This window comes from Miniopterus natalensis, chromosome 11 (genome assembly GCF_054644295.1).
Source record: "Miniopterus natalensis isolate mMinNat1 chromosome 11, mMinNat1.hap1, whole genome shotgun sequence".
Lineage (NCBI taxonomy): Eukaryota > Metazoa > Chordata > Mammalia > Chiroptera > Miniopteridae > Miniopterus > Miniopterus natalensis.
This window is the reverse complement of record NC_142091.1, coordinates 28,942,077-29,014,165: the sequence shown is the minus strand read 5'-3', so window position 1 is coordinate 29,014,165 and position 72,089 is coordinate 28,942,077. Positions and strand designations below refer to the sequence as shown.

Below are 72,089 nucleotides of genomic sequence, written 5' to 3'. Positions count from 1 at the left end.
TCAACAAAGTGCTAAATATTATTGTTAATATAGATAAAAACAAAATATTGATTTATGGAAAAAATGGGAAGTCACTAGATTCAAGTCCTAAATCTCAGGCTCCATTTTCTCCAAATTTATTAATTATAGACATTTTTCTTGTTGAACTTTTTACTTTATTGGATTAGACCTACATTTCAGAGTGCAATGGATAGCTAATGGTGGGGCAATGCTCCTAACAAGAGAAAAAAGGGGGGAAAAGCAATAATATAAAATATGTTAGAAATTAGCAGAAAGTTTCTGATACAACTAGAAGGGACTGAAATTCTGGAAAGAAAGACCCTCAATCTTATGGACTGACCCTCTGTTACATCCTTGACCCTGGGGGATATTTGTTGATTCTGGGCATGGACAGGAGGCTGACAATTCAGGCTTTGAATCTGTGGGGAGAAGGGGCTAGAAAAATTGGCAGAGTATTTGGAGGGGACTTGAGGGGCTTCAAGCAAACTGCCAGCTTTCTCCTCAGGACCTGTGCTGAATACTGGGCTACATGGCGCAGGAGGCTACAAGGCAAGTGAAAAGTCTCTAAAGAGCTGAGCAGGGTATTTTGGTAGTCTCAGAAACAAAGATGAGATTTCTGCACTCATGAGGAGAAGTAGGACAATATTAGACTCCCAGCTGAACACCCTAGGAGGATAGGGAGAACCAGGGATAAATGAGAGCTTATAGGACTTCAATTCAGCCTTTACTCAGCACTGCCTGTGATTGGATTAAGGCCTAGAAAGAGTAAAAATAACATCATGTGGAGTCTATATATTTTTAAAAGACAATCAGAACATTTAAAACATTAGTTAGACCACCAATAACACACAGACCACCTGGCAAAAAAAAAAACACAAAAAACAAACAATAGGAAATTAAAACAGACAGCAGAAACAGATCCACAAGTCATCCACCTGCTGGAGTCAGGTAATGGGGGCTTTAACTATAATTAACATGACTCAGGTGAGGAACAGAGATAAATGACAAAAAAGATTAAAAATTTAGCTAAAATTGAGTTTATAAAAGATAATTAAATGAAAACTCTAGAATTGAAATATATATCTGAAATTAAATTAGTTGAATTGAGGTTTTAAAAATAGAACTGATAAGACTCCTTCTTTTTCATTTATATGCAGTGAAATTGTGGTAGTAGGGTACTACATGCATAATGAATGATCATTCACTGTTCTTTTCCCCTTTTAGTGTCCTTTCTCCCAGCTCTGTCTCTCAGGCTCCAGTATTAATTCAACCATATATACAGCATTGAGTGCCATACACAAAAGGCCCAAGATGAGTGACTGCAGGTGGAAAGAGGAGCTGAGAGTTCAAGAGAAAAGACTGATAAGGTAGGGTCAGTCCCCTCAGAACAATGAAGCTCAGAATACACATTAGAAATGCAGGGAGTAGCTTCTAGTCCAAGCCACTTCTTAACTAGCTGTGAGACCTTGGGAAAGACTTTTTTCTCTAAACCTCAATTGCATCCTGTGTAAAACAAGAGGGTGATCCAGACATCTATGCCTACGATTCCTCCCAATTCTGAGGTTTAAACTGAGCTTTAATGAGACATAGTTCGGCCCGGCCAGTGTGGCTCAGCGGTTGAGCATAGACCTAGGATCTAGGAGATCAAGGTTCAATTCCCAGTCAGGGCACATGCCCGGGTTTCAGCTCAATTCCCGGTAGGGGGCCTACAGGAGGCGGCCGATCTATGACTCTCTCATTATTGATGTTTCTCTCTCTCCCTCTCCCTTCCTCTCTCTGAAATCAATGAAGATATATTTAAAAAATAAAATAAGACATAGTTCAGAAACCCCCTATATAATTGTAAAAGAACCTACTCATGGTTCTCTTAAAGATGTTTTAAACTTAGCTTTGTTGAAGTATAATTTACATAAAATCCATTTCACCCATTTTAAGTGTACAGTTCAATACTCTTTAACATATATACATATAGTTATGTAGCCACTACCACAATCGAGATATAGAACACCTCCAACAGCCCCCAAAGTCCCTGTGTCTCTCTGCAGTCAATCCGAGCCTCTGGTAATCACTGATCTGATTCATGTCAATATAGTTTTGTGTTTTCTAAAATGTCATATAAATAGAATCATTACAGCATGTAGTCTTCTGTCTGGCTCTTTTCATTTAACATAATGGTTTTCAAATTTATTATGTTAATGCATTTATCAATAGTTCATTCATTTTGTATGTTGCTGAGTTGTATTCCATCCTGTAAATAAAACATGATGTGTTTATCAATTCATCAGTAGATGTGTAATTGGGTTGTTTCCCATTTGGGGCTATTATGCATACAGTGGCTATGAACATTCTTGTAAAATTTGTTGTCGAGATATGTTTTCATTCATTTGGAGGAAATACCTACAGGTAAGATATCTGGTTCATATGACAGCTGTACGTTTAACTTTATTTAAAAATCTACCAAACGGTTTTCCAGAGTAGCTGTACTGTTTTGCATTTCAACCAGCAATGTATGAGAGTTCTGTTGCTCCATATCCTATCCAACACCTTCATGTGGTTTCAAGTAGCATTCTTCTAATAACTAATGATGTTAGTTCTCTTTTCATGTACTTACATATCATATGTCTATCTTTCATGAAATAAATGTCTATTAAAATCATTGGCTCAATTTTCTCATTTTTAATTGAAATTTTTACTGAAATAATTATAGATTCACATACATGTTTAAGAAATAACTTATAATGATCCCTTGTAAAATTTTCTTAGTTTCTACAATGGCAACAGCTTGCAAAACTGTAGTATAGTATCACAACCAGAATATTGATATTGATAAAGTCCACCAATCTTATTCAGATTTCCTGTTATTTGTGTGTGTTAAATTTTCTACAACTTTATCACCTGTGCAGGTTTGTGCTTTCATCCTCTCCCAGTTAAGATAATGAACAATTCCAGTACCACAAGGGTCCTCCTGTTACCTTTTTTTTAAAAAAATATATATATCTTTATTGATTTCAGAGAGAGGAAGGGAGAGGGAGAGAGAGAAACATCAATGACAAGAGAGTCATTGATCGGCTGCCTCCTGCATGCCCCCGACTGGGGATCAAGCCCGCAACCCGGGCATGTGCCCTGACCGGGAATCGAACCTCAATCTCCTGGATCCTAGGTCAGCACTCAACCACTGAACCACGTCCAGCCGGGCGTGCTACTCTTTTATAACCACTCCTATCTCCCCAATTTTCACCTCTCTCGTGTCCATCCCTAACCCCTGGCAACCACTAATCTGTCCTCCATTTCTAAAATTTGGTCATTTCAAAAAATTATATAATTGAAATCATACAGTATGTAACCTTTTATGGTTGGATTTTTCACTCAGGATATTTCTTGAAGATTCATCCAAGTTCTGTGTTTCAACAGTATGTTCCCGTTTGTTGCTGAATAGTATTCCATGGTATGGCAATAGCACAGTGGTTAAACATTTGCCTAAAGGACATTTAGGCTGATTCCTGTTTTTGGCAACTACAAATAAGGCTGCTATGAAAATCTGTGTATGTAGGGACATTGGTAGAGGGATTCCACCGCACTCCTTTCCCACCAAGACATATCGGGTGGCCTAGTCTGGTGAAAGGTCTTCCACTCCCTAAGGCAGTATCAGCAGGGTTTCTATTATCTATGTACAGCACTACATGTCACAGACTGTTTTATTTTAATTGTCTATTGTAGCAAAGATTTTTTTGCCACATATCTGCTTTGCTTCTTCTACACATTTGCCTTATACCCTTTGCAGAAATTATTATTATTATTCCTCACCTGATGATATTTTTTCCATTGATTTTTTTAGAGAGTTGAGGGGAGGGGAGAGGGGGGAGGAGAAAGAGAGAGAGAAAAATCGACGTGACATAGACACATCAACTGGTTGCCTCCCACATGTGGCATGACCAGGGCCGGGGACCCGAGGTATGTGCTCTTGAGCCCTTAACAGAGTATTGAACCTGGGACCCTTCAGTCCATGGGCTGACAGTCTAATCACTGAGCCAAACTGGCCAGGGCAGAAATTATTTTGAATTAGATCATAGGTCTAAAACTAAAAGCTAAAACTCTAAGGAAACATAGAGGAAAATCTTTATAAACTTGAATTATACAAACAGTTCTTAGGACACAAAACACATGAAACATAAAAGAAAAAACAATTATTTGTTCTTCAGCTAAATTTAAACCTTTTGGTCTTTCAAAAACACTAAAAGTAATGTGAAAATGCAAGCCACATATTAGGAGAACATATCTGCAATTCATAGAAGTGATAAAGGTTTTGGTGTTCAGAATATTTAAAGCATTTTACAACTTTGAAGTCAGAATACAAACAATACAATTAAAAACTGGGCCAAATCAGGACAGTCAAGTGGAACAGTAAAAAAGGACTCAGGTAAATAAGGACCTAATCCAGGAAATGTCTTTTACCCCGTGGGCCCAAAACTATCCTCTCCCATTTAGAGAAATCTGCATCTTGGAAAGGATGAGTGATCACTGCGGCTTGGGTTTTGGTTCATTAGCTCCACTGATGTGTCCAAATTGTATATGGTCACCTTGCTGTCCGTTTTCTCCCATATCCATCTATCCCCTGGGCCAGCATCTTCTGCACCACCTCCAACCCAGAGGCAGGTAGAAAGCATGGGGAGTGTTACTCCTGAACACGCTCCCTTTTCTATGCCACAAACCTCCATTTTCTGTTCTTCCAACATTTCCCTGCAGCCTAGCAACATCCCCCTGGGTCATAAGAGGGAAGTTACCTCTCAGGGCAATGAGACTGGCTATACAATGGGTCCCAGTTCTAGGGGTCAGGCATCAATGAGGGCTTGGTCTGTCAGTCAAAATCAGGAGCTAGAATAGGACTTTCAAGAATTGCTGTTTGAGCAACTGGATATCCACATGCAAAAGAATGAAGTTGGACCCCTTTCTCACATCAGAGTAAAAAATTAACTCCAAAGGGATCATAAGCATAAAAGCTGAAAGTTTTAAAACTCTTCGAGGGAAAAAAATACATCTTCAGAACCTTGGACTAGACAATGCTTTCTTAGATATAACACTAAGCACATAAGACACAACAGAAACAATAGATAAATCAGATGTCATCAAAACAAAAGTTTTTATGCTTCAAAAAATGCCATAAAGAAAGGGAACAAACATATAATGGGAGAAAAGATTTACAAAACATATACCTGACAAGTGATCTCTATACAGAATTATATAAAGAAATCTTTTACAACTCAATAATACAAAGACAAGGGACAAAATTTACAATGAGCAAATGATCTGAATAGATATGTTTTCAAGGAAGATGTACAAATGGCCAATAAACACATCAAAAGATACTCAACACCCTTAGAAATCAGTTACATGTAAATCAAAACCACAATGAGTTAACACTTTACATCCACTAGGATAGCTATTGTCAAAAAGAGAGACAATAACAAGTCTTGGTGAGCATGTGGAGAAATTGGAAGCCTCATACATTGCTGGTGGGATGCAGTCATGCTGAAAAAGTACTCGGCAGATCTCTTATAGTAACTGCATAGAGTTACCGTAAGAGCCAGAAATTCCACTCCTAGCTATATATCTAACAGAACTGAAAACATATGTCCACAAAGACATGTACATGAATGCTAAGTGAAAGAAGCCAGTCACAAAAGACTGCATATTGTATGATTCAATTTATATATAATGTCCAGAATAGACAAATCCACAGAAGAAAGTATAGATTATTGATTGCCAGGGGTTGGGGGTAGGTGGCAATCGAGAGTGACTGCTAATGGTTACCGGGTTTCTTTCAGGGGTCATGACAACGCTCTAACACTGATTGTAGTCATTCATCAGGCAAGTCTGTAAGTATAGTGAAAAACATTTATTTATGCTTCTTAAAAATATCTGTGGCAACTTTAACTCTCGCGGCTATTCCTGTTGTTGATTATGGCGCTTCCCAACTCTTGCTTGGATTATGGCAACAGCGTCCAAACTTGTTCCACCTTCATTGCAGCTTTCAGCCCACCTTTCCCACTACAGCCAGAAGCAGCTGTCTAAAGTCTACAGCTGACGGTCCCGTTTAAAATCAATGGCGACTCCAGCTGCTTACAACACACGACGTCCTCACCATGGTCTTAACCTGCGGTTCAGCCCCAGCCTGGCAGCTCCTACACTCCAGCAGTCTCCCCGCCATCCACAGGGGATGCATTCCAAGACCCCCACGGGAAGCCTAGAAGTGCAGATACTACCAAACCGTATACTTACTGTGATTTTCCCCACACATACACAACTATGATAAAATTCAATTTATAAATCAGGCGCAGTAAGAGATTAACAGCAATACCTCATAATAATAAGAGAACAATTATAACAATATGCTGTAATAAAAGTTATGTGAATGTGGTCTGTCTCTCTCTCTCTCAAAATATCCTGCTGTACTGCACTCGGCCTTCTTGGGACCGTGCCGGCTGATGCAATGTCTCCCTGAAGGATGGGCCAGGGGACGGCTGCAGGCCCGGCGGCCTTCTGACAGTCTGGGCCATGGCGCTGTCATATCTCTTACCCACAAAGCCAACGCCTTTTCCATCTCAATTCAGCTTTCTCACGCACTGTGCCCCTAACTTGTGCAGCTGGAGGTGCGACAGTAAAGCCAGCGCGGATCTCTTTTTCCGTCTTCACAACTTCGCAGGTAGATTTGTCCTTACCGTAGGTTTTAGCAGCCTCAGCATTGCCCCCCACCCCCACCCCCGCCCCCGCCTTTTCCCTTCCTGAAAGCGCCTTACCGCTGCTCCTTGGCACATCCGAATTGCCCGCCTCCCTGGTCGCGCGCACCGGGGCCGTTACGAAGAAAATAAACGTCACTTAAACACCGGCAGCTGTCCCTCGGACAACCGGAGAATCATGAAGGCCTCGGAGCGACCCAGAGGTGGGGAGCGTCCGACGTGCACACAGCGTGTGCGGAGCGTGCGCGGAGCGTGCGGACGCTGGGCCGCAGGAGGAGTCACGTGGGGAGGGCGCGGAGCAGGTGTCGCGAGATTTCGCCACCCTCCGTGGAGCGGACAGAAACCGAAACCACGGGGGATTCGCTTCCCGAGATTTCTGTTTAATATTTTCTGCCCGCAGTTGACAGAAGGGGCGGCCGCGAGGAGCGGGGACTGCTGTCCTCACCCAGGGAGCCCGCCGCCTCACGTCACTTCATCTTCCCACCTTCTCTGTCTCTGCCACATGCGCCTCCCTCTCCGTCCATCTTGAAGGATACGCTTGGCCTTCCCAGGCCGCCTGCTGCCGGACCTGGGAGGCTCCCCCAGCTGCGGAATAAACGGGCCACTCGTGTGTTCTGCGCCCGTGGCTCGCCGGTCACGTAAGACAGGGCTCTCGGGATCTGTTTTCTGTCTCGTCCGCTGGCCAGAAGCCCTGTGGAAGTCGAGAGCCTGCTGTTTTCTGCACGTTGGCATCTCCGCGGCCGACACCCTGGAAGACTAAAGACTGAGTGACCGAGGGAATAAATGAAGCCAGCTTTAGGGCTTTTTGCAATATACCAACATTCTCTCCCTTCCCAGGATAGACAGAGCTGGAATATTACCCAGCCATGAAAACGAGAAAATCCGACCACTTGCGACACCACGGATAGACCTGGGAGGTATTATGCTAAGTTAGAGAAAGACAAATACTGTATGACTTCACTTATATATGGAAGCTAAAAAAAAAAAAAAAAAAGCAAAAACAAACAACCCCCACCAAACTCAGATAAAAGGAGATCTGATTTGTGGTTGCCAGAATTATAGGGGGCAGAGGGCTGTGGATTAAAGAAACGTGGTCAAAAGGCACAAACTTCCAGCTATAAGATAAATCTCCTGTTATTAGAATTCTAGTTTATACAAAGTTAAGGTGTAAACAACTTCAATATACATCTTATTGCCATAAATTTAAAACTACTAAGGTAATTCCATTGGTAGTCAAATAGTAATGAGCCTTTTGGTGGAACAGATGCACTATCACACTAACCATAAAACACAAAGGCTTAACTTACTCATTTTAGGAATATTATGCGCAATCAGGTTTTGCAAGAGCCTGCAGGTGTCATCTTTCAAGTAGACAAAATAATTCTTAGGAAACCCCGTTTTCCCTTAAACTTATTCCGCATTTACTGCTATAGCACACCTTCCCAACACAGAAAGCAAATGGATCTTTCCCAAGGGTACTGCAGAGGAGGGAGAGAGAAGAGACTGAAGTCTGAATTGAACCTGCTCTCCAGTTGAAAGGGACACTGCTGTAATCTAGCGTCTTGTTTTTGGTGTCTGCAAAGCTTTCTTGTCTCATATGTTTACTTCTGATTTACCTCCACACTCTCACACATTGGAAGACCTCTGCAGGAGATCTGCAATTTTTATGAGTATATGTAGAAGAGATGATCATAAATTTCTGTGCTCTTTGGATATTACCAGACATCCCTGATGAGAGTATAAATTGGTACAAACTTTCTGAGAGTAGTTTTCAGATTGCTTTAAAAATTTTGCATAATGTTTGATTCAATAACTTCACTACTGGGAATTTATTCTAAAGAATTAATCATGGATGTGCATAAAAATTTATCTCTGTAGCACTAGTGAAAGGCAAACTATTAGCAGTAACACAAATGTCTAGCATTAATAACTCAGTTATAAAAAACACATGGTATATAGCAATACAACAAAATTTCTGTTCACCCTTCAATTTATGCTATATAAAAAGATTTAATGAATTAGAAAGGTATTCATTATTAATTATTAAGAGAAAAAATTAGGTTTCTGGATACCATGTTCAGAATAATTCCATTTAGAGAAAAAAGCTGGTTACTTTGTATAATGGAATCATGCATGAATTTTATATTAATTTTAATATTTTCTTATAAGAGGAAATAACTATAAAGACATTGCTGCTCTTTCATAACACAAAAAATACTGTTTTGACTCCCATTGACACCGGCTTGCTAATATTTTCAACAGCTGGTTATCAGCTGACCAGCAAAGAAATTTAATAACATACATAATTATTTAAATTATATGGTTTACATTCATGTTTATAATTATATTATGGTATTCATATACTATTTATATAGTCATTTGCTCATATACAAATAATTGGACACTCTGCATTATAGTTCCCATGACTTCAGGCATAGAAGATAAAATGAACCTGGGGATCATGGATAGCCAACATCTGTTCCTACTATGTGGCAGGCATGTTTTTCTACAAGTAGAGCACTCAGAACTGTGCCTGGCAAAGAGTAAATGCTTGATAAACACCTGATATTGCTACTCCTATTTATTTTTGGGATATTGACTGTTTAGTTATTAGTATAAAGCACCTGTTCTTCCATCAGCCATATCTTCACATATTTCCCTACTAGTAGGATATTTGAAGTAAAGCCTCCAGTACCAATGAAAATCTCCCACTGAGGTGGGAGCTTTTATTGTAAATAAACATCATGGTCAAGAACCTAGACCTTGAGGACCATGTACATAGATATACTGGGTGAGAGTCTAACTGCACTGTTAATGACTGTGTGGACATACTTGTCAGGAGAGTTTGCGTTACAAGTGGCAGAAAATCAACTCAATAGACCCTGAACAGCTGAACAAAGAGCCCAAAGAGGAAATTATTGCTTGATGCAATTGGGAAGTTAAAGGTCAAGTCAGAACTCACACACAGCCACACTAAGGGACTCAGATGGGGCTTTTATTTCTCCTTACCCTCCTTCCTCTCACTGTTTGACTTGTCATCTCTGAGTATTGGTATACTCTCACATGTCACATGGGGTGAGAAAATGATGGCCATTTCCTATGACCCCCTTTCCTAAAGCATTGGTCGGGCAGGGAAAGGCAAAGGAGAACACTTTGAATGGTCCAGTTGGCTCACAAGCACAACCCTATATGTGTCACTTGAGGAGGAGGAGGAGCGGGGTCCTTTGATGAGCCCACTGTGGCCAGACGGGCAGGTACACTGTTCAGAGGCCCAGAGAGTCACGTGATACATTTGGACATGTTTTCTATCATCCTGCTTGCTTCTCCACAAATGTGAAATCACCCTCTCAACAGGGTGGTAGCGATGATGAAAGGACATTATGTTTGGAAAAGACGTGATAGAGGACCTACGCAAAAAAATATCTATTAACATTAATTTCAATAAAATAGAAATGAATGTTATGTAGCAGAAACAGAAACAACCTTCTTTTCTTGATCCATAATGGTATGTTTTGCCTGTCTTGTTAACCCACTCTGTTTCCCCAAGAGGATAGCAAACTTAAAGAGCAGGGACCCATGACTTTTATGCTTTGTGTTTCCATGACAACAGCTATCACAGAGAAAGGAAAGTAACATATATTAAGCGCTATGCATTTTAGTAGAAACCTTGACATGTGATCTATTTCATGCACCAAACACAGCAACTCGCTCAGAGCAGTCACTTGATAACTGTTTGATTGAGAAGTTCAATGAATACAAACTGATGTTACACATTTGGCATACGATAACTTCTTAAAAGTTCAAGACAAAACAGAAAACATTGATTTGTATTACAAGTAATAGCAACTCTTTGATATTTCACATTTGGAACAAAAACACATCCATAAGGTCTCCTTAAGCTCTTTTGAAAGAAAATTTTGTTCTAATAGAAAGTATAATCTGGGCCAGTTGGGAGTTTGAATTTTAGAGTCTGATGCTTACTATTAGAGTTTCAATGAGTACATTGCACTTAGGAATATACTAAGGCCTCTGCCTGGGTATTAATACAAATAATATTAATACTAATTCTGAAAATCAATCAAATTGAACAAAATAAGTTGGTTTGTTGAAATGGAAAATCCCATACTTATCACTGCAGTGAAACAATATGTACACAATTCCCAGAGGCACTTGCCCTCATCTTTGAGAGTTATAGGCTTAGTCCATCAGTGCTTCTTTTCTCTTCCAATATTACAGGGCTTTCTCAGGCTCTTTTTCTCTTCCAATATTGGGGAATTTTATGGTGCTTGGAGAACCCATAAATCCCAGGACATTTTCATACAGAAACAGCACAGATGGAGCCGAATTTAAGTACATGCATTATGCTAGTTCCAATATCTGAGAGCAAGTCATGAATTCAGAAGTGATGACTAACAAGGCAGATGACAGCAGTGGTAAAAAGTACCTCCTAAGACTCCTTCCTATGGAATAATACCAGCATGATACTCCACAGCGGGGCTAAAATAATGCTCTGGGGGAAACAAACTCATACTGATTTCTCCTGTGGCTCCACTATTTTCTTGTCACAGTTTTATTATTACTTATTTGCATACCACACATTTCACCCACTTAAAATACACCCTTCAATGGGTTTTAGTACATTCAGTGTCGTGCAAGCATCACTACAATCAATTTTAGAACATTCTCATCACCCCTCAAAAGAAACTCATACCCTTTAGCAGTCTCCCCCAATTCCCTCAACCCTAGGTAACCACTCATTTTTCTGTCTGTATAGATTTGTCCTTTGACACCTCCAAAAATATCTAGCATTTTAATCTGAGAGTGTTGTTTGCAATACTTCAATTTAATAAGTAAGCAGACTATTCTATCTGCTTAGTTAATAAAAACATTCCTTACTGACTTGCTATGTTTTAGGCACTATGCTGTGTTTTGTGGTATTCATGACACCACCACCTTTCTCAGTAGTTAAGAGAAATGCTTAGCAGTGTATGGCATATGGTAAATTCAACTATCATTTTCTGAGCATTGTGCTCTGCATTCAGAATATTGCCCCCTCCAGACATCTAAGAGGAGACAGTTTAGCACAATGGTTAGATGGTTAGGAGCACAGAGATGAGAATTAGGCTGCCTGGGTCTAAATCCTTTGCCCGTTGTATGTGTGAGCTTTGGTAAGTTGCTCAGTATCTTGCTTCAGTAAGTTGCTTCAATTTTTTCATATATAAAATGAGATAAGTACTTTCACGTAGGGCTCTGGGAATTAAATGACATAATAAAGGTAAAGTTACATATCAGTGACAATCACATAGTATGTGTTCTGTAAATTACAGTTGGTACATCACTAGACTGCAGAATGTGAGTGTTTGGTGATGGAGTCAATCAAAAGCTGTGCATATATCTTTGTGAATAAATATTCTCAAAATTTTTCCAATGCTCATTGAAGCATTATTCCCAGTGGCCAAGACATGGAAACAACCAAAATGTCCTTTGATAGATGACTGGATAAAGAAGATGTGGTACATGTATACAATGGCATACTACTCAGCCATAAGAAAATATGAAATACTGCCATTTGTGACAACATGGATGGACCTTGAGAATATCATACTAAGTAAAATAAATCAGGCAGAAAACACTAAGGACCATATGATCTCACTCACATGTGGGATATAAAACTGAAAGTAACAAACAAACAAGAAAAACAAATAAGCAAAAACACATAGATACTGACAAGAGTATGGTGATTATCAGGGGGAAGGGGCTGGGGGGTAGTAAAGGGTAAAGGGAGCCAAATATATGGTGATGGAAGATAATTTGACTTTGGGTGGTGGGCACACAATGCAATATACAGAGCACGTATCATAGAAATGTACACTTGAAACCTATATGATCTCATTGTCCCTCCAATAAATTTGTTTTAAATTTTAAATAATTTTTTTAAAAGAGCTGTGCAAGTATGGAAAGCAATTTGAATAACCTACAGAGATTGACAGACTACAAGGCTGTGCTGTTGTGCTGATCCTTGAAGATTAAATAGAATTCCCAAGCCAAAAAAAAAGAAATACTGCAAAGAGCAGCTGAACAAAACAGCAGCATAGTGTGGATAGATCAGTGTTGGGGTGATAGGAAAAGAACAGCAGGAACATACATTCTATTTCCTTAAACGACATTGGCACTGCAGTCCCTGCATTTAGAAACCAATCGTTTTCAGAAGAATGTCTTGGTTTGGACATTTGACTTCTCTTTTGATACTTGGTGAACTGTTCACGTTTGAGTTTCCTTCCTGATCGTCACACCTTAAGACCTGAGAAAACGACTTGGTCATTTGTATCCCTGCGAGAGTGCCTAGACCAGTGTAAGGAACACAGCAATTGTTCAACAGATATTTGGTGAGGGAGTAAAGGGATCAGTGAGTCAAGGAATATTCATTTTGAAGACTATAAATAACAATTTTCTGTAGTGGAAGAGGGTTAGAAGACACTTAGTTCTGATCTTACAATACATACCTCAGAGCCACATTTCAGTGGCTATTTCGAAAAAAATACATTAGAGATTCCATTGCAGTGCCAGTTTTGTTCAGATGCACTGATGTTTTAAGTACTACTTAGCAGCTGAAGCTTTCTCAAAAAGGAAGATCTCTTAATTGGGAGGTGATCCTTGGAAGCACTGGTGGAGTAGAGAAGTGAGACAGGGAAGAGACGGAAACCAAGAAGGCTGTGCTAATGAGCAGCCTACCGCCGTGGGAACCTTTGCCTGTCTCGCAGGGCCCTCTGACAGACTACAGAGCAAGCCTCAGGTTTATCCCGCCTGACGGGTGAGGGAGCTGGGCTGTTATTTACCAATTTATGTCAGTTTTAGATGAGACTGCTCTCGGAGGTGTTAATTTTATAGCACTCTGACCTGTTCAGCATGCAAGACAAATACACTTCATGCATCCAGAGAAAGCGTTTAGCCATATGCTGAGGATATAGAGACATTTCCTCTGCTATTGTCTAGTCCACACCTTGGCCTAGTTCATTCTGTGCTTTCACTGACATTTTATTAAGGAAGTCGGGGAGGGAGAGAGAGACAGCAAGAGAGAGTGAGACAGAAGGGGGTTTGGTGGGACAAGCTACAGTCTCCACTGTTGTACTTTATCTTGAGACCATAATTGACATTCATTATTTCCACCCTTTACCACTTCTATTCCCTTGACCAACCTGCTTCTAGTCTAGGTTCATCGCATGGTGCAATATTGCCAATATTGCGGTCTTTTATCCCTGAGAGTATGAGTCTCAGGTTACCTGTCCTTGTAACCCAGTTACTTATCCTCACGGACTTTGTTGCTGCGATTGCCCTTTTGGTTCTTACCAGGAATGGAGTATCAAGAGGCACCCCAGTGAGTCCCATGATTTCCAGACATACTCCTCCCGGCTCCATTATCTGCCAGTCACCCTGCGTCCTCTTGGTAATCAGGAAGAACTACCCTTGCCTGCAGAGTAACTGTCCTCTCTAACTGCTGGTCTGTGGACGTGAGGAGCCAAAAATAATTAGGCAGTAGCTGAAGCTGTAGATTTACTGGAATCCTTACTGTGTCCCTGGTAGAACTTTCTCAGCTTCTAACTCTGTAGATCCTGAAATTGTAAAAAGGAGAGGCTCACTTTCTTAAATGGATTATTAAAAGTGATAGTGGGGGCTTCACTCCTACTGCCACCTTTTGAAGCTACCTATCCAGGACACAAAATAAATACACTAAGAGCATTTAATAGTAATACTGCATCTTAAGCATTACCCATGTAGCATGTCATTCCAAGTGAAAAACAGCAACATATTTACAATGTCAAACCTGGTCTACAGAATACAGTCACCACTGAGCTTCTCATTGATGTTTGTGTTCCTCTTTCTTTTGGGGACGTTCCTGATTGCTTCAGTGAAGGGAGTGCCTTTTGGGCTCTCCTGGGGAACATAATTAGCTGGTAGTTTCTCTGGCATCACGAATAAATACATTATAACATGCCCACATCTGAGACCTTGGAGCACTTCTCCAATACTTTGTAGTAGTTTGGCATCTCTACGTTATTTATTTTAAGCCAACATTGTTTCCAGCTTTAAAAAGCTATTCCAGTAGCACACTGGGATCAGCTCCAAGTGTCCTTGCCAGAATGTTAAAAAATTAACTCATGAAAGAGCATTTTCATAGAAAAAGATTACCTATTATTTGGTCTTACGTTCTGTTCTCCCTGATCCAGCATCCCAAGATCAATTTCTTAGAATGTTCTCAGGAGTCCTACTAGTACTTCCTAGCCAGGTTCTATAGCTCATTTGATTAATAATCCATTTCATCCTACAACATAACTTTCTGCTCAGGTTATGCTGAGAATTGACTCTAGTTATCTGTCCAGAAGCAATGAAGGAAGATGAGAGCAGAACTTAAGAAAGTAAAGCACCACCTTATAAAACATCCTACTGAGGTGGAGCTCTTATAAGTCCATTGGCTGTCCTCCCACTGGAAAGCGTAAGGGCCTCTTTTTCTGGGCCAGAGTTTCCGAAGAATCCCTGGGTTCGAGACTCTTAAGAGCATCTACCTAAATATCTCCTCCTACATTTCAGTGTCTGACTCCTTCCCGTAAAAGATCCTGATAGTGGAGGAAACTTGCTAGTTTTGTGAATCCAGCCTCCTTTACAACTCTTCTCCTAAAATCAAATCTTAGGCCAAATTTTCAGTATGGTCTGTCCTGTAACTAAAGGAAAGGAGGATTATTTTGACTGTTGGTTGGAGGTCTTCAAGCTTTCACCTCAAATCCTGAATTGAATATTGGCTGACCGAATCTAAAATATTTTTTTCCTACAGAATTTCTATGGAGATTAACTCCATAATCCTGTATCTTTCAAACACAAGAGCAATAGAATTTCTCTCCATCTATATTTTATCCCTGAGAGGAGTCTTGGTAATTATGAGGTTACATCTTGCCAGGGATTAGCCCCACCACATTATGCACCAGCAAGGAGGCCTTGCTACCACCTGGGTAGTGAATGATTCATTTCAAGAAGCTGGTATTGAGGAGCTGCTTCCTAACCCATCTCTGTCCCAACTAACTTAGGCTGGGCTTCCCCCATAAGACCATGAAATGAGGATTTGAGAGAAAGGAGTTTATTTGGGAAGTGAACCCAGGAAGCACCAGTAGAGGAGTGGGAAAGTAATGATAGAAGGAATGGAAGCTAATAAAGGATGAGTCAGTTGGAAGGTTCCCCTGGGGGAACCAGGGATTTAATACCATTGGGAAGTTCTGAGACATTGCATAGCATGTATCTCAGGATTATCCTTCCTGAGGGGCAAAAAAAACAGGGTATTTATCCCACAATTCCTTGGTTGAGGCCTACTCCTGTAGACATGAACTCCCTGGCACTTCTGGTCTGCCTGCTTCAGGGGTCAAGTGCTTCAGAGATCAGGAATGCCCTCAGGGAAAGGGTAACCAACACTTATAACAAGAAGCTGTGTGGCTGGTGCTTATGGAAACAGTGAGTGCCAAAATAATACGGGTAGAACACACCAAAACATCTGTTACAAAAGATAAAGCTCCTATGAGTACATGACGAACATCAGTGGAAAACAATGCCCTTAAAAAGTAGCAACATACCAGCACCACAGGCCTTGTGTAAAGCAAGGTATCACCATGCATATTTTAGCTGGGTTTTTTCCTTTTTTATGTTGATTGGTCTGGCACCTTTCTTGATCAGAATATATGAGGATATATTTCTCTGCTTAACCAAAGAAATTTGTATACACTACTTACTTTCTTGGCCTAAATGTCGATATGAACAGTAGATACAGATGGAATAGACTCATCTCAGTTTTAATTGTGCCCAGGAGTTCCATTAAATGCACACTTCCAATCTCCTCTTTGAAACAGAATTTTAGAAATGAGTCTGAGAACCATGGATACACAGTCAAAAAAAGCTCACAATACTAAGAAAAGTGAAGCACTTTCAGAAATAAGGAAACAGCATCTGTTAATGTTTTATTTTTCACTTGTGAAAATATATACAATATATATTACATGTACAGAGTCCCATAGCATGAGTCAGAGGAAGCTAACAAAAAGGCACAAACAGGGCAGATCTTTTTCATACATTTTTCAGTGCAACCAACATTCAGGGCATGGCAAGTAACAACAAAAGCAACGAAAGCACAGGAAGCCTGTATGCATGACTCCGATGAGCTAAATCAGAGAAAACCCTTAGGTTTGTTGAGAATGCAGGTCATCTCTGGAGGAAAGACCATTTCAGCTTAAGAGGCCAGTTAGGGCAGCAGCGAATGTATTGAAATCTGGGCAAAAATATCAGAGGTAAAGCGAAAGCCAATGCTTAACCTGCCAGCCAGTCTGCTCTTCTCTCCTTTCTCTTTAAAACCTGAGACCTTGACTAATTCAAAGAAGCAAATAGCTCAGCCCACTCTGGTCCTGCAGAATTGTGGTCAGCTACAAGACAGGATTTTTTAACACACTAAATATTTTAACTGCTTGTAAACACAGTGCTGATGCTGGGAAAAAAAAACATTAAAAGAACATTTGCTATTTCTCTCATATAGGAAAGATACAGGCATAGATCTTTGGCTTGCCACGTGTGTGTCCCTATCATGACATTTTCCCAAATGGTAAAAATTGAGGCACAATCTATGAGATGATGGGGTTATTTCCACCATATGCCAGCAAAGAAGCCCACTAAGATTTGGCACAGCTGGAGCAGCTGACAACCCTGGGCGATGTGAGGTGGGGCTTCACGATGTCTGGCTCAATGGACTCCATCAGGTCACACTCATTTGCAAGAATGTGTTTCACCAGGCATCTGGAGGCTTCATCGATGTTTATATTTTCCTAAAGGGAAAAACAAAACAGAACAGCGTTTATTATTCAATATTATAAATAATACTGGAGGAGAGAACTTCATGTGACGGAAGGGCTGTATTTTCAGCAATTCAGTCAAACATCCCTTCCTATATCTTATCTATGAATCCTCTTTCTGTTCCCCTCACTTTCATTTATTCTTGCAAAGCACTTTACTTTTTAGACCTTCATGAAGGTACAAATATTTATTTTGTTTTGTCACATACGAGAAATAGTGTTTCGTAGACTCACTTACTAAGTTGAATGTAAGTTAGAGGGCAATTTTCTCATTTTTCTCATACTCTTACACTATAACATAATATTGCAAAATACTTACTTCCAGGGTACCAAACCCAAAACCGTGATCTTCAGTACAGTCAAATTGGACTGTTTTTATCACAATTTGTAGAAACCTCTCTGATGTGTTTCCTCTTACTCAATGTCAAGAGATAAGGGGCTTCCTTGTCAAGTTGCTTTACTATAAAACTTTGCTGTCTAATCCAAACTGTAACTACTTAGCCCTAATTTGTGTCAAAGTTGCTGATATATTTTGAGATCACTGCATGAAGTCATATTACATGGAAAATGTAAGAGGCAGTGATGGTTTGCAAATGGAATTTATGGCTGATGCCGAATGGCACTGCATGTAATATTCATTAGCATGTTCCCCATTCTTCAAGCTCAGCCCTGAGTTCACCTGCTATGAAAGCTTAGGGTGACTTTTCAAGTTGCAGACAACAGCCTGGTTATTTTCTCCCACTTACAGAGCCTTAATAAAAGTGCTTCTGGGGGTTTCTAAATCTAAAACAAGGTATAGTTTTTGTGATGTTGTTCTTATTGGTTTTTTATGAGACCAGAATTCATATCTCTGAGTCTCTTCTTTCTTCCTCTATACAATCATCTGGATGATAAGACTTACCTAATAAAAATTGCTTCCGCTTACCGGATGTAGTGATCATTGGTGCTTTCACAGTGTGAATGTGCTAGGCATTTTATATACATAATCACTTTTTAAAAAATATTTTTAAATTTTTTTTTTTTTTCAGAGAGAGAAGAAGGGAAAGGGAGAGAGAGAGAAAGAAACATCGATGCGAGAGGGAAACGTCCATCGGCTGCCTCCCGAATCCACCCCTACTGGGACCGAACCTGCAACCTGGGCATGTAACCTGACCTGGAATTGAACAGGCAGCCTTGCGGTGCCTGGGACGATGCTCGCCTAACTGAGCCACAGTGGCCAGGGCTACAGAATCTTTTTTGAATCCCAAGATTTGTTTCCTGTTCTTAGTGATTCTGTTGTTATTGTTGGGGTGGAGGTGGGGAGGGGCCTGTCTGCCTTCAGCTCAAGTACCTGCCTCATGCTGAGGACGCTGGCCCATAGAGAACAGCTTACTGCCACCCTGTCCTCTGCCGTGCGGTTCCCATGCCTGCAGGTCACTGCCCATGCTTCGCATGCCTCCTGCCACTCCTCTTCCTGGTGTCATGCCCAGTGGGCACACTTGAACTACTTGCTTCCAGGCAGTCATCTGGCCAAGGCAGAGCCACGCCCAGCTCAGATCTTTCCTCTGAGTCCAACCACTTGTTTATGTGACCAACTGGAAGCCAGGACCAGGTCCTCTGATGTCTCAGATTCAAGGAAAGTGGGGATGTGAATGAAGCCTCATTTAGCCTTCCAGGCCCTGGCCTCCTGGGCCAGCACACTTCCCTAAATAAGTCTCACATTTTAGGGGTTATGGGGTGCTTGCCCAGTCATTGCTAAACCAATACTTTGGTTCCCATTTGGATATTTCTTGTGTGTTGGAGAAAGAGGCAACAAAATCCCTTCCCAAATGCCAAACATGAGATATCATCACATCGGTTTGCAGAGAATAAAAGTGATGTTTGGAGAGATTAAGAGACTTCTCAAGATGGTGCAGTGGGTGGGATGGAGGGCCAGAACCCAGACCCAGTCTTTCTGATATCAAAGGCTGGGTCTTACCCAAGCTATATTCCTTTTCAAGATTGTTTTGAAGATCGCATAATAACAAAAGTTTTTACTGCAGCATTAGGCCCAAGCAAGAGGTGCTAAATGAATCTTAGTTCCTTTCTCCTTCACACGTTAGAAGAAAAACATGTTTCTATGACAGGAAAGTCTAGTTTTAAGCATTAAAAAGGGCACTCCTTCATAAGTAAGTTAGATTTGGCAGTCGTATTTTTAAACCCCCACTCACATACTAAGATGCCAGTTAAATGGGGTTTTCTTTCATTCATAGGCAAAGTGGCAAAATCTGATAATGAGGAGAGTGAAATGTGGTGTGGACAAATCAATAAAAATCCATCATCATTATGAGAAAAACAACTAAAACCTAAGCCCAATTAGTGGCAGCCCAGCCAGATCATTTTAGTAAAAGGTAAAATGAAACTGATGGAATTATTTGTGAAGGTTAACATACTGAGTAAAGGCTAGTTTATGTCAGGACTAGGACTTGGGACCATGCCTAGTCCCATCAAAGCCAGGGAGTGGCAGTGCTTGCTGTTAGAGTGCGTATAGGAACAGTGGCAGTTCATGGTGACCGAGCCATATTCATTCATTAATATTATTTAGATTCCCACTAAGTACTAGACGTACAAAGATAAACACAATAAAATAAGTCCTGTCCTTGACTGAGCTTAAATATCAACAAGGTTTATGGAAATAGCAAGGGCACAAAAAGGTTGGAAATGGCATCTTGAGCCAGATCACTATAGAGGCCTGAATGCTAAGTTGCCCAGGTAGTCACTGAGGTTGTTTTGCAGGTGAAATGTCAATAAACACAATACAATACACATCCATTACTAGACAAAACTATACAGATGCTTAGCACTCGGTTTTATTACTTAATCTTATCAGTAAGTATTTAGTCACTACCTCTCATGTGCACCATGGTGCTGATTGGGGTGGCATACCTATTTCAGATTAGAGATTTCAAGAGGAAGCCAGAAAGAAGAGCAAACCCATTACGCACCACTATACTTACCACATACTAATTACAGAAAGGCCTGGTGGATAATGTTTAGAGCACAGGCTGAAGCCAGACTCATCTCAGCTCCCTCACTTTCTGTTTGTATAACCTTGGAAATATTCCTTTACCATTCCTTGCCTCAGTTTCCTCATCTGTAAAAAGGGAACTAAGAGATCTATTTTATATGTGATTGTAAGTTAATAATGTTAATACTGAGCACATGTGAAATGTTTAGACAAATACTTAGACAAGGGCATAGAAGGCACATTCAATAAATGTTACCTATATAGTCTTTTCCTTTAACCATATCAGAACACGATCATGTGTGTGTTCTGTGCCTTCATTTTGCAGCTGAGGGCACTGAGACTGGGAAGGGGGAAGTGGCTGACTCCAAGACACACAATAGGAGGTGGTAGGGCCAGCTGGGAGCCCAGTGAGGAGAGTAGACACTAATATTCACCATATGCTTACTACGAAAAGCAAGGTGTATAGTGTTTAGAGCCAGACCCTGTCTCAGTTCCCCCAGAAAATATTTCCCCAAATAAATATAAGAATGGCATGGGCAAGGCAGGTGTTTCCAGCATAAACAGGGTAGGAGCATGCAGTCAGGGCCTCAGACAAGGCTGGTTCCTATTGCTGGTCCTCTTACACACCACTGAAATCACAGCCAAGCGCCTAGACCAGGAGAAGGAAGAGCAATACAGAGCTAGCTTCCCACCCCCCTTTGTCCAAGGCCAGCATGGTTCCTCAAGCCCTGCCTGATAGAACAACAGATGCAGACCACTACAGGGGCAGTTACACCGCAACATAATTAGATGACTGAGCTGCTAGGCGCCCAAGCGGACACAGCCAAGCGCACAATTTGCAGGTGACTGTGAAGAAACAGAACTGCTGACGTAAGTGCGAAATACTACCTGGGAATTTTTATTTGTGTTTATTCTAGAGAGTAGTAACACCATCTCTAGGAGCATTTTTGGCTAAGAAGGAAATTCGCACATTCTATGAGTTCCAAGAGAGGTACACTTAGACTGAATCTGACTGTGATTTATTTACATATTTGGAATTTTGGAAAGACGTGCTGACTGCTTTAGGTTGATGTGTGCTGATCTTTGTGCCTCTGCTCAGAACCTCTTCATTTATATCAATAAGCATGCCTGAGCAACAGGCTTTGAAATTCCTAATAAAGCACTTCAGTAAAAACAAATGGTGGTTATTATTGAGTGTCTATGCTGGGCATATAGCAGGTGCTTTACTTATGAAATTATGTTCCCATTCAACCCTCAAAAAACCTGTTAAAGAGTTAACAGCCATATTTTAAAGGAAAGGAGACTTTAACCTTTAACATTATGCCCAGAGCAGAACAAGATATTGGCCAATCTGTCATTCCAACCAAGCCTGGCCTAACTCCACTTCCTATCCAGCTCCCATACATTACCTTACAGTGTCTCCCAGGATTAAAACAGCTATTAAAATAAATTTTATTTATAAATCAGTAGGTCTCAATACTGGGTGCATATTCAATTCACTTGGAAAGTTAAAAATAGTAAGTACCAGGGCTCTCCTCCCAGACATTGTTATAATTTATCCAGAATGGGGCCCAGTATGGTTTTTGTTTTTTTTAAAAGGTTCTCCAATTCTTAAAATGTGCATCCATGTTTGAGACATAGTTGTATAATTAGGAATATCTTTGTAGGCACACCTTTTTAGTTCAATAGTGAACTTTCTGGAGATATCATTTAATACAGTGATTTTAAGCTGCACTGATTCTGATCTTCCTGTAGATAAAGGCATATAAATCTAACTAGTTGAGGTCTTGGGAAATTGTCATTTTTTAAATTAGCTCTTTGGAACATCTGCCTGGTGGCAAATTATTTCATCTCTAACCCCTGGTGCCAGAGAGCAAAAATATTCTAGCAGGAAACCTTCACCTCTGCCTAGTTAGAACCTGGCAAAGAATTCACCGTCCCCTAATCTTTCCAAATGCATCAACTCAAACAAAACACCAAGTGTACCAGGAGGCTCTGAGGTTAGGGCACTAAATTCCTCAGCCCTGTGACATTTTAATTAGAGCAGATGGCCCCCTGGATAACAGCACCACTCTAAGAAGTCTTGCACAGAACAGGGGTTTTAAAGTCCTAACTCTAAGATTCAGCATATGTTTATTGAACACATAAGTGCCAAACGTTTTGCTAGTTTTGCTGCTCTCATTTTACAGTTGAGAAAAGAAGTGAGGTTCAGGGAGGTTTAATGACATCAAGGTCTCAGTAAGGGGCAGAATCTGGCTTCCAACTTCCATCCCAGAAGCTTCCATATTTTCTCTTTTTCTTCTCCTTGCTCACTTCTTAGAGTCTATGGTCAACAACCTGTAAGCGCTCAAGTGAAGTCTGCCTGAACCCAAAGCCCAAGGTTTTGCACATGTCACACTTTTTCCATGAAAGGAAGTGAAGAGTATGATTCATACAAACCAGGTCCTAAGGATGACCAACTCTCTGAAAGTTCCCAGACAGCATAAACTCTGCCACCACTGTTAGAAAAACACTGTTTGAGTGAAAACATAGGAACAAAAACTATGTGTAAAAATAGATGTGTTGATAAGACTAAACAAATCTATTTTTAATTACCTTTTTATATTTGGAATGTCATGATACTAGCTACCTACCAGAACTCTGGCTTCAACTCTAGAACCTAATCTCCCTCTCCCTACCAAATCCCTGATGCCAAACTCCTAAATTCCAGAGTCAGATAACAAGTCATTTTTAGCCTGAATAACCTCCCTTAGCACGTGCTATATAATTTATTTCTTCCTGATGTGGACTAACACCATCCTTTTTTTCATTCTACAAACTTTTAATAGCAAAGAAAGAGGTGATACATCAATTTGAAGTTCTTATCATGTAATATTGAAATATGTATCATGTAATTAAATGAAGTCATTTATTATTCAGCAAATAGTCACTGAGCACTTCCCACGGACCAGGCACTGTTCATCAGTCTTTACACTCCTTGCTTTAATATGTGATGGAATCAGCTCTTAGGTGACCTTATTAGTCCAGGCCTCTGCCTAGAGATAATGATGGTGATGTGCTCCCTTCTCACAATCACTGTGACACTTTATCCTAGGTCAGGTCAGGTCTTATGTAGTCCCTTCTTCGGTCACATGCCTCCATTTGTTCACCATGGCAATCACCTTATATATTCCTTCTAGACTGTCTCCTGATGACTCTAATTTAAGTGTAGCTACAGTCTTACCTCGTTCCTAATTTCAAGTCTAAAAAGACTTTGTTGGCTCACATTGCCCACTCAGGATCAGTCCAGATCACTAAACCGACGGCCAACCAATATGGTCCCAACTCAACTGTCCTGTCTCATCTCCACTGGCTCCCCTTACTTGGCTGTATTCCAACCGAACTAAACCACAGGTCACTCCCTTGAGGTACTTTGCTTAGGTTATTTTTACTCATCTCTATCGGTGGATCCCCTGACCATCCAGAGCGGGCATATCTCATCTAGTTTTCTTTTTCTTTTTTTTAAAAAAGTTTAAAGTTAAAAATACATTATTTTTCAAATACAGTTGACATTCAACATTATTTTGCATTAGTTTCAGGTGTACAACATAGTGGTTAGACAATTACATAATTTATGAAGTGATTCCCCTGACAATTCATGTAACCACTTCATTTGGAAGTGTTTAGCTACTGACATCTGATTCACAAGGATTTCATTTTATTCTGCTTTGAACTTTTAGATGTAATTCAGGTATACTTCCCAGTTTCAGAATCTTCTGGTCATCTTGAATTTTAATTATTTGTGCATTTGATTACTTAAGAGGAAAGGTGCAGTGGAAGGACTCAGAATTAGCCTAGCTCTGCTGATTGCTAGCTGTGTGACCTCAGGGAAGTCACCATAACCTCCCTCCCGACCTCAGTATCTTTACCTACAATCTGTGATAAAAATAATGTCAACTTCATAAAGTTGTTGAGGATACGCATAAAACTAGATAAGATCTGGGAAAGAACGCAGCAACAGTGTTGGCATACAATAGGCCTTGAAAAAAAATAACACTTGGGAAACACTACAACATTGCATTAATATTATTAAGCTATATATAAGTATGTTTGGCCCTGGCCAGTGGCTCAGTTGGTTGGAGCATAGTCTCGTGCACCAAAAAGGTTGCGGGTTCGATTCCCGGTCAGAGGACATGCCTAGGTTTTGGTTCGATCCCTGGTTGGGAGGCAACTGATCAATGTTTCTCTCTTACATCAATGTTTCTCTCTCTGCCTCCCTTCCTCTCTCTAAAATCAAGCATATCCTCGGTTGAAAATTAAAAAAAAAGAGAATGTTTGGAGAGAGAAACATATTTCTTTGTTAGAGTAACATATCTCAAAGTGGGCTCTGAAGTTTCATAAAATAGTATAGGATAAAAAGGCATCTTATGGTTAAATAATTTCATGAAATGTTAAGTTATAAATAATTCCAAAGTGTTTCTTTTTCACAGGATTCCTCAAAGTCTTAAATGTTCGCAGAATGGGGCTTGCATTTAAAATTATTGCATTAAATGGAGGAGAGGATTAGCATCCTGGTGGGAGCACATACGGGGAAGCAAAGCAACCTGTCAGAACTCGGGTCGGAGGGTAAAGGTCTGCAGCGATAACGTGAATCAGGAAAAGGCAGAGTCAGGTTGTCAGAGGAAGGCTAGAGGAAAGCAAGCAGCTCCCCTTTCCTCTCGTCTCATCTCCAAGCACAGGACGAGTTTCATAAACTTCTCTGATCACAGAACTCATCTCCTGCTCTGTCTTGCTGGGCTGGTGTTCCTCTTTGCAAAATTCGGCAACTACTGAGCTGGCCAGTGTGGCTCCGTTGGATGGGCATCGTCCATGCACAGAAAGGTTGGTGGTTCGATTCCTGGTCAGGGCATGTGCCTGGGTTGTGGGTTCGATCCCCAGGAGGGGGTGCGCAGGATGCACAGATGGACTGCCTGTGTATTGCTCTCACATTGACGCTTCTCTCTCTCCCTCCCTTCCTCTCTCTCTAATCAATAAAAAATCTTTTAAAAAGTTTGGCAGCTACTGATCAGGAGTAGTGGTGGTACCTATGGGAGTGTTTGTGGATGGCGGGGTGAGGTGGGGATTAGAGGTAGTTATGAAGTGATTTTGTATTACACTTGTGGATTTTTACTCTTATACCTAAGTGGTGCTCCCCACAATTTTACCTTACTCCATTTTTCTGAGCCCAGCCCAAAATGAAGTTCATGTATTTCTTCTCCTATGATTTCAACAGAGTAGAGTGAGATAATGCTAATAACAAAGTTGGAAAAATGCCCAGCTGGGCGTGGCTCAGCGGTTGAGTGTCGAGCGTCGACCTGGGATCCAGGCGATTGGGGTTCGATTCCCGGTCAGGGCACATGCCCGGGTTGCGGGCTTGATCAATGACTCTCTCATCATTGATGTTTCTATCTCTCTCCCTCTCCTTTCCTCTCTCTGACATCAATAAAGATATATTAAAAAAAGAAAGTTGGAAAAATGGGCCTGACCCGTGAGGGCAACGTCCTGACATTATGCACCCTCATGTGCCTTCTCTGACCAATGGCCTACCTCCCACCTGAGCCAGTTCGAGCGGGTAATTCACAGGTGCTTGCCTCGCAGTCCACTACACTGGCTGTTACTATGCACGATTGAAGAGGTTTTCAGGAATGTGCCTTCTCACTAGATAGTAAACTTCTTGAGAGCAGAAGTGCCACTTTTATGTACTGGGAGTGTTGCCAGCATCTTACACAGGGCCTGTCAGCACGTACGGGCTCAAGTCATGTATGAATAAACTGGCCTATGAAAGGGAAAGAGAAATGGACCAATACCACTTAAAAATCACAAAAAAATACTGTGAGCTGTTCTATGTTAAAATCTATTATACTGAAGTTTTTAAAACTCAGGACAACTTTAGACAGAGAATTAATAGATGTGGGTCCTAGCCCCGATGTAGCTACAAACCAGCTTAGTCACTATAAACAGGTCAAGTCCTCTCTCTGGCATCAGTTTCATCACTTGTGAGAGGACAGAATTTAAACTCTGCCTGTTGCCAAACGGGATTAAAGGTGACTCTTGAGACTATCTCCAGCCCTCGACTAATGTAGTTAAACCTGTGGGAGTTCTGAGAATAATGCTCCCTTAATGGGAAAGATTTCTCACATTGAGAGTAAGTATAAGACATTTATTTAGGCAATCATTTATTACTGCAAGTGCCCTCTATCAACATGATTAGCCATAACTTGTTAGTTGCAAAAATCAGAAACCCACTGAACTACCTAGGTCATCTGGAGGGTAGCTCCCAGGAGTGATGGAATGGCTGAAAGATTCAGGCCATTCCAAGAAACTTAGGAAATAAAATTAGACTCTGAAACACCATCAGGTCAGCTTCCCTTTTGCTTTTTGCCTATAAAGAGGGAGACAGCTGCCAGCAGCCTCTGAATTACATTCTCACAGCTTTGCCAACCAAGTGAAAAGGCCTCTGACCCTCAAACTGGGTTGGAGAAATCCGATGAGTCTGGCTTCAGTCACATGTTCACGCTGGAGACTAAAGCAACTCTGAGTCCAGGAGAGTGGTACCAGAGAAGGGCCCCGCTTAGGTTATCACTATGGCTTGAGAGACAGAGCACGTGGGAGAGGGTACCTTCCATTTGGACAACCTGTGGGGGGAGCTGAAAGGGTAGGAGCACAAAACTGGCCATGGAGAAATCTTTGCAAAATCAAGAAACCCTCAGTTGTATTTACTTTATTGCTTTATGGACATTCGCAATCATCTACGCTAGTGTAGATGTATGTATTTACATTTAGGCAGACATTAACAACTTATGATTTTAAAAAGAGACAGAAAAGTATTTTTCATAGAGTTGTGCATTATAAACAGATATATATCTACTGGCATCTGATGACTTTAACACATGCAGAATAAGTGGACAGTTCTGGCTCTTTTAGTCAACATGCAAAAAGAGAAAAGCAAAGTTGCAACAGAAGTGATCTGAAAAAAAGTGTTTCTTTAGAAAGGCATAAAATAATTGCTTAATAAATTTTTCTGGGGTAAAGAAAGAAATAAAAGAGGCTTCTTGGAGCTTAAGACTTAACTTCAGTTCTGATTTTCTGGTTGTTTTTACAGAAGTCTACCTAATTGAGATTCAAAAGGACAATAACTTTGCCAGATAAAGGACCCTTCTGCTTCAAACATAAACTTTAAAAATCTTAATTTTGTTCCTGCGAACCATTTAAGATGTATTGCATACTTTCTTGCATTATAAAATATTTAGAAGACAGCTTAGCTTTTCTTGCTCATCATGGGTACCTTTTACTACTTCTCTCTTCCCCCTTCTGCTGGTATCATGCATATATATCTATAGGTGTTTAAGGTAGTAAGCCAGTTCAATAGGCTGACACTTTAATAATAAGTATAGCTTAAAAGGAATAGGATGAAGTTCTTTAAAACATACACATATTCCTAATTAGAAGGAAACAGACTAAAATGTTAGTAAAATCAATTGGTGATTTGATTACAGATCATTTTAATCTTCTATTTTAGAATTCTGGTTATTTTTGAAGTTATTCCTAAGGCATATATATTGTGTTAATATTCACATCCAAAGGTGGGGAAAAAAGAAAACCAGAGTGATTAATTTTGAACCATGAATAGTTTAAGAAGTCCTAACATCTTTCTCTTACCCCCTCAAGCCCAGTCAACAGGTATATGAAATTTATATGTATATAAATATTTCATGAACTGTAAAATAGAACTATGTAAGAATGAATGAAAAATTATTGAGTTTTTTCTCACAGATGAAAATAAAATCGTTAAGATTGAGTCTGGAGAAAAAAAAGGGCAGGAAGCTCAGATACAGAAATTCTAACTATACAAGCACAAGTAATCCAGCAAAGAAGAGAGAGCAAAGAGATCTAAGAGAATGCAGCTTGACTACAGGAATATCTCAGATAAGATCAGGTTTAAAAGTAACATATCCCAAAGATAGAGGGAGAAGAGAAGTGAACTCAGAACAGATTCAACAAGGGTGGTCTGAACTCATCCAAACCAAGTATAAAGACATCCTGGGAGAAAATGCTACAGGCAGAAAATGATAGTAATGGGGTTTATTCAGAGCAGAAATATCATCATGGAGGGACAGACTAATGCTTAAAAAATATGGCGCAAGGTTAACAGTGACACAGGGAAAGCAGAGCTAACACAACAAACTAACTTCATTTGCTCTTGTAATAAAGATTTCGGGTCGAGCTATCAGGAGACTACCTTTCACACCTTATCGTTCATGTAATGCCCCTCACAGTGTCCTGTGGACAGAGTGGGTATGGGTTGGCTCCAAAGTAAAATGGGTACATTTAATTGGCTCAAATGGTGGCTGAGGACTGCTAATTATTTAATTACATTAAACAGGAAGAGTAGTTTCTAAGGAAGTGGCACAGAGCTCACACCTCAGACGGGAACTGACTTCATTTTTATCAGAAGTTTGGATTAAGTCAAAATACCTGTGGCCTCTGCTACCTCCCCTCCCTGTGGCCTCATTTTCTCATCTAGATGTGGGAGTGCCCAGGGCTCAGTCCTCGATCCTCTTACCTGCAGCTGGACTTTTCTCCTGAACTCCACAAGCACAATCACCTACCTACCTGCCATATGCTCATAGTTGCTTTCTAAATTTTAACACGACAGTAGTCCCCCGCTTACCCGTGGTTTCACTTTCCATGGTTCCAGTGACCTGCAGTTAATCATGGTCCAAAAACATGAAATGGAAACTTCCATAAATAAACATTTCATAAGTTTTCATTTGCAAGCCTTTCTGAGTAGTGTGGTGAAATCTTTCATTGGCTCACTCACATGATTCATCTCTTTGTTCAGCTTATCCAAGGTGTACACCCCACCCACCTATTAGTCACATAGTAGCTGTCTTGGTTATCAGATGACTGTCATGGTATCACAGTGTTTGTGTTCAGGTAACACTTACAATAGCCTAACACTTCACCACAACACCTATGTCATTCACCTCACTTCAGTTCCTCAGGTAGACACAGTATCATCTCACATCATCACAAGAAGAGTCAGTACAGTATAAGATATTTGAGAGAGACAGCCCACACTCGCAAAACTTTTATTACACTATATCGTTATAATTGTTCTATTTCATTATTATTGTTGTTAACCATTTACTATGCCTGATTTAAAAATTTAACTATCACAGGTATGTATTATAGGGAAAAAATACATATGTAGGGTTCAGTACTACCCCCAGTTTCAGGTATCCAATGGGGGTCTTGAAACATATCCCCTGCAGATAGGGGGGGACTACTGTATACAAAACTGAGCATTGTATGTCTCTCCATTGACCCCTTCACATCTCAGGACCCCTACCTCAGAGAACTTAACACTATTGTTCCAGTTGCTCAGGCCAAGCACTGTGGAGCCATCCCCAAATCCTACCTTCCTCTCACTATCTTTACCCAAATTGTCAGGAAATCTTCTCTGCTGTATGTTCAAAAATACACGTAGAGTTTGACTAAGATGCCACAATTCCTCTTTCTTAGTGCAATAGAGTCCTAGCGGATCTGTTTCCAACCTTCCCCCATATATTTCAGGCTCAACGTAACTGCCAGCATGATTGTTTAAATACAATTGTATCACATCGCTGATCAGACCCAATGTCTTCCTATCTCACTCAAAGCAAAACTTAAAGTTGCTACAATGCTCTAAAGACTCAACACGACCCCATTATCTACCTCCCTGACCTCATCTTTATCATTCTATTCAAGCCCAGCTCTCAGTTCCTGCTACAGGGCCTCTGCACATGCTACATACGCTCCCTGGACCATTCCCCTCCCAAGAATCGATATGGCTCAATACTGTCCCTTCCTCAAATCTTAAATTTAAAAATAAAGCACCTTCACCGTAAGACCTTCCCTGGTCAGTTGTCTAAAACTGCTCTCCTCTTTTTGAACTGCACCCCTACATCCCACCCCTATATGCCACACAAGCTCTAGACATCTTCCCTTCTTTAATTTTCTCCCTAGCACTTAGGTCATCTGACAAACTATATATTGCTTATATTTATCTTTTGATTACCTGTCTTATCCACTACAATGCAAGCTCCAAAAAGCAGGGATTTTTGTCTGTTTGTCAGCTGGTATAGTCCTGGTGCCTAAAACAGTGCCTGTCACATAGAGGTGAGGTGCTCCATGATTATTGAAGAATGAATGAATAAAACTGTAAAACAAGTAGTTAGATCATGAGATAATTCTGAACTACTATGCACATGTGATTTTCCTGTGTTTCCATGCAATGGTAGAAGATATTATAGCATGATAATTTGGGGGTTAAGTATGGGGTTTCTATTACTATGGTAACATTAGACCTCTTTAGACTTTCATATTACATGGGTAATGCTAGGCACCCCATTGCTGACACCCTCTCTTTATTTTGGGACCCTGGGGAACATGAAAGCTAAAAGACTCCCTGTGGTTCTCAAAGATTGTACCTGCACTAGAACATTCGAAATGACCAAAAGTTATACAAGTTCTCAACCAAGAACTTCCTTTCTCCAGAGCAATTTTTGATGGGCAAAATTATTCTCAAAAGATGACTTTACTTCATTTAGTTCAAGGAAATGGATTTACAACTCTTGAGTTTTCTCTCGTTGGCTTTTTCCAAAATACTCCTAGGACAATCTAAACAACTCAGAATATCCCTGGACATGTCTGGCTAACCTAGTTTTTAAACAGCACCACTTGCCCTGGCTGGTGTGGCTGTTACCTGGGAGTCATCCCCATGCACCTAGAGGCTGCTGGTTCCATTCCAGATCAGGGCACATGCCTGGGTTGCAGGCTTGATCCCCAAAAAGGGGTGTGCAAGAGGCAGCCGACTGATGTTTCTCTTTCATCAACATTTCTCTCTCCCTCTCCTTTCCTCTCTCTCTCTAAAATAAAATAAAAAATTATAAACAGTACCCCAACATGTTAGGTTGGTGAAGAGCTGCTCAAGAGCTGCTGCTGCTGCTTCTTACTTATGTCTAATGGGATATTGATTTTTCCCCAATCCCTGCATGCTCCCCGAAGGAATCAATACCTCACTAGTCAGTGAAGCAGACGGAGATGAAATAGAAGACATTGGGAGAGCAAGGCTGTCACCCATACATCTAAGGGTGCTTCAAAGATGGCAAACAAGACACATTAAAGAAGGTAACAGACCACAAAGCTGGGGACAAACAAATCAATACTGAAAAATATGAAATAACAGAGGAAGGGAGAAGTTAAGCATGTTAGTAACAAACCCTCTCCTGAAACAAGGAAGCAACCCTTCCTGGAAGGTTCTGGCAGTGGTCCTAACAGAGACAGAGCCTTGCCTATTTTTTTTTCTTTTAGAAATAGAAGCTGAGCCTTGGCGAAGTGGCTTGGTTGGTTGGAGATTATCCTGTACACCAAACGGTTTCAGGTTTGATTCCCGGTCAAGGCACATACCTAAGTTGTGGGCTCGATCCCTGGTTGGGGCACATACAGAAGGCAACCGATGAATGTTTCTCTCTCACATCAATGTTTTTCTCTCTCTTTCCCTTCCTCTCTCTCTAAAATCAATTAAAAAAACATATCCTCAGTGCAGATTAAAAAAATAATAATAATAAAATAAAATAGAAGCTGAGATAGAAAGCACCAGGTAGATGCAGAATCAATCAGACCTGAGTTTAAAACCTTAGTTCTGACACTCACTAATTTTGACTTTGAGCAAGTTACTTGCATCCTGCTGTACTTTGGATTCCACATTATAAAATGAGGATAAAATAACTCTACTTTTAAAAGAAACTGTAATAATTAAACTATATAATAACTAAGATTGAGTCAGAAATAAAGGAGACAATCGATAAAAGGTCAAAGGGCATGGCCACCTAGCTAATCATGACAGACTGAGGAAATGCATTTATTTCCTTTTCTTACCAAAACTCAAAAATGATTTCCAAGAAACTAAACACTTCAAATAGAGTCTCAAGAATGAAAATAATGAGAAAATGTGCATCAGCATTCAAGAGATTTCAACACATTTTTAGAAATCTGAAAGTAATGGAGGATAGTAGTGGGTTTCCTGGTGTGTACACAGCACGGTCTAAAAGCTGTGTAAAGGGGGATATGGACAGTAAGAAAGCTCAGTAATTATTCCCCCAGGATCCAAGACTCATGTATTGAGAGTGGCTGAAATCAGGGGGCCAGGTCAAGGTCAGAGCAGAGAATGTCAACAGCACCTTGTCCGGTTCTTCCATGTAGACCACCAGCAGCGAGGCATCTACACCTCTAGGCAAGTACTGGCTTATCCTCTGAATAAGCAAAGAACAGAAACTTGAGACTCAAGAGGCACCAAAAATTTTCCTATGTAGGTGGTGTGGGCCTGAAAAATGTGTCAACTGAAAGCCTGCCAATACGGCAGCCGGCTACCCCTCCCCGTCACAGAGCCCTGGCACCTTCCCCCCTCCCAGGAGAGATTTCTGTAGGAAAAAGACCTCCAACAGCCGACATCTGGGAGTCCTCCGTGAGACCACCAACCTAAAGTGAAATCCACTAATCGGCAATCGACACGGCCCCTAAACAACAGGCCTACTATACACACAGAGCTTAGTATCTGCTTTTGATGGTCTAGTTCCTAATAAATGAATGTTCTGCCAGGGATCATCGCATGTTTAATGGGAACGATCTACATAAAATAGAGGAACAAAATGAACTGTAAGAACAACTCTAATGAAATATCTAATGCAAGAGACAAAAAACACTTTAGGAGACTAATTGGTATCTTCACAAACACAAGTAATTACATTCTTAACTGAAAACAGGATTCTATGAAAAAGAATAATTGGAATCGGAAAGCTCTTCAAATTAAAAGTATGATTGCTGAAATTAAAAATTATAATAAAAGATTGGAAAATAACCCAAAGAAATGTAAAAAATGAAATGAAAATTGCAAAGTGCTGAAAATATGAGGGGAGAAAAAGCATAGAAGGTGCAGACTTAATTCAGGAGGTTACACCAAACGAGGAGTTCCAGAAAGAAAGAACAACAAAAAATAAAGGGGAGAAAACTGCCAAAGGAATATTTCTCAGAACGTAAGCTGAAAGAGCTCACAGAGGGCCCAGCACAATTAACAAGCAAAGGTTCACACAGAGCATAGGATTGTGGAATTTCAGATTACCACGGGTAAAGAGATGATCAAACATTAAGAAGATAACAGCTTCTCCTTCGAGGGCTCTCATAGAGGCCAGCAGTTTTTATGGAACTTCATACTATATTATAAATATTCATTTATGTCAGTTTTCTTCCAGGAGACTGGGAACTTCTTAATGGGAAGAAACGATGCCCTTTATCGTCAGTGCCCCAGAGCTTAGAAAAGTGCCTACCTGAATACTACCTGAAAAATAGCAGTTATTCAAGGAACACTTCAGGAATGAATGAATGAATGAATGAATGAATGAATGAATGAAGTCTAACACAATGCATCTTAACCAGTGTGCATATGAAAATCACCAAAAAACTGTTTTCCAAAATCATACATTCTATGCCCCTACAGGCATCTCTAAGAGTAGGGTTGAGGTGTCTTAAATTTTAACAAGCTCCTCGGGTGTTCCTGATGTACAACTCTGTGCAAGAATCACAACTCTGTTCATTGGACAGAGCTCTGGACTAGATCTGAAGTCTAGGCCTGGTTTCTCCAATACAAGTCAATAAAATGTCTCTCCATTTCATTATTAGTAAAAAAAAAAAAAAGAAAAAAAAGAGAGAGACAGAGAGACAAATATGATAGTCATTGTGTTTGGCTCAAATGACAGCAGCTGAAACAAATGATAGATACATGTCAAACACAATTATGAGAGTTTCAGTGAGCAGAAAACTGCTAAATTCTGGTTCTGGGTTGTGAAGGAGGAATCAGTGAGATAATAAGATCCACAAGCTAATGGTAGGGTCTGCAGGATGCTACACACCATTACCAAGCAAAGAATTCCGCAGTTTCCAGCCCAGGGTGCAAGGAATTAAGGGGGGCTGTTCCCTCATCTTAATTTTTCTTCTCTACTCCCCCCAGTGCGCTGTGTGGCACTACAATCCCTGCTGTGTAAAGTGTCTAGAGATTTCTGGATGAAAGGAGTTACATAATGTGGAGTCCTCCTGGGAAATACAGCAGTCAATTAATTTTTCTGCTTCTACACAGCTCTCTAAGTATGGAAATGCTCCCTCGAAGGGCAGGAAAAAGAATAACACAGTAAAAGAATCTTCTGAACGAGTCCTTGAGAAGCAGCGCAACAAACAATTCTGTTGCATCCAATAAACAGCAACTAAGTGATCACCCTCCGTGTGCAAGCCACTGTGTAGAAGACAAGGAGGATTTCACAGCCCAGTGCAGGGCTCAGGCCCATCAAGAAAAGTTGAACGGAACTGTGGTAAGAGACAGGAGAGACTGCCCTGCCCGCCTGACAGTCAGCGACAGGTGATGCTTGAGCCAAGTCATGAAGGCAGAGTAAGAGGCAGGTGAACAGCGGAAGGAAGTGTGCTCCAGGCAGGGAGAAAATAAAGAAGTGAATAGGTTAGTGTCGCTGGAAGATCAACAGAAGCACAGAGTAGCCAGAGGCAGGCCTGGGGAGGCGGAGAACGGCCAGCCTATGGGGATTTCCAAGGTCAGGAACAAGGAGCTGAAGAAGGGTGAGTGACCGTGTAAGGGGCATGGCTTGGATGGCTGGGTGGATGTGACAGCTCCAAACCAGAGGCTCTGATCTGCAGGAGAGCTGATACAGTCAGTTTCAGACATAGGTTTGAAGAATTGTCTGGGTGATATCCAGAGAAATATGGAAACTTGAAGTTTGAGAAAAAAATCATGGCTAGAGAGAGGGATCCAGGAGGGAAGAATCTGGTTGTAACCGTTCCCTGGATCTGAGAATGGAGACATGGTCTACATGAAGACTGGGGACCACATTCAGTGTGGTCAGCACCCAGCTGCACGCAGGCAATGTTTTCCTTCCCAAAGGAACTAGGGCTCTACCTGCTTTTTCCATCTTCCATCGCCTAGACTTTCCGCATAGCTCATCTCGGCTTCGGATTAAGCTCAAGATAGAATAGGGCCCGAGGAGCATCTTCCTACTTTGAAATTCAGAAGACAGGCACATGGATCTTTTCCTTAAAAGATTTTTACAGAAATAAATATAATAGGGAGCTATGGTTATATCCTCTGAGAGTCCATTTCTATTTCCCTACAATGTCTTAGTTGCAGTTGGATTTCAGATTATCCAGTAAATTATACGCATAGACCTAGACAACCTCTGGAGAACTAATTAACTAAAGATAAAAATTTAAATGTTATTATTAATTTTTACTGATTCTTAAGCAAATGAGTAGCTTGAGTTTGAGACTCTTGTACTTAAGCTACTCTCAACTTCAAGGAACTATTCTGTTTTTCATGTAGGACATTAAGAATCTGTCAGAGCAACGATTCAAAGAGCTATGCTACAGGCTAGTACATGATCGTGACTATTAAACATTTCCTTTGAACGATGCCTCCTTACCTTTGCTGATTTTAGATCTCAGACTGAGTCCTTTCTTTTATGTCCCTAAGTTCAACCAGCTCTGATCAGATCAGCGAAAAATGCAGGGTTAAATGTGCTGTGACCAATTAAGTCAGCGGAGGCACATTGTACAACCTTATAAATTCTTTGGAGATGGGTACCTAAAACTTGGAATACCTATTTCCCATAGGGAGTTTTAGCAAGAAGACATTTTAAGAATAAGAACCGGCACCTAATAGCATGCTCTGAACTCAGAAAGGGCTCAGTATACATTGTTCAGAGTGCAGACCTGGACAGTCAGTAATTTAATACAAATTGTGTTGAATCAATGAATCCATCAGTGATGGTCGAGAATTTTTTCATTGGTTTGATAGTTGAAAAATGGGAATAATCAGAGATCATCTACTACCCAACTTAAAAATAGATTTTTAAAAAATGATGTTCTATACTCAATCCATTAAAAAATGAATTAGAATAACTATCTACTCATACCCAAGTGTAATTATCTATACATTTCCAGTTTGTATAAATACTTTATGTATAAGTGCACATTTCCTTAGAAGCCTATAAAAAGAAATGATGTGTGATACTTCTCTTAGAGCAGCTACCAGAAAACTAGCCACTTCTTAACTGCTGCATATTTCAGCTTTGCAGAGCAATTTAAAAATAATGATAATAATAAAAGCTCAGTAAACTCAATAAAACACAGAGAATTTTTCCTCCACATGAAAATTTTAAGCCAGCATGTCCTAAATGTGTTCCACTGTTCTGTTAAGTGTTTTATGTGGCCAAAAACATTTAGGAACTGCTGCACGGTGTAGTCCCCTTTTGGAGGAGATAGTGAAAAAGCCATTATGTGTATGACACACCATCATTTCAAAAATCCACACTGACATAGGACATATCTTGATTTTAAAATATTAATATATGAAGGAACAAAAAGTATGTTAGAATAAAAAAAAAAATAGGTAGTAACCTAATTAATATAGCACCTAAGTCTCAACTGCTTTTTTCTTAAATAGTAATGAAAATAATGCCTACTTTATAAGATCCTGCTAATGACTGAATGAGCTCATACACATAAAAATCTTCGCACAAAGCTAACATATAGCAAATGGCAAGAAACAGAGCCACTGTTAGTACTGCAGATTCTGAATGCACATTACAATGTCAACGTCCTGAGAAATCCTGTAGCTAGAGAAGAATTTGGTTAAATTGGTTTTCTCAAATGTATTTGACAATGTATATGAATCCAGGTTCTTAGTTGTAAGATACAGAAGCTGATAATGAAGTAGTTTATTCAAGGATGTTGGGTAGCTTCCAGAATTATTCAGTAGTATAGAGAAATAGGCTTCTAGAAACTTAAACCCCACATAGAACAGGTCTGATGAGGACATGGCTACAGCCACCACTGAGCAGGAATAGGTCCTATAATCTGCAAATCTCTGAGAAACTCACCTGAATACAACTCTTCCTGGGGCCACCAGGGATCCTGTTTTTTGTGTCAAGCACAAGACCCTGAAAACTCTGCTGTCTACCAAGGATGGAGGCCTGCTCTGCCACTGCCCTGCCTAGAAAAAATGGATTCTGCATTGCACCTTTTTCCTCTAGTTGCTTACTTCTGGATCAATATGCTTGGTGGAATCTAGAAAGCATAGGAAGAGAGTTTAATGGGTTCTTTCTGGGGAAGTGAGCCTGAATGGCTAGAAGTTCCCCAAAGATAGCAAATGTATTTAATAGTTGCTGAAAAGCCAAAACACATGAAAGATTTCCACTACCCTGCAAAACACCTACTCTTCCCCCTGAAAAACTAACTTCCTGTAGAGAACACGACTGGACATATGTCTTCCTTCTCTCTGCAGAACATCAACATTCTTTTTAGCTTCAGGGAAGAGACTCAAACTGAGCAAAATTTGAAGAAAGCTTCTTCCTAGGCACCCATTGATCTTAGAACATTCTGAGAAGAGGGTGGGCCTAAAAAGTCACTTTAAGTAGGACAAAAGTAGCCAAGGAAATCTGCCAGAAGGAGGGCAGAGGAGGAGGGGCCAGGAGAGTTTTTCTTTCTGTGAGTTTGGTTCCTGACCCACAAGAGGACGAATAATGCTTGTTCCGTTATTTCCCATCTACACTGGTGTTCTCCTGGTGTCCTGTTCCTGAACACAGTCACACACCAATCACTGCATCAGAAGAGCTGGATGGAGCAACCTGGAAAGGGCTGATATACAGAAACAGACCCTTGTGCCGAGTGCAGGTGCTGTGCGCCTCAGAGCCACACACAGATGGTGACACCCAGGCCAGCGGGTGGGCTGTGGAAACACATAATAGGGATGACAGTGATGATGAAGGTGCGTGTCTGTGTGGGATCAAACATAACACATCCAGGAACACCACATATATTATGTCACTTCTTGCTCAAAGCAACCCTAGGAGGTGGGTGGCTACAGTCAGAGTGAATCTAAAAGGAGCAGCTGGTAGAGATTCCAGCAATGAGCACCAAGAATGCAGCAGGTAAATGGGTCAGCAGATAGCGGAGCCCCATCAGTCACTGAGATGGGCCCATAAGACAGGAATCACAACTTTGGGGATGCACTGACAAAGGCAGGCCAGGCTCTCATTCTAAAGAGACAAATCTACCGAAGCGTATTGTAAAGACTGGGCTTGGGCATAAGGATGCATAAAATAGCCATTCGTAGAGCTCAGGTGTGATGTGGACAGAGTAATGTATTGGAGCTCCTGATCTATAGGGTGACCATGACAATTTTTTTTAACCCTTACCTGAGGATATGTTTTTGTTGATTTTTAGAGAGAGAGGAACAAAGAGAGAGAAAGAGAAACATCCATCAGTTGCCTCCCGCACACGCCCCAAATGGGGATCAAACCTGCAACCCAGGTACGTGCCCTTGACCTGGAATCGAACCCGAGACCCTCCAGTGTGCAGGCTGACACTAACCACTGCACCATGCTGGCCAGGGCTCTTTCCTTTGGTTTTAATATTGGAAGACATGAAGTAAAAAATCAGAGATGCTAGCATATATTTAATTTTCCTTTCTTCTCTCTCAGTTCACAGACAGAAGCTACCAGGATTGTTCCAGCAACAGCACGGGGCATGAAGGCTCTCATGGAAAGTTCCTCCAGAAGGTTGAAGAGCAAGAGGGCCAATTTGCCTGGGTGATGGGGTCAGCGGTAAGATGGAGGCTGGTCTCAATGACAAACTCACCCTGCTAGTTTCAGCTCCAGAGACGGCCAAGGCGAGGGTGATACCCACAGGATTTCTGCCTTTGGCTTGTTAGACATTTCAGAGGCAGAAAAAAGGAAATCAGATGTTTATCATCAGACTGCCTATGACGTCATTCAAGGACTCTAACTGTTAGCAGATTCACTTCCTAAGAGAAAGGTCTCTATGGCAAATGTTCCTGACCCCAACTGTAATCAAAGAATGAATCGGTAGCTGTCTCCAAATGCCATCTGTTTCAGGCCAACAGTGTGACCTGGGCCTCCGTTTTGTAAATGCAGTAACACTATCCTCAGAAAGTAGGCAGAGCTTTGTGAGATGCTTTAAAAAAGGCCGTTCTGAACGCGGACACCCCAGCAGGCCAATGCTGCCGTATCACCCCTGAGCTTCCAGGCGTCCGCTGTGAACACCAGCCTGGCACTGGGGAGCCGCTTTCACTAGTTAGATCTTCAGAAGGGCAGCTCCAATGGCAGCATGTCTGGGGAAAGGGAAATGTTGGCTGCAGGTTCTGCCTTTTACAATGAGGCCTGTATCCTTTTGCTTCTATTAACAGCTGAGTGCGCTTTAGGCTTGTGGAACCCCCTCCACTCTATCTCTGCACAAAGTTTCTCATCCAAGTTTACATTTGCAGAGATTTAGAGGATTATATAGAAATCCAGGATGGAGGGTCAGCGGGGCCTTAAGTTAATGAGCATAAGGACCCTGAGCAGAGTTCAGCACAGCAATGGTCAGCGTGGGGGGAGATGTCCAGGCAGCCTCAGTCCCACAGGCAATTTCAACCGCCCCCCACAAACCCACAGGCTTCTTCCTTTCTTTTCTTTTTTTCTTGCTAGCACTTATTCACTATCCATCACCCCATATATTTTACCTATGTTTCGTTGTTGTTATGATTATACATGAAGTCAGTTTTGTAAATACCTCTGTTCCTAGTCCCCGCTATATCACAAGTGCTCAATCATTTCTGTTTAATGAATAAATAATGGAAGATTCCCCTCCCTCTTTAAATTCAAGTCATTCATTTAGTTTTCCCTTCAGATATAAAGTAACCAATTGAGAAAAAGGGTCCTCCAAAATCCTACTTCCGGGCTGAAAAGGGACTCTAGAGAAAGAAAGGAATTTGAAGGACTACACAGGAGCTGTGGAGTAAAGTTGAGGGTGCGGCTAAGAGATAGGAGAATTTTTTAAAAAGCCAGTCTAATATCCAAAAATCAGACCATACAAAATGTAATATTTTCTTAAATTTCTGCAACTTAATCACACCTGTGAGTTTTGCTCTACCTGTCTCTCTTTACAAAAATTAATTCTTTAAACAAGCAAACCAAAAAGGTTCAGTGACAACCAGGATGCAGAAAATGATAAATATACTGTGTCTTAAATAAAAGGAAACAGCCTAAAAAATAGAGAAACAAGGAATTTTAACAGGAAAGAAAGGGGAAACATGCACTGAGACCCTCAGAAGGAAAACGAGGAACTGGGAAGTAACTTCTAAATGTAAGTCCAGCTAGAGACAGCACAGAGAGAAGGTAGGAACTGAGGCGTGGCCTGAAATGGTGGAAACAAAAATAATCCCAACTAGGACAGAAAGTGTCACCCCCATCTCCATTGTCTCCCAATCCAAGCAGCTGCTTGATCCTACTGTTTCCACTTGAGTAATATTTTCAAATCAGGTTTTCCTTTCCATCCCCAAAGCCATTAGCTTGGTTCAGAGGCTTGTGGTTTTCCCATAGCAATGAAATAATGACCATGCTGCTCTGTCTCCAGGTTTACCCGCCTGGAATCTATCTTTCCCTAGCCTCCAGGGCAAATCTGACTATTCTACTCTCCAGTGTAAAACCAGTCAGAGGTCCCCCCTCAACCTATTAGAATGATGTCCATTCAAGTTATATTTTCAAACCATTCTCTGATAATGCACACAAATATTCACAATTTTTGCCTAAGTGTGAATTCCATAATTAGAAATTGTACAAAGACAATGCCTATCTTTATTGATAGCTGAACCTCAAATAACTAGCTTGTGCCTGCGCTCCACAAGTACTTAATACCCATTCCACAAATAAATAAAAATGGAAAAAATCATGATATAAAACTGTAGAATGCAGTCCTAATAATGTAAAACACACACATCTACGCATACAGAAAATATCAGAAAAATACAGCAAAACATTTATTTATATTTATGCATTTTTTTAACTTTCAAAATTACCATTAAAGTTTTTTCCCTCCTCTGATAATGAGATACAAAAAAAACAAACAAAAACAAAAGGGAGCAGAGCAAGAATCATATACCTGACAAATCAGAGAGCAGCGGGGTTTAATGGGAGGTACAACACGCTCGTCACCCACAGAGCCTTCACCTTCCAGCTCTGACTCTGCCCCACTCCCCGTTTCCCGTTTCCCCTCAGCCACCCAAGAGAGTGACCAGAGCCAAGCCACACATGGTCTTCACATATATACCTGCTGTCTACTCTCGCTCCACTACCCTAGTATTGCCAATGTCGCAGTCTGTGTTCCCGCCATCTTTTCATTTCTAGGGCACAGCACAATTCTTGGTACAGAAGAACATATTATATGTTGATGGAGTCAATTAACAAATACATGAATAAGGCAGAAACACTGAATGTGTGGCCCATTTCTTTCATTTATTCTAAAATCATACTTACCTAATAGGGTTGTTAAGAGGATTAAATCAGAAAAAGCTTGTAAAACATGCCTGACACAGAAGCACTCAATAAACGAAAACACTTATTAACTATTATCAACAGGATGATGTACAGGATGCTTCGCTCCCTTAGCCACAATCATCTTAAATTGTGGATAACAGTTCCTGCCCCGCCCATCTCACCGCTTGAGGTGAGAAAGTACTTAAAGCAGTTTGGGAACTATAAATCATGAGACAAACACATATTATTATCGTGATGATGATTACATGCCATTTTCTTTGTGAGTCTTGCCTACAATAAGTTTATCATTTAAGGTGACATTACCTTTGCTGATGTTTCAAACCATCCTACGAAGCCATGCTCCTTGCAGAACTGGTCCATCTTGAGGCCATTGTTCATGAGCATATCCTTCCCCTGGTCACATTTGTTGGCCAACAAAACCACGGAAACCGGTTTGCCATTAGGGAGACTTAACTTGGAGTCCAAATCATTTTTCCACTTTGTCACTGCTTCAAATGTAGCTGGCCTGGTGACATCGAAGACAATGAATGCACCCATGGCTTCTCGGTAATAGACCCTTGTCATGTTTCCAAATCTTTCTTGACCTATCACCGAAAAGAAACAGAAATCGAAAACGTATTGCAGTTATAAAACAAATATATTGCGACCTTATGAGGCCTCCGGTAAGAGCTGATCACTTAATAAAGTGCTTCATTGCTTATCTTTAAGGAAGGAGCTAAATACGCAATCATACAGCTTTGTTCTTGATCTTTGACTCTAGAGGGGATTCACTCACTTAACAAGTATTTAATTGAAACTTCTGTGTACCATGTTATGTTCTAGAACTGTGCTAATATAGTATCCCAGTAGCCACATATGGCTCCTTAAGTTTAATTAAAACTAATTAAAATTTAAAATCAGTCATGCTAATTAGCTACATTTTAAGTGTTCAACAACCACATGTGGGTAGTGGCTACAGCATCACACAACTCCTATACCTAACATTTCTATCATCACAGAATATCCTATTGGACAACACTGTTCTCAATACATGAGATTAATACATGGGATACAATGATGAAAACATGAAAATCCCTGTCATCGTGGAGATTACATTTTAGTGGGGTGATACATTATAGTGATAAACATAATAAATAATGTAGTATATTTAAAAGGTAGCCACAGTCATCTCTAATTAAGGATAATCGTAAGAGCTAGCATTTACTGTGTCTTTACTACCCATCAGAAATGTAATTTACATAAATGATCATAAAGGCACAATTACTGTTCCCATTTTAAAGTGAGAAAATTGAGACTTAGTGAGGCTAAATAACTTGTTAAAATTACACAGATTAATAAACTTTGGAAGTTGGAATTCAATTCTGAGATTTTGAATACAGAGTCCAGTCATTTATCAATACTGAATATTCTAAACTAATAAACCATAGTCTTGTACTAGCTGTCCTCCAGGCTTTCATACCAGGAGTGTCCCATTCAACTCAATTGAACAGATAACAGATATTTACGTGTCGATGCCAGTCCTAAATAAGAAAGAGGTTTGGTCTTTTTTAGAACAATCAGCTGGAATAAATTTTGCTCTGCTTCTTAATTTTCTAAGTGAATTTTCACAAGTTTATTAAACACTCTAAGTTTAGCCTTCCTCATGGGCAAAATGGCAATAATAATATGCGCCTCAAAAGGCTGTCATAAGAATGAAATGAATTAACATGTGTAAAACACCCAGCACGGTACATTGAAACTAGCTAGTACTTAAGTTTTCCCTCTTTTTCTCCAGCATGTTAAAAATTATAAAATATAATATGATACAGATAGTAAAACCATAGTTCCAGACCAGAGTTTACAACAAGAAATTAAAAGTATTTCAGCTGATTAACAAAAATGAACAAAATCCAATTGCTTGCCACTCTGTCCACCAGTAGCTGCTGAACACAGGGACTAATGAAAACTGGGTTTATATTTTCTGAACCAAAAACCTCCAGAGGTATATGATCAGACAAAGGAGTTTTATTTTGATTTGAGAATTTATGTTCAGAGTTGTATAAAGTTAAATAAATTAAAACAAAGTCAGATATGTATTCAATTAGTCAACATATCTTAAAAACAATTAAAATGCTGACACTGCCATGTATCTAAGAACATACAGGTCAAGATACCTCTGAGAACACTGGACGCTTACCTTGGAGCTCAAGGTTTCATGATGCTGAGTTTTTATTCAAGCTACCAAACTCTTTCCTAGGTTGTTATGTTCATATTGGCATTAGCATTGCAGATTGTAAGAGAAAATGGTCCATAAGCCACAAGCACTAAGGGAAAGTGGATGAAGGTAATGGCTCCATCCTCATGTGTAAGCCTGTGTGCTCAGTGGCTCTGTGAGAGCCAGCGCATGATGATCTTAAAACATTTCTTACGTGGGTTATATCACAGAACCATTTTTTATTTTATTTTTACAGTCAATGAAAGAAAGGAGTATAATGCTCTTCACATGAAACACAGCCCACAGGTAAACTTGCCTTCTCCCCAAAGGAGTTAATGAGTTTAAAATTTCTTTTCTTTCTTCTTTGTGTTCTGATGCAAAACAGTGATCTCCTTTGATACCATTCAGGGTGGTGTGGCCATGACATTTCAGGAATATGGGGTGGGCAGGAGGGAACTCTCTGTGATCATTCAGGACTCGGAAGGCCTCTAGGCTTTGTAAGGATGTCTTATGATCCCTTTCAGGGAACTAATCAGATGAAGGGAAGTCATGGGTTATTCAATAATCTACTTGTCCAGAGGTTTTCATAGCAGAGTGAGGCAGCCCTCAAAAAGAAAGATTTTACATTTCAAAAATATGGCAAAAGGTCATTTTCAAGACTATGCAAAAAAGCAATATACATAGGTTTAAGACATGCATGAGAATTTAAAAAATAAAATGGGTGTGTACGTTTGAGTTTGTGAGAGTGTGTGTGTCAGATGAGAAACAAGGAATAAAAAAGTGTGTTTCTAGAAAAAAAAGACCTTTGTTTATTGAGGTCACTGGGCCAACAGACTTGGAACATTTGTATTTTGGGCATTCCAGCCAGAGGTCACATTCAGACCAGGGCATTTCTAGCACACATTTTATCCTGTCCATCCTGTCAGCTGACAGCCCTCTCTGCTGTTTCTTATTAAAAGAATGAGAACCATGTGATTTTTAGTGAGTGCCTACATATGGGCAAAGTAGAGACCTGATGAATTTATCATAGGTAATTTACTGTAATAAAAAAAAATAGACCATAGGTCAAAAATCACCCTTGAGGCTAGATCGCTCATTTACTATACATTTATCAAGCAGTGAATATGGCCCAGGCTCTGTGTTCTGTGCTGCAAATGTAGTCTTTTGTACTTGAGGAACTTCTAAACTAAGAGTGTCATACTGGACGCATGCCCTGGAAATGACCCGGGGGTTCGCCATGTAGGCGCCTGCCTCTCTTACTCTCTAAACACACAGCCACGTGCATGTGGCTCATGATTCAGCTTCCACCTTCGAGTGGTATTAAGTGGCAATCAACTGAATCAAGAAGGACAATGGCTGCAGTCACAATTTGGATAACCTCACTGCAGAAGGCAGTAACTAGATTGGGTCAGAAAATACAGGTCTTAATTTTAATCACTGGTCACCTTAAACAAATGTATTTCTCAATTTTAATCACTGGCCAGCCTTAGACAAATGTATTGCTCTCCCTGAGACTCAGTAAAATGAAGTTGTTCTGAGATCAACACTTGGCCCTCTGTCCCAACTGCCTGAAATTGACCCATTTGTGTCATGGACTTGGCTAAAAATACATACAAGCAACACAGCATAATGTGTATTTAATGATATTTTCATTTGATAATTAGTACTATACAGATGCTCTCAGTGCACTTAACCAAGCAGTGAATCTTCTAGACAGGCATAAAAACAAGAGGAAGTATGTCTGGTTTTCTATTAACCAGCTAGCTTTGTAACCTGAGATTAATCACTTTACCACTCTGAGCCTCAGTTTCCTCATTGGTAAAAATAGGAAAATTTGATTGGATACCCTAAAATAAATTCATTATTGCCTCTGGCAACCCCTCTAATCAACCTTCCAATACACAGGCATCCAAATCTCTGCCTATCATTCCTCCTGTATTCCCACCTGGTTCACATCATCACCACCACACTGCCACCCAGAGTGGTACCTTCAAGTCATCTTCAGGCTCCTTCCTCACCCCCATACCCAAAGGGCCTTCAACATCCTACCAACACTTCTATTTCAGAAGCGGCTCTCGATCTGTCCCCTCCTCTCCATCCTCATTGCCATTGCTCCAGTTCAAGTCCTCATTGCTTCTCCTCTGGACCCTGACAGCTCCCTAATGGGGGCTCTCAGCATCTCAGATCTCATCACTTCTATTCTCCCTTAAAATAAATATAAAAATAAATAAGTATAAACACAGGTTTCAGACAGTTGCCCTGCAGCAGAGGAAATCACCACTACCTTGAAGACATATCTGCAAACCTATGTTCACTGCAATAATACTGGCATCAGCGAAGACATGGAAAGAACCTAAGTGTCCATCAAAAGATGAATGGATAAAGAAAATGTGGTGGACACACACACACACACACACACACACACACACACACACACCCCCAGAACATTACTCATCCATAAAAAAAGAAGGACATCTTGCCTTCTGTGATGACACAGGCAAATGCTATGAGAGCATTATGCTAGGGAAAGAAGTCAGGCAGAGAAAGAAAAATTCTGTATGATGTCTTATATGTAGATGTTAAAAAAGTCGAACTCATAGAAATGTAGACTAGAATGGTGGTTGCCACGTGCTGGTGGTGGGGAAATAGGGAGATGTTGGTCAAATGGAATAAACTTTCAGTTATAAGGTGAATAAGTTTTGGGGATCTAATGTACAGCATGATGACTATAGTTAAAAATACTGTATTATATACCTGAAAATTGGTAAGAGAGTAGATCTTAAATGTTCTCACCACACACATACACACACAATGATAATTATGTGAGGTAATGGAGGTGTTAACCCCACTGTGGTAATCATTTCACAATATAAGTATATCCAAACCATCATGTTGTAGACCCAAAATTCACACAATATTATAGGTCAATTATATCTCAATAAAGTTGGAAAAAAAGGAAATCATCTGAAGTATTTATATAATACTCATTCCTGGGCCAAGCTCATCAAAGAATCTTACTGTGTTGGCTCTGTGTGGGGCCCAGAAATCTGTTTTTTTAAGTACTCTCTAGGTGAAGTCTTAAAACTCTATTTCTATCAGAACGTACTTTCAAAATGTAAGTATTATCATTGTGCTCTGCTGTTACAGCCCTTCAATGACACATGATTAAAAAATGATACCTTTTTTGACACTACACATGAGGAGTCTTTGGCTCCAACCACCTTTCCAAACTCTTCTCCTGCCACTTCCTTCCAAGTGCTCCACGGCCGAACTACACTGGAGCACTTCCGAAAACACATCCTGCACTACTCCCTGGACTTCTTGGGTTTTTTTACATCTCTGTTCCCAAAGCTTAAATTCCCTCCCCATCCTCCTCTCACTCTGTTCAATGAAATCCTACACATCCTCTGATTGTGCCCTGAAATGTCACTCATTTCTCCAACCTTCCCCGTCCTGCCGGCTGGAAGCAGTGCCTCCCTTTCTCTCAACCCCAGGGCAGTTTCTTTATTGACACCATTCACAGGTGTCACGCTGTATATTCATGCTTCTGTCTCCAACATTGTGAAAACCTGCAGAGCAGGTTGATTATGTTTTAATGTTGTATTTCTCCACTCTTTGGACATAGTAAGAGCTCAAGATACTATGGTAGAAACTAACAGAAATTAAGATCCCTTCTTCCTCTAGCATAAAACATTTATCATGTATTCATGAACTAGTGATATATAATATGAATGTGCTTATTCTACATTCTACCTGAATTTCCGGCAAGTAATCAATAGATGTTCAATGACGGAGAATATTAACATTATTTTTACTGGGTTGTGTGCATGTCTGTTGCAACAGTTTTCGGGCTGGAATGTCATGTTTCCATCTTAAGAAATAATTCCTTGGAATCAATTTACTCTAGTCCAAAGAATATATATTTTGGGGGTCATGACACAATCAGTAAAACTAAAAGTGCCACAAAGATGTGGTCTTTATTTCTAGGGAGTCATAGTATGAAAAGCGGGAAGATAAAACCAAAAGTAAATATGGACCTTGCACAAGGATCTGGGGGGAAAAACAAACTATTCAATTGACAGGATGATCAAATGGCCACTGAACGTATAAAGGCTTCAACTGGTTTCCAGGAACCCCACAGACAAGGATCAGAGTCTGGCTCACTTCCTGGTGATTAAGGGTTTCTCATTTTTAAGAGCCCACCTGACTCTCTGGCAATGGTTCTGAAACTCTTTCATCTTCTTTCTTCACTTCTTGGCTCCACCAATCCATTGACAGAAAAATGTCAGTCACACAGGGTTATATCCTGAATTAACCTTGTATAATCTTTCCCTATAAAATTACTCCGAGCCCTTTGGCCAGAACCATGACACACACTGCCTCTGTATGGAGTTCAATTAAGTCAATTAAGTCTCCTTGCAGAGTGGAGAAAAAACCTGCAATTCTTTACCCCTCCCAATGGATACTTGCAGACTTAAGGAGTCTCTAAGAGCCATTCTCTGTCACCACTCTTGTGCATTCATCACTTTCTTCCACTCCCACTAAAATCACTTCAGTTAGGCTTGTCTCATCTCAGTTCACCTCATCCGATCGTTTAACAACACATTTTGAATGCTTATTATTTTCCGAACACTGTTCTAGCAATAGAAAAAAAAATTGAAAACCTTTGCCCTCATGAAGCTTACATTCTAGTGAAGAGATAACAGTAAACAAAACTAAGTAAGAGACATGCAATACGACATTACCTGGTGAAAAGCGCTATGGAGAGAAATCAAGCAGGAAAGGAGGAAGGGGCATGTGGGTGGGGAGGGCAAAGTTAAGCAGCATGGACAGTGACGACCCACTGAGACGGTATCATCTCAGTAAAAGCCAAAAAGAGGTCAAGGAGCAGCCAGATGGATATTTAGGAGAAGAGGGTTTTAGAGAGAACAGCAAGTCCAAAGATGCAGAGGCACAAATGTGTCTGGCAAGCATTTGGAGAACAGCAAGGAGACTGTTGCAGGCTGTGCCATGAGGCAGACAGAGACCAGAACGCAGACAGTTTGGGACCGTGGTACAGATGCAGCCTTTTATTCTGGATGACAGAGGAAAGCACTGAAGGATTGTGAGCTGATGAGAAACAAGAACTGACAGAAGAAAATGGTTAAGGCTGGCTGCTGCCCTGAGGAGCAACCCGCAGGGGTCAAGGCTGGAAGTGGGGAGACAATCCAGGCAAGAGAATGATGTGGACCAAAGTGGCAGTGGTGAAAGTGGTAAAGACGGGTTGTTTCTGGGTCTATTCGGAGACAGAGATGACAGTTGGGATGTAGATTATAACAGGACTCAAGCACGATCCCCAGACTTTTGGCCTGAATTATTCAAAGCAAGGAGTTGTCATTCGCTGAGATGAAGACGGCTTTTTGGAAGTGACGACTTGGGGAAGTAGTCTGGGGTTCTGATGTGTTAAGTTTGAGATGTGTGTTAGGCAGATGTGTCAAATAGGCAGCTGTATGCTTGAGGCTGAAGTTCCAGAGGTGATCAGAGCTGAAATTTAACTTGTACTTTAATGTCCGTATACCTACCTCTGCCACTTTCACCTTTCAAAGCCCTGTTTCCGCCCTATCATTTCCCTAATTAAACACTTGCAGGGACCCACTGCTGCCTACAGGCGATACCCAGAGCTGAAGACAAAGCTGCTAACACGTTAGATGAGCCACAGGAGATTTAAAGCAATTTGAACTATTTCCCAACAGTCATAAACGGGAAGGTCTCTAATAAAACAGACACTGCAACATCTTAAAAACCAAGAACATTCGGAAATACGGGGTCCACGTCATAGGACTAATGCCTAAGTATTAGTTCATTTGATCTGACCAGTACCAAACGCCCAATTTTAAAGAAGTGTTGCTGAGATACTATTCCTTTCACCTTGTTTTATACCACAAAAACACTGCCTTAAATTTGTGTATTTATATCAACTTTAGAAAAGTAAGTCTAATGCAAGATATTTAGAATTCAATGAAATTTACATAATTTTAAAAGAAACTGTTGCTAGAGACTCATTTTTCCTATTGTAAGGCTCTTATAAATGGTCACCTAGAATCCCATGCCTGTTTCTTTGCATCGAAACACTCTTTAACGCACTTGGCCTTGTTCCAGTACATCCATCTAGCTTCACACAGAATTTTGTGAGGGAACAAAATGCAAGCCAGGATGATGGGGAAGCTTTGTTCCCATTTCCTAGGGAAACAGGAGCTCAGGGGGTCGAGGATTGAGGACAGAAGCTTTTGAAAGGTGAACAGGTAAGCATCTGCCAAGCAGAGAAAGAGTTCATTTCTTTTACCCTCTGGGCTCCTATGGGACCTTCAAGGTTACACACCTTGACCTAAAAGGTGAAGGATAATCCTCAGACTGAGATCAGGATACTGCCCAAAACTATGCCCTGCTAGGTCCTGCTAAGTTCTGCTTCTTGCTTCCATGCCACTCACTCCATGGTGCCCCCGCTCTTCCTGGCACATAACCTCTCCCTGCTCCTCTGCCTAAATCCTACCTGGTCTTCAAGGGTGCACCAAGCCCTACCTTCTTGGAGCCTTTCCTGACTACTTGGCCCCACACTCACCCCTTTCCTCCTCTGTCCTCACACAGCTCTGACACTGGGTGACTTCTTGCCCTGCCCTGCTTTCCAGTGCTGCAAACGGCTGCAGCCTGCGTCCCCAGCTACACGGCAGGCTCCGAGTCCACGCCGAGTGACTCAGTTCCTGCCCCTTACGTCTCCCCAGCGCACACTCCGAGAGGCTCTGAGTCTACGCTCGGGATGGACTTGCGAAACGATGGAACTGGTGATGCAAGTGCTCTTTACAAAATGAAGTAAAATGAACAGACTTACTATCTGGGAGAGGGGACCCCAGCAGGGACAGGAGTGAACTGAATAAAGCAAGGTCTCTGCTCCAACTCATTTACTTTCTATGCCTTACTTGCTTGTCCTTAAAATCCACTCGGAAAAAAAGCTGTCCCCAATTCAGAACTACCCAAACTCTTTACGCAATTTCTTCAGTTCCCCCATAAATAATGGCTCTCATTTCATCTTACTACTAGTTGTCATCTCTTGTAGAAAAATCTTACCTCTATTCAACAAGAAGGTAAATCTAGATGCAGTGTATTAAATTACGGTAGCATGTGCAAGAGAAAAAGACGACATAAAAAGTAACAACTGGTTTCTTAGGCGTCCATAAATTATAGAAAGGAAGGGTAGGCAGCTTATAGTGATCTCCTTTTAATGTTAAATTTCAAAAATACATGGGGGGGAAAGTGGGTTACAGTTGTTCGTATGGAAAATAACACAATAATTAATAAGTAATAATGCAAGAATAAACTCACAACTGTAAACCTACTTTTGTCCCACCTTGCATTTTCATTAAATTCTGAATTTATACTTAAATTTAAGGCACTGTGTGTTTTTGTGTGTGCTTGTGTGTGAAAATGAGCTTCCCAGTATCCCAGGAGATTTTTGTCAGAATTTATTTTGACTCAGTTTAAATGAAATAACTCACTTGGATACAGAAATAAAATCATATAGTAATATAATGTCCAAAATCGGATGGGGAGGTGGGGAAGAAACCAAGTCACCGTAGAGAGGTTGGCATGAATCAAGATAGAACAATCAGCATCTTGTGTTTTTAATTAAATTAATTATAACCTAAACAAATGCCTACCAAACTACCTAAAAATACCTGAATTGTAAGCCCAAATGTATCGGGGGGGAAAAGCTAACTCTGAATTACTTAGCATTTGAGACATTACCTCTAAGTAAGCTTTAAAGATACTTTTACAAGTAACTCAAAGAGTCCCTGGACTCTAAGGTTTTCACTCTTTAAAAAAAAAAAAAAAAAAAAGTTTATTGATTTGAGAGAGAAAGAGAGAGAGACAGAGACACTGATTTGTTGCTCCACTTATGCATTCATTGGCCGATCCTCATATATGCCCTGACTGGGGGTCAAACCTGCAACCTTGGCATATTGGGATGACACTCTAACCAACTGAGCTACCCAGCCAGGACCAGAGTTTCACTCTTAAGGGATTTCCAGATTCCTCTAAATCAAAAATTCCCAAAATGTGTGCCAAGGTACTCTGGGATGTCTCAGTGAACTCACAAGAGGATATTATAAAATTTCAAGGCAAACACAGCGGCGCTTAAGATCAATCAGAAACTACTAGCTTGATGTAATTCACAATTTGAATATTAGATTGAGCTACATTTCTTTTGATATGATCATAACATCTTGAAACTAGGGTTTTCACAGTTTGTGTACTAAAAAGCAAGAGTCATGTGAAAATAAATGAGAAACAGGAACTGAGAGTGGTGGTATCTGAAGTATTGTTTTCCTTAAAATAAAAAAACGCAGACCATGCTACCCATATATGACAATTTTTATTCCAATACCATCAAGCATCATAGCTATTTTTATCTTTAACACTCAAACCAGAGACTTGTGTCCCTCAGTCACTGTGTATTTCCTGGCTAAAAGTAGTATTTAAGATGGTTGTTATTAAGCCAAACCAACTACACGTCTGCAGCAGTGCTATGTGCAAATACAGCTGATTCAACTTTTAGCTCTATCCAAAAGTGTAAAGGTTTAAAAACATAATAAATTATTGCTTTAAAATCAATAACGTGTATCTTCTAAATGCAACTTAAGCAATTAATCATATGTGAAAACTACTGCATTGTTATATCACCCATTAGGAAATAGTTGAATAGAGTGGTTAGAAAATGGGATTTATAAACAGACAAGTGTCAGTTTATATCTTAGCACTATCCCTTACTAACTGTGACTCTGAAAAGTTTTATGTGGTTTTTTGCTGGTTTACGTGTTTTCTAGTCTGTCTAAGCACAGTTTTCGTCTCTATGACAAGCTCATTGTGCGCAATAAATGAAATGATCCATAAAAACGCTAGCACCATCATGACAGACAATAAATGGTAGCTATTAATGCCATTATATTGTAGGGAGGATAGTCCTCCCAACAAGTAATTTAAATTAACTTGTTCTAAACTTCACCCTATGAATTAGACTGAAATTTGTTTGAATCCCTCACACTCTAGATAATTCCTCCGTTGCCATTAAACTGAGGAGCTAATGTAGACATTTTCAGAAAGTGAAGCTGAGCTTCTACATGCCACAGAAGCCAAGTCTTTCCCCCCTCTTCTTGGGAGCAGATGTAAGCAAGGCTGATGCAGAAGGGAGGCTAAAAAATGCATCAGGGAAACAGAGTGAGCAAAAGCAGAGAGCAGAAAGCAACAATTCTGATTTCCCTCAGACGTTTGAAATAACTGACTTTCCTCTTCTTTTTTTAATTCTCACCAGAGGATGTTTTTATTCAGTTTTAGGGGGGGGGGGGGGAGAGAAAGAGGGAGGAAGGAAGGGAGGGTGAGAGAGAGAGAGAAAGAGAGGGAGGGAGACTGATGTGACAGAGAAACATCAATTGCCTCCTGTACCCGCCCCACTGGGGATCGAACTGCCAACCTAGGTGTGTGCCCCGACCCAGAAGGGAACCCGCAATCTTCGATGCATGGTATGATGCTCCAACCAGCTGAGCCACCCAGCCAAGGCCACCCTCTTCCTAAAGTCTCTGCCCTTCGCTTTCCAACCTGCCCCTGCTTGCTCTCCTCCCACTCGGTGTTTCCCCCTCTTCCTGCTGACTCTGCAGTCACTAAATTATGTAACGAGGTCTGCTGGAAGTGAAAGATATTTGGAGAAGTACAGAAGAGCTGTAATATATTGATTGCTAAAGGCAGGGGTGCTAGAAGGGAATAAAAAGAAGTTGCATGTGTCTCAAGGCAGGAAGGCGTTAGCACCGGAATGAGAAAACTCGGGAAGCCTCTGTAGAGAGTGACCCTCTGGGACGGGGCTGGACAGCAGGCAGGACTTAGACATGTGGAAGTGGAGGGGAGGGCGCGCATGCGAGCCAGCAAGAGCAGGAGCAAAGGCACTGGGACAGTAAACGTGGGGTGTGCACAGGAATTCAAATGGCCAAAATTGAAGCCTCACAATGGAGGGTGGGGGAGATTATATTAGGATTAGGAATGTTCTTTGAAGCCAGGCTGTGACTCTGTGCCCTCAATGGGATACCATCATCCTCTCTTCTTCATTGCATGAACTCTCAGAAGGCTGGGTGTCTACCAAATTCAATTACTTTTGTGCTCCAGTACTTAGAACATCAAAATATCTGCTGTTAAAAAATAGTTAATTATTCAAATCTCATCATTAGTAAACCAGAGGTGCCTGCATTCTGGTTCCAGTTCTACCATTAACTTTCTATGGGCCTGAGAAACTAATGTGACCAATCCCCTCCTTTCAAATCATAGCTTCCTCATCTATAAAATACAGGATTTGGTTTGATGAGCCCTCAAGGTTTTAACTCTGTGAAAATGATCTTTCAAGAAGTTATTTCATCTACTGTATCTAAAAATCATAAAGATGATAGTTCTGTCGTTTTACCTCCAAGTGAATCACATTTCACTCCAAATTATGAAGACTTTGTCAAATGAAGAATCCCAGTTTTTAAGAATTGTCTTTAAAGCTACTCCCCAGTTTTTATGGTGAAAAAATAAAATAGAAAGCCCCCTTAAGAAAAGTGCTTACCATATTTATTGATTCTAAAACATATGCATTTTATATGTTAATGTTCAAAAAATTATAAAGCCTTTCAAAATCATTATATGTTAATGTTCATAAAATTATGAAGTCTTTCAAAACATAAAAAAATAAGTTTATTAATTTTGTTTCATTGAAGAAAATTTTTATCAATGATATATCTTAGAATTACAGCAATGATTAAATAGTTGACTGAAAAACTTTTTATTGAACAAATACTCACTGAGCGCCAACTAAGCACCAAGTACAACGCTAGGTCCTAGGTTACAGTTTGGAGGGACATGACATTCCAATGCAGTAGTAGAGGACTTCCAATCTGGGGCAAGGATGGGATATTACAGGAGCAGAAAAACAGTGTCTCTCTCAGTCGCATGGGCTCAGTAGAGACTTCCTGAAGGAGATGGGATTCTGAAGGTGCGGGGGACCCACTAAAGGGTGACAAACTGGAGAATATCTACCTGGAGAATGACACCATGCTGAGAAGTCTCACCTCTGTGGATTACAAGCTGATGGGTGGGAAAGCCTGAGGAAGGGATGGGTATTAGGAAGCTGCTACAGCAGTTCAGGTGAGTTGTGAACACGTGGCTACTGAAAGGAGGGATAAGAGTTCTTTTTCAAGGTGGATGGGATTTGATTAATACCTGAGAGTGGGAAACGAAAGGGAGTGGGGGATGGGGGAAGTTAAAACCTGAGTTAATTTCAAAGAGTAATTTATGATCATATCATTTCTTAACCAAATTCTCAAACAGCTGAAAAAAATTAGTGATACTTCATAATTTGGAACTCCAGGCTAGCATCACAGACATGACCCGGTCTAGTTAAGGAAGACTACTCTGTACCCCAACCTAGAAGGTGAGAATCCTCCCCTGACACAATAAACTTGATTTCCACTCTAGGAGCAGGAGGGCCACCATATCCCTCTGAGAATGTCCATCTCAGAATCAAAGAGCATGAAAGAAAGAAAAAGGGTCCTCAACGGTTTGACAGCTTTGCAGGAGTCCCCAAAGCTAATCATCAGAGAAGGGGGAGAAAGGGCCCAAGCCTACCATGAGACAACTATTCTCCAAAATGTTTTCAGGTGAGTCATGACTCTGATGGCAACCCCTTAATGACTGCTTACGGCCAAACCACCTTTATTGAGCAACCACTATGGGCCGGGCACCATGTTCTACTTACGCTTGGCCCAGTTTCCTCCCCTATAAAACTGGAAATAGTAGGACCTAGTTTCTGGCATTACTGTGGTGTTAAAACTGCAAAGATTACTGCGGCAAGTTGGTAAGTGTAAGGAATTATCACTCTTAGCCTTTAGTTTAGCATACACGTTCTCTCCTAGCCCGCTGCCTCTCTCACCACCTCTCCTCACACACTGTCATCTCCAGCGACGCCAGCTCACCCGCAGGCCTCGCTGTGTCTCCTCGCCTCCACACCATGGCCAGGGTAAGCCCCATTTTTCACTTTCTTTTAGCACCTGCTACTTCCCGTTCAGAGTACTTATCGAAACAGTCATTAAATAATCATCTCCGTGATTATGTTTTAATATCTTTATGCCCCACTAGACTATCAGATTCTATAAGAGCAAAGATTGATCCATTTCATTCCCCCAAAATGCCTCTGCTAATCACGTGAATGAATAAATCTTCTTTTGCAAGAGCTTATACCTCTCAAACCCTCAAGTTTTAAAACTATTTTAATAAAATGCAGTAAAAAAATTACCTCAATGCCACTTTGCCCTCCTGAGAGTAACTGTGTTCCTGACAATAAGGCCGCAATGAGACAGATCCTGAGTGTCCTTTTGTCATGGCCAGGCCTCAATGACTCCAGCAACCTTTTACTTGCCAGAACCCCACGAACTGCCCCCCCCCCAAATAACTCTATGACTTAGAATCTGTCCCCTTTTAGTCTTGAGCCCTCCCAGCACTTTTATTCCTCTCTTCTTGATGTATATAATCTATAGGCAATGCAGAGCCACCAAAGTGATGTCCTGGGAAGATAAACTTCACTTTGGTACATATAAAAACTGGAGGAAGAGGCTGCCTCCCTCTTTCCTTCTGCCAGTTGGATAGTTAATGTTCTCCAATGCTTCTTGTCACACAGCTTAGGCTGAGAAAGAGTACAGATGTGCCCTGCAGGAAAATATTTTTCTTGTAAGTTGGATCTTGTTTTAAATATTTAGAGGCATTGATCATTTCGTAGTGAAGCTTTCACATAGTGAAGAAGCCCTCTCTAAATTACCTGTCAACTTAATTTTATTTTCCACTATATTGATTAAATCTAGAATTGGGTTTTCTGCTGTTCCTGTTTTTCTTGGCCACTTGCTAGCTCTTGTGACCTTGGGCAAGTCCTTTGCCTTTCTGACTCTTAACCTTCTCTAATATAAAACAGGTTTAACACCAACTCTCTGTCTATACCCTCAGAGATGCTGGGAAGATCAAGCCGGAAAGCATAGGTGAAAATAGTTTGTAATAACAATTAAAACAACGAGAGTAATAGCTAAAATTTATTCAGCATTTACTCTGTGTCAGGCACAGCTTCACGTGAATTAATTCACTTCATCCTTTCAACAACTCTAAGATGCAGATTTTGCTATTGTCCCCAGTTTACATACAGGAAACCAAGACATAAAAGCTAAGTAACTTGCGCAAGTTACTTGGAATAAGAAGTTGAGATAAGTGACCACCCACTACCTGAACACAGTAGAATATATTAAAACTGATAGAGATGACAGAGATAGGGTAGTATAGATATGATATCACAGGAAAATTTTAGAAATTGCCATTTTATAGATGTGGCAACTGAGGTCCAGGAAGGTTTCATGGCTTGTCCAATGTCAAGTATAATATATTTATAATATCTATAATTTATTATTTATCTAGAATATGTCTAAAGTATTCCATTTTTAAGTTGTGGAAAGTAGAGCAAAGCTGTTAGAAACCTGGGTGCTGGATTCAATGGCCAAGTTTTAAATTCCAGCACTACCACTTAAACGGCTATTTTACTGGGAAGTTAAAAATTAAACATGTGTGGACAATTATAAGAATGAATGCTTAAGAAATGTTAGCTACCATTACTCTGTCCCAATCCCTACAGCCAAGTCCCAGAGCACATCAAGAGCTCTAGAGAAAATTGTGCAGTTCGCTTTGAAAGTGCTAATAGCATTAGGATTTGGAGAGGAATAGGAAAAAAAGAGTCTTGAGGGTGAACTTTTTGTTTACTGTTTTTCTGATAAAACTGTAAAAAGAATAAAAACTATAACCAAGAATCACAGTTTCAGAAATATGTTTTCATTCCATTTCCTTCCACTGTCAGCACAAGGGTACTGAATAATACCCAAAGCCCATTAGAAATAGGAAGGAAAAGGCAAAGTTAACCATCTCCTGAAGCAGCAAGGCCTTCAAAGGGGAAAAGGGCACGGCCCCTGTGGGCTGGGCCACCTGTACAACAGGCAGTCACACGCCTATGGCCATAAACAGCATGGCTTGATTCCAAGCCAGACAGAACTGGGTCAACTCTGGTTCTTTAACTTATTAGCTGGGTGGCTTTGGGCAAAGCAATGCAATTTTTCTATTAAGAGCTTCTGAACCCACAACTGGCCCAGCTGCTCCTCGAGGGTGTAATCACTGGGACCCTGGGTGATGGCTCTCTCCTATGGGGTTTGTGGGATTTATCACATTGGTTTCACGGCCAAGTTCACAAGCCCTGAAAGGTACTTCCTTTCTGGATCAGACTGGCCAGTCTAAGGGGCCACAGGAGAGCTATCATGAGAATCTGTCCAACAAATAGCGCCCCACTTGGCATTGAGCCAAAGGAATATCAGGAGTCTAACTGAGCAAGGATTCCCTCTATTGCAGGTTGATCTGATACCCCATCAGGATAGGGCAGGTCTCTATCTCATCCACACCCCCAACCCTCTCAAAGGGAGGCCCACCAGCCCTCACTTCCTGTTCTTTCCCAATACACACCAGAGTTGAGCCCAAAGGCCAAAGAGAAGCATTTCTGTTTGAAAAGTCAGGCTGTGATTTAAAGGTACTATAAAGTACACTTAGCTAACTGGAGTCTGGGTAGGCGGCTGAGGCTGGATTTCATGAATTCTTTCCTCACAAGGCTAACTATGCAGCCTGCAACATGTTAGTACTATGCTCCAGACATCCTTTCCCACAATGGCCCAACTTCCCCCAACTGGCTTTGCCTGCTGCCCAACTTCTAACTCAGCCTACAGGGCCTTCGGGCTGGAGGTTGCCGAAGACAGGTTACCGCAGAACATCAGAGCTCTGGGACAAAGAAGCTCCCTCCCCTACTGAGATGCTGCACACCACTGTATCTGTAGGGCTGACTTGCCAAGGCTCCTCAGATTTCTTATCTACCCAAGCTTCTGTGACTACAGTCTCTATGGTAATCTTAGTCCAGAACCATGACTCAGGAGGCATTTCTAAGCTTAGGAATTGAACTGCTCATGACAGTATGTTGTAGTGTGGGTAAAGCTGAAAAATGGAGCTATAGGTGTTTTGGAACAGATTATATGGAATATAACATAGGAATATAATATAGGAATCATCATTTATTAGAATTTAATCAGCACATTTATATCATTTCCTTCTTGCCTAGCATTCATACATGCTCAAAAGAAAAGGTAGCTCCTGTAACAATAATCCTTGCAGCTCTCCTAGATAGAAGACACTATTGCCTTTAGCTAACATTCGTTAGTTGCTCATCTCTAATTTGTTGGGAGAAAGCATTTCACCTATTTACAGATAAGGAAACTGAGACCAGAAGTTTAGGGAACTTGCCTAAAATCGCCCAAGACATACGGGATAAAACAGGGATTCAGACAGCAGCAGCTTGGTTCTAGAATTTAGGCTCTTAATTACTGTGACCTTCTTTCTTCCCTGTTAGGTGAGGACACTGAGGCCTACGGACATTATATAGCATGCTTGAGGTCATATCCTTACTTACATTTGACACAAAAGTCTAAATTATGTCTACAGTCTCTTTCAAACAGGACGCTAATTCTAAACCCAAGTCCTGGAGACTTATAACTCATCCAAGAGACTTTTCAGACACTAAAATGCAACAAAGGCCCAGCTGGGTGTGGCTCAAAGGTTGAGCATCTACCTTGGATCCAGGAGATCTCAGTTCGATTCCCAAGTCAGGGCGCATGCCTGGGTTGTGGGCTTGATCCCCAGTCAGGGACGTGCAGGAGGCAGCTGATCAATGACTCTCATTAATGTTTTTATCTCTCTCTCTTTCTCCCTCTCCCTTCCTCTCTCTGAACTAAATATATATTTCAAAAATAAATAAATAATAAAATGCAACAAAGTACACAGACTCATAGTGGATTTTCTAGATGAAAAGCCCAGTCAGATAGTGGCTGATGACATCTTCCGGTCTCTGATAACCCTTGTGCCACTAAAACTGCTGAAGATGACTCTAAATGCATGAATCTGTCTCCATGCCAAGAGTTTTATCATAAGACCTGGCAGCTGATGATTAAAGAGGCAATGGCATCCCGGAATCAGAAATGCCCTTTCAAAAATTTTCCACATTTCTTCTTGCTTCAAGCCATGATAAAGTGTTTCAAATGCACCAGCTAAAATGAACCTATTTTCTGAAAGAGAAGCGGCTAGCTTGGGTCCAGCACTTTGAAAGGTTCTTGGTGCGACAGACCATAAAACAGAGGTGAAGTGTAACCGTTTGAAGTGATTCACACCAGAGTCCCAGAGGACCTTAAAACTTCTGCTCAGGAAGATTCCTGAGCTGTCTGTCATTGTCCAGCCCCTCTCCATTTAACAGGGATGCACTGAGCTGCAGGGACTTGTCTGAAGCCGCTGAGCACGTGAGTGAGCGACAGAGCCAGGATCTGAAATGAGGAGTTGCACACCACCAAGCTGCAAACAGCCTCAGTCCAGGGACTGGCTCTTGCAGTAGATGCTCTGCATCTTCACATTCGACTGTGCCTAATTCGTGGTACAAACCCTGGGAATCAAAGTCTGATTTCAAACATTGTAAAGAAGCTTCTCTTTTTTCCAGGTTTTCTCAATGAAAACTTCAGGACCAAATCAAGAGATCTTGTGGTTAATGTCATAAACCCTTGGACAAAAGTGCCCCTGCATTATATACACAAACTCCTTTTGATAGAGGACAGGAGAGCCAGAGAGATAGAGATGGGGTGTGGGCGCCAGGGAGAGAAATAATCCTTTGCCCCCAGGAGTACACAGAAAGGTCTTTGGTTTCCTCAAAGGAGGCAGCCTCAAACTCGCTCGACTGAAGGCAGAAAAGGGAGTCAAGAAAGTTGGAATAAAGTGAGCAACTGAAGCCAGGAATTGGTAAACTCCTCTAGCCTGGAACTCTCTCTGTTCCCAGGAACCGATCTAGGGGCTTCCCCTCGGTTGGACTGGGCACGGAAGGGCGAGCAGGACACTCAGGGTCGCGTCACCAGCAGGATGGCCGGAGCCCGGAACAGGAGCTGGAGGCCAAGACTTGACCCCAGCTGCAGACGTGTCTCCCCCGAGTCCCGGAGAGGCCCGCGCAGGGCGGGAGGAGAGGGTGCGCGACGCACTTAAAGCCGCAGCTCCACGCGCCGCGGGACGCGCAGCCAGTTTCAGCTGGAGCAAGAAACTTTTGTTTTCTTTGAAACCAAGTTTCCAACCCACCAGGGAAGGGCTCTTCCGGCGCAGCGCCCCGGAGACCCGGCTCTGCCCCTGGGCCACGGCCCTTCTGCCTCGGGGCTGGGAACCGGCTGCGACGCGCTCCCGCCCGCCCGCGGCCTCCCTCCCCGGCTCTCACCTGCGATGTCCCAGAGCTGCAGGCGCACCACGGTTTCGGGGTCCCAGTGAAGCACCTTGAGCGCGAAGTCCACGCCGATGGTGGCCCGGTAGTGCGAGGAGAAGTTCTGGTGCACGTAGCGCTTGATGATGCTGGTCTTGCCCACGCCCAGGTCGCCGATGACCAGCAGCTTGTACAGGTGCTCCTTGCTCGCCGCCTGCATCCTGCCCGCCCGCCGCCCGCCGCGCTGTGCGGTGCCGTCGGCCGGGGCGCGCGCCCGGGCTGCGCTGGGGCGGGACTCCCGGCTGGTGCGCGCGGGCGCGAGCGCGGGAGAGCGGGTGACGGGGGGCGGGACTCCTCCCCGCCTCCAGGAGAAACGCCCAGGCGGGGCGCGGGGGTTAGTCTTCCTCTGCACTGCGCGCCCTGCGGCCTTGGAGCGCGGGGCAGACCACAGGCGCTCCTGGGACAGAAAGTTGGGGGTTAAGTGTTAACGCCTGTTGCAGAGGTAATGCCTACAGCGCTTCACGGTGCCCAAAGGGTTCTTCCGCGCCTGTGATCCTGGCCATGAAGCTGTGAGGGGTGGGTTTTCTTTTCCATGTATTAGAGCCAGAAAACGGAATGTCGGAAAAGTTATGTGAATGGCAGGAGAGGATAGTGACAAGTTGCCTGGCTGAAGACACCGTAGAGAGCACATGGAAGGAGAGGCAGGGCGTAGCAGGATTTCAAGAGGCAGGACTCTTGCACACCCTGGATTTTGAGGCAGTGACCTTGGGCCAGTCATTTGAGCTGCCCCAGCCTCCTGCAGGGACATGGCAAGCAATGGTGATCCGCACCTACCAGCAGCCTTGGACTGTGAACGCTGAGCGACTTCACACCCATTCAGCTGTGTACAGTCCAACAGGAGGGTAATCGGGTTGAAACACTGAGGACATCCACAGTTTTTAGTCTACTCCTCTCCTAGCCTAACAGATGTGCGTTTCATTGAAAGGCAAGTTAAACAGCTGGTCAGATTATTAAGTGATAAAAGCAAACATTTATCCAACACTGGCTATGTGCCAGTTTTTATACATATGTCACTTAATCATCCCAGCAGGCTTAAAAATAGAAACCATTACTCTTCACATTTTACAAAGGAGGAAACCAAGGCATTTAAAATAATTAGGATAAACAGGTAGTGAGAGAGAAGAGAAAAAAAAAAAAAAAAAGCCAAATTCAAACCTAAGTCTCTTGGTGCCAAAAAGTTTTGGGGTTTTTGTTTTGTTTTCATTCATTCTTTTAATCAATATGTATTTGTGCTTGGGGTGATACAGAAATAACATGAGGATTCCTGGTCTCAAAAACTTTGCCTTCTCGTGGGTGGAGAAAGACAAGACAAAGATAAATAAGTACAGTTTTTAATATATTAGTGATAGAGTAGGGAAGGGGGGATAGGAAGAGTTGGAATGGGGCTGGCCTTTTAGCCAGGGAGGCCAGGGAAGGTCTCCCTGAAAAGGTAACAGTTCAGTAAAAACCTGAAGTTGGTCAGGAAGTGGCATGCGGATCCAGGGGATGAGCATGCTCTACCAGAATGAGTCACTTTGTGGCTGACTGTGCTGGAGAAATGAGCAATGTCCACATTATCTCAGTTCACCTTTGCAATTGTCTTATGAAGTGGAGAATTTTGTTCAATCTATAGAACAGGAAACCAACAGAGAGCAGCTTTTCCAAGGCCACACAAGTGTTAGAACTGGCACTTAAATCCAGCTCAGTGAATCCCTGTTAAACCAAGAATGGAAGGTTTGGCACACCCCTGCTTTCTGTCTTCCTTTGACGTTCAGCTGCCCGGGGCAGAGGGTTACCCTAGGTGCCTGACCTGGACAAATCACATAAGCTCTCTGAGCCTCAGTTTCCATGTCAACAACATGAGGCTAATATCTGCCTTAGAGGGTTGTTGAGAAGACTAGAGAAAATATAATAAAATGTGGAGCCTATAGTAGGTGCTGAATAAATGGTAGCTATTAATATCAAATGTGGAACAAGCTTTTTATGCCATGCTTTCTGATATAAATAAACACTGTGGAACAGGCACTATATCTTACCATCTGTCCTCTCAGAGGGTAGCTCAGAAGCTTTGTTCATAATGGGCACTGAGTGAAGGTGTATAGAGTTGCACTACTTTGTGTTTATTGAGTATTGAGATAGACAGTCATCGCTCCTTCATTTCCACCCACACAGGGACGCACCAGGCAGATTATATCTAACAAGTGAGCCAAGGATTCTTTCCACCTGCTTAACGTATTGGCCAACACTGTGGCTCTGCTTTGCAGGGAAGGGAATTCACAAACCTGAGGTGCCTAAGCCATTCTCAGAGCCTACAGAGCTTGGGATGACAAAATAAGACTTGCTGGATCTAAAATCCTAGTTTTGTAGATCTGAGAGGCAAGTCTGGTCTGGGCAAGGAGCTAATAGTGATAGAAACAAGGAGGGGGTGAAAGTTTGAGACATACTGTGAGCCAGCCCTCAATCTTATGCCTGACCCAACTTTTTCACAGGCCCCAGCCTGTTTGCCCAGCAGGCCTGGGCTGAGTCATCCTCAGTCTCACCTGATCTCCTCTTCTGATCAGGAGAATGTTGGAGCATCAGATGTTTCTATTTACTATGTGGGGCAAGCAGGCCAAGATTCAGGTTTTCTGGGACCTGTAGTTTATAAAATTAGGGGGTAGGGGACTCTTTAAGCAAAAGAGTACAAAATTGCCCTGGCCGGGTAGCTCAGATGGTTAGAGCGTTGTCCCCATATGCCAAGGTTGAGGGTTTGATCCCCGGTCAGGGCACATACAAGAATCAACCAGTGAATGCATAAATAAATGGGACAACAAGATGATCTTCCTTTCTTTCTTTCTTCCTTTCTTTCTTCCTTTCTTTCTTCCTTTCTTTCTCTTCCTTTCTTTCTTTCTTTCTCTTTCTTTCTTTCTTTCTTTCTTTCTTTCTTTCTTTCTTTCTTTCTTTCTTTCTTTCTTTCTTTCCTCTTTCTTTCTTTCCTCTTTCTTTCTTTCTTTCTTTCCTCTTTCTTTTTCTTTCTTTCTTTCTTTCTTTCTTTCTTTCTTTCTTTCTTTCTTTCTTTCTTTCTTTCTTTCCTTTTTCTTTCTCTTTCTTTCTTTCTTTCTTTCTTTCTTTCTTTCTTTCTTTCTTTTCTTTCTTTCTTTCTTTCCTTCTCTTTCTCTCTCTCTCCCCACCCCTTTCTAAAATTAATAAATTTAAATTTTTTCAAAAAAGAATACAAAATTAAGGAACAGGTCCTGAAGTTTCAACTCACTGCTTCCCTGGGAACAGCAGGGGCCACAGTAGTGAGCAAGCTCCCTGGGCAGGCAGGAAGTATGTGCAATTTGTTTCCAGAGTCATTCTTTTAGGTCTCATGACAATTCTTCACAGTGGAAAGAAATTATTCTCAGTTTGTATTTTTAAAACCTTTTAGACTTCCGTGGCTTGGTGAGCACCCCAGGTTAGCTATTCAGGGAACTCTTTGTAAAGGTCACTCAAGGTCTCTGAACCAGAAAGTCCTCTGGGTAAAATGAGGGATTTGAGTTTCAAGATCTCTGGGGAGCCCTTTCAACTAGGATGTCAGAATTCTGGCTCTCCTAGACACCCTCCCGAAGGAGTGACACCCCAGCTGGTTCTAATCACCCCACATGGCACCATTACCCAAGAGGTGAAGGTTTCTATCCTGAACTCCATCTGCCCCCCTTAGAGACTTGGGAGAAAGGCCGGGAAAGGGCCATTTCAAAGCAAACATCATGCCATTGTCCTCTGCAGGTGACTTTGGTTCCATGGATCTGTTCTCTCCTCAGCTGCTGCACACTTTCCCCCAAGGGAAGGGCTCTCCAAGCGCGTTTTTCCCCCAGAGGGCAAACCTTTCTGTGCTCCTTTGCCTTGCTGTGACCATCTTTCCTTCTCTCAGAATTAGGCTACAGATAGCAAGCGAGGCAGCTGGGGACAGAATTTAAACAAGGTTCAGGCTGGAGCTGTTTGGACGGAAGGGCATTTAGCAAACAGGCAGGCCACCTTTCCTCCTTCCTCCCTCACCCCCTGCATTATAAGGCTTCACAAGAACCCATCTGCCTCAGTCTGTGAACCCATCAGCTTCGGGCTCCTCAGGAGGACGCCTGGCTTTATCCTGACAAGCCGGCACTCCTTCCAGAGAGAGCGGCTGGGGGTTTGCCACAGTAACGCTCAGAGCATCTCCGATGAGGTCTTACAACCTCACTGCCCTCAGACTGCTAAACCACAGTACACTCTCTCCTGAAGAACAGGAGTGCAGGTGACTCGGGTCTGTGAAAGGTCTATAAGACCATGAAGAGCTCAGACTTCGAGCGTGGCACAGCATCCCAGAGGCACAGAGTCAGGTCTCTCCAAGTCTTCGTTCCCTGCTGTCCAATGTGGGTACGTATTCTTGCACTTACAGATGATTGGAAATTGCTTTGTAAACATAAACCTGAAACCGTCATGTTTCCTTCCCAGGGCTGCTCTCTTAGATGAGTCCCTATGACTTTACCTTATTTGCTTTCACCAATAAGAGAGCCATAGGGAGTAAGTCATTAGCTTATGTGGCTCTTAATTATTGCTCTGAAGACATACTTAAATGCCTATATGATAGGCCACCAAAGAGTCTGTTGTAGGAAACTAAGGTCATTTTTCTTAGATGAAAGCAAAGACTGTATCTTCAAAGAGCTGGGCTTTGCTCTGAAAAAGGCCTGTAAGGAATGACCATCACATTTATCATACAAACAGGGACTCATGAGAGTGAAAAGGGACTCATGAGAGTGAAACGGGTGCTATTAATAATTACACCAAACCACAGGAAGAAGCCAGGGATCCTAAAGGATGTTCGTTCCCGAAGCAAAAGGCTAGCGTTCTCAAGTGAGATCTACAGCTAAGAGTGGCATTTGAAAAATCTCCTCAATCACCATTTTAATAAATAGTTCTGTCAAGTTCAGGCTGTGGCTCACTTCTCTGTTGTCTTCAAAGAGTTCCCCTTTTATCTACTAGGCTTGTCTGAGGCCTGTGCTAACTTGCAGTGGGAGCTGCATGCAGTATTAATTCAGGATTGCAGCAGTTGGCAACAGTTTTTAGATTATTTGGAGAGATGCCAAGGTGGATTCTGCATAGGAAGTGCTTGAAATGAACACATTTCAGTCCATGGAAATTTTGATGTTGGATTTTTTCCCCCAAGAAAGAAAAACTATAATAGGATATTTACCGATTATTGTCAGAAACCATTTACAGGTGAGTTTCTGGACCCAGTTAGTCTTGACCAAGAAAATCAGATTATACCCTAAACTATTTTCAGCAGATTTATTACGAATTAAAATTATGTGCCATAGCTGCACGCATTCAATTGCATTAGACAGATATGGTGAGGTTAGGAGTCGTTTTCCTCTAAACCAACCAACAGGGATGAGCTATGGAATGGTCAAAAGGCAAGCATCTGAGGAGAACATTGAAGCAAAATGATTCTATATGAACTCAGAGTTTCAGCTTCCCTGTATTGGGTGCCCACAATGGGCCCAGCCCTTTTTGTGGTTAATTTATTTAACCCTCACAACCACCCTGTTAGTAGGTACTCCCGCTTTATAAGGAGGGAAATGGGGCTCAAAGAATTTAAATAATTTGCCCAAAGTGACAGAACAAAAATTGCAGCTCCTAATTCCTAAATGCATGCTTTGCCTACCATACCACACTCCTTTTGCATATGGCAAAATCCAGCTCCAGCGTTGTTTCTGCTACACTACTACATATTCAGGCTGTAAAGAAAAAGGGTGGATTCTGATTCTATTTTACAGAGTCCTAAGTATGTAGGGAAAGAGCCAAGAAAAAAGGAAAAGAAAAGTCTGTGATTACAAGATAAAAGGGTTTGTCCTACTCTCACTCAACAACACAGTCGCGAAGGCAACGCAAGGAAAAACAGCCAGCAGCTTTTCAGTGGGGGCGACCACGCTCATATATGCAGACAGAATAAACCGGGGCGTCTGCCTCTGCTGACCTCAGAGACGGCAACAGCTTAGTCATACTGAGGCTCTCCTGTGAATGAGCCCCTAGCCTATAACAAGCAGGGACACAGGGACTGGTATGCTCTAGCTCAGACGATAACCCAAGAAAATTACTGACAGACCATTGAGGCACCAATCGAGAAAGATTTATGTGCAAAGCACGGTGACAGAATGTTTTTCGGAAGCGGGGTGAGGAGTGGGGTCTCGGATTTATGTATGTGAGGCTCTACCATGAAAATGTTTGCATTCTGGTTACAGCGTCATTCAGCAAGTACAGGTATGGCCCTCCCCCTGCCCCTCTCCTTCCTCTGAGGTCCCTTCACCGCCCTCCCTTCTTCTCTGCCCACTGCTGAAGGGTGCCAGCCTCCACCCTGGGGTCTCGGCCTTTCCCTGCTTGAGCTCACCCACTCCTCTGGCAACAGAGCAAACAGGCCCGAGAGGAAACACTGGAATCAGGCAGACCTATTTGATTTCACATTGGAGTTTCACCGCTAACCTGTTATAAGACCTTAGTAAAGTAATTTAACTTCTGTAAGCCTGTCTCCTCATGTATAACATGAGGATAATGATTTCTACCTCCTCAAGTTGTCAGGAAGCCCAAATGAAGTAATGCAGGGAAGTGCTTATTAGCATAGCGTTTGGCCCAGGATATGCACTGAAAAGAAAATGTTAAACTGTCAAACGTCTGCTGAATATTTCTACATCTGTCTTAAAACTCCAGCCTTGCTCCTGCGTCCCATACCCTTGTTCCAACTGCCTTTTGGGCATTTCTACCAGGCTTCCTGGCAGACATTTCAAATGCAAAGTGTGCAAAACCAAACTCAATATCTAACCCAACAGGCTTGTTCCTTTTCCTGTATTCCTGGTTTTAGTCAGTGGTGGCACCCTCACCAAAGTCTACCAGGCCCAAGAACTCAGTCACACTTGACTCCGCCTTTAGCACCCATCAGCCTGAGTCCCCTGATTCCACCTCAAATTCCTGAGTGTGTTTCCTCCATAAAAGTACTGCTAGGCCACAGAGGTGAACGTCTACTCAGTAGCATTGTGAGCAAAGGATGTTTAAGCATTATGAAGAAGGCAGAAATCATAAAAGCAGAAGCAAAACAAATGGTGAATGTAAAATGGAGAAAAATTTGCCACGTTTAAGACAGGCAAAAAGGGAATATACTTAATATATAAAAAGTTCTTGCAAATTATTTAAAAACATCACAATAGATAAAGGGACAGGGATATGAGTAAACAACTGACCAGTAATGATGTGAAAAAATATTTTTCACTAGTAATAGAAGTAGGTAAACTATGTTTTAATACTAAAAATACCCAATATTGCCAAAGATTCGAAGAAAAAGATACTATCATAGGGTCCTGGTGAGGCTATAATTTAAGAAAATGCTGTGGAAGGGAAATTTGGTGATAGGTATGAAAAACCTTAAAAATATATGTGCCCTTGACCCGACAATTCCATTTGTAGGAATTTATGATAATGAAATAATTAGAGAGGGAGGTTTGTACACATTTAACTTCAGGAATGTATATAATAGTGTTGCTTATCATAGAAAAAAATGAGAACTTCCTAAATATGTTAAATATCATAATGCTATAACTATATAACAGCACATCATATAATCTTTATAAATAATGTTAAAAAAAATTGAATGACCTGAAAAGATGTTCACAATATTTTTTGCAATATTTAAAAATTGGAAAAAAATTACAAAATATTGTAATACTCAGTTTGGCATAGTTATATATACATATATATATAATTATATAATATATAAAATTTTCATTTCATATATGGATATGTATCTATGTATATATAGATGTGTACGCCCACACAAAGATATAGAAAATTATATACCAAGATATTATCAGAGGTTATCTCTAGATGATGGTGAGGTTACTGCTTTGCTGTATTATAGTTCTTTCTACTTTTATATTTTTTCCTCTCTTAATTTTACAGGGAACATTATTGATTTAAAAAGAAGAAAACAATTTTTTTTTTTAAATGAATGGACCCCAAATGGGTCTTAGAGGAGGATTCCCAGCAGTTCTGGCTCCAGGTTTCAGATATCATCACTGACATGGCTTTTCTAGGCCTTTCCACCAGGTGCTCAGTATCACAGTTTTAACTTTCAGTATTTTTCAGCCAACCTTTCTCACCCTGATTCCACTGATCTTATCAGTGCTGACACATCTGCCCTCGCAAGGGCACCAATGCACCGTTTCATTGTTGGCATAGTCAGGCTGACACTTCAGAACACCATATAGAGCCTGCACACTGTCCTGGAGTGACTGTCACAGCAGCCCAGGCCTAGTTCACAAGGCGCTGACAGGAGCCTTCCCCACTAGTTCTGTGGGCCTGGAAGGAAGCCTATTGTCTTTCCTCCAAAGATAGGGCCCTCCCAGACGGTGATACCATCTTTGCCTCCTTCCTGCCTGTGCCCTACTTTTCCTCTCTGACACCAACTTGCTGATTCATCCCTCCAATATCCCTCTCACCCATCCTGTCCTTTCATTTCAGTCCCTTATGACATCTCACCCAGGAATCTTCCTGACTCCATTTCCCCTGCTTAGATCTATGTTACCACTCTGGGATCAATATTCTTCAAAAATAAATTACTGCAGGAGGGCACTGCTCTACTCACAGCCTGTGAACTTTCTTTAATGTGCAGGGGGAATAGATTCTATCCTACTTCATCCTTAACTGAGTTGTGTTTTCTGTTATATGCGGCCAAACCAAATCCTAAATAATAAACCTCCTTGAGTCAGAAAGGAAGCGGTCATCTCCCTCCCTAGCACGCCTACATAATAGCAGTTTGTACGTATGACATTTCATCAGTCTACGTCCTACCAGCACTTTTTGTAGATTTCCTCCCAGTCGGTACCCTCCCAGTCGTATACCCTACTAGCATCTGGCACAGTACCTGCTGTGTCATACCTGTGTGCTCAAAACATGCTCTGCCCTCATTCAGGCCTTGCTGCACTTAGCGTCCTGAATTGCACAGACACTCAGTAAAGGTTTTAATCACAATGGAAAATACGAACCATGTGAAACCATGTCTTATGTTATTGCCAACCACGCTGAGCCCTGGATGCAATAAGCTGTTTTGTGTGTGCTTGTTTTCCTGCAAGGAACTTGAGCATTGTTGAAGGCTTCCAAAGGAAGCAAGGGACGAAGGCAGTAAAGACTGCTGGGCTGGAAGTTCCAAGGGCTGTGTTCCATTTCTGGCTGTGCCACTAACTACCAAGTCAGCCTGGTACTTCACCTCACACCCTCCAACACTCTTTGAATAGCTTCTCTAAATTGACAAGACTTTATCAAAGATAATCTGACCATATGCATCGAGTCTTTCATATAGGCATAATTATCCAACAGAGTAACTGCTCTTTAACCAGATGTTCCTTTTTTAAGAATTCATCCCAAAGAAATAATCAGTCTTTCAAAGATTTATACACAAGGTATTAATGTAGCACAATTTTCAGTAGCAACCCGAGTACCTCAGAGAAGACAGTCTTACCTAGACAGCTGGGATCATCTTCCCGAGGTAAAGCATATTGTTGTACAAATTACCCTATGTTATAGGAAATAGAGACACAAAGGGGACCAGAGACAGCCCAGACATCTCTACTGGGCTTCTTGAGGCTAATAATCTCATATTAAATTCCCAAAAAGGAAGCAGGTCTGCTCGTTGGATGCCATGAGGCTCAGGGAGATCAGTGCTCTAGGTATCCCAAACTTCAAGACCCCTATAACAGTTTAGGTAAGAGGGCTTCCTCTCCACTGAAACAGTCTTGTTTAGTGCTCCTGGTTACAGCCATTTGTGAGTTTTTTTGCTGATACCTCCTAATTTGATAAAAGAATTCTTCAACAAAACCTTTGCTATTGACTCATTAAAGATGAGGTCCTATCTGGGCCTATCCAATCTGGGTCTGTGGTTTTGATGAACACATCTCTCAGCTGTTCTGGGATACAGTCTGTGCATCTCCATTGAGCACATGTTGGCTTTGTTGACATGAGCTCCTTTGGGAGTGAAAGAGTTTAATCATCTGGTTCACTCCTGAGTTATCTGTAGTACCTCGGTTTACTTTATGTTATATGATTTTTTTATAAAAGGTTTTACAGTTTGTTAATTCTTCTTCACTTAGGAATATTTTACACTGCTAGGAACTCTTCTTGAACCATTTTTAAAGCAGGTCCCTTGGAGAATGACCATCAGACGAGCAAGTTCCTGCAGCTTCCCCATCTCTGCCCCCATTGGGGTAGTGGCCTCTCAAATCTGAGGCCCAGTCTTCCAGCTCCTGGTATGCAAGGCTGGCATTCTTCCCTGCTGATACAGACACCCAAGGCTCAGCCTGGGGGATTAGACAGCCCCTTGCCCTCCAGAGAAATGGGCCAAATAAATAATAATTGAAGATGAAAGGGATTTTCAC

At 41.5% G+C, this 72,089-nt stretch overlaps 1 protein-coding gene across 1 annotated transcript; it reads right to left on the bottom strand.

The window, feature by feature from the left end:
* Positions 1–16,716: 16,716 nt before the first annotated feature.
* Positions 16,717–61,857, bottom strand: RAB38 (RAB38, member RAS oncogene family). Its single transcript, XM_016206707.2, has 3 exons — positions 61,654–61,857; positions 42,350–42,630; positions 16,717–17,584 (listed from the first exon to the last, which is right to left on the bottom strand). The coding sequence occupies exons 1-3, from the start codon at positions 61,853–61,855 to the stop codon at positions 17,432–17,434; spliced, it is 636 nt and encodes a 211-aa protein (XP_016062193.2). The 5' UTR covers positions 61,856–61,857; the 3' UTR covers positions 16,717–17,431.
* Between the last annotated feature and the right edge of the window lie 10,232 nt (positions 61,858–72,089).

Coding starts and splice junctions, on each gene's coding strand:
- RAB38 (XM_016206707.2), bottom strand. CDS start 61,855: ATGCAGGCGGCGAGCAAGGAGCACCTGTACAAGCTGCTGGTCATCGGC. Junction 42,631..61,653: donor GCAGCTCTGGGACATCGCAG/GTGAGAGCCGGG, acceptor TTTCGGTGATAG/GTCAAGAAAGATTTGGAAAC. Junction 17,585..42,349: donor GGTTTGAAACATCAGCAAAG/GTAATGTCACCT, acceptor TTTTCCCTTTAG/GAAAATATAAACATCGATGA.